This window comes from Ovis aries, chromosome 2 (genome assembly GCF_016772045.2).
Source record: "Ovis aries strain OAR_USU_Benz2616 breed Rambouillet chromosome 2, ARS-UI_Ramb_v3.0, whole genome shotgun sequence".
Lineage (NCBI taxonomy): Eukaryota > Metazoa > Chordata > Mammalia > Artiodactyla > Bovidae > Ovis > Ovis aries.
The window spans coordinates 25627074-25699162 of NC_056055.1; the positions used below are offsets into that span (position 1 = coordinate 25627074).

General features: G+C 39.5%; 1 protein-coding gene across 1 annotated transcript; it reads right to left on the bottom strand.

The window, feature by feature from the left end:
- Positions 1–10881: 10881 nt before the first annotated feature.
- DIRAS2 (DIRAS family GTPase 2) lies at positions 10882–44251 on the bottom strand. The gene is made up of 2 exons (XM_004004063.5): positions 44205–44251; positions 10882–14769 (listed from the first exon to the last, which is right to left on the bottom strand). The coding sequence occupies exon 2, from the start codon at positions 14731–14733 to the stop codon at positions 14134–14136; it is 600 nt and encodes a 199-aa protein (XP_004004112.1). The 5' UTR covers positions 14734–14769; positions 44205–44251; the 3' UTR covers positions 10882–14133.
- Positions 44252–72089: the final 27838 nt, after the last annotated feature.

A 72089-nucleotide genomic window follows, 5' to 3' on the forward strand; every position in this document is an offset into this window, starting at 1 on the left:
TCTCAAACTATATTCTCCATTCCAATTACAAGAACTTTTAAACATCCCAAAGTCAAAGCCACATTCCAGATCTACTAAATCATGATTTCTGGGTGGGGCATGGATATTGACGGGGTTCAAGGCAGGCTGTGATAAAATATGTCAAAGTGGCATATTAATTACTTTGAATTAAATTTCCTTAAACTGCCAGTGCAAGAAGGACGCTTTGAGCCTCCCTTGTTGCCCTGAAAGTAGGAAATAAATCTTCCACATGAAAGTACCCTTCCTTTCACAGAGAGATCTTTATCACCAGAAATAGGGAACTCGGGGCCCAGTATGTGAAGAAACTCTGCTTATATTCTTCACTAATTAGTACCCAAATATATTTCTTTGTCATGTCCGTTCTCCAAAAATGAAGTTTCTTTGTCTAAAGGGTATAAGAGCTGTCTGCTTTGGGGACTTCTCCAGGCCTCATAGTCTTATGGAGCCCCCATATGTACAGAATTACATTTGGGTTGCCCCCTGTTAAGCTCTTATCAATTTAATTATTAGGCCAGAAGAACCTAGAAAGGTAGAGGAAAGTTTCTCCTTTCCAATTATTGGCTTAGTTAGCAGGATCCTCACTGGCTGGAAACTGCTTTCTCTGAGGACTGGAGCAGATAAAGAGATTCTGGGAACTCTGACAAAAAGCCAAAGAAGGTAGGAATCCATATCACATCAGCATCCTGAATCTCTGTTTGCAAGATCCAGTGGAAGCAAAAGTAGTGGGAGTCCTTTTTCTAAATATCCATAGACAGACGAACGGGTAAAGAAGGTATGGTACATATATAAGTGGAATATTACTCAACCATGAAAAGGAACATAATTGGGTCATTTTTAGTGATGTGGATGAAACTAGAGTCTGTCATACAGAGCGAAGTAAGTCAGAAAGAGAAAAGCAAATATATAGATTAGCAGAAATTATTTGTGGAATTTGTTCCTTGGGCATAAGAACTCTGGTAAAAATTTAGTAATGAGTACGCTTGACTTTTATTGATCCTTTTTAAAAAATTTTTCTAGAGATGGTCATGTTTTTTCTTTGTCTCTGTTGTGTTTTTCATCAAAAGGAGGAAAACAAACAAACAAATGTTGGGCCGAACGGTGGCATGTGCCCTTTAAGGCTCCTGTTCAGGCTTATCTCTGGTGAATTTAGGGACCTCATCAGACCCACGACTGTTTAGATAAATTTTACTGTGGGTCTCCTAGGTAAAAACTAGATGAGGTTTTTCCTTTTATTTTTGCCTTATGTTTTGAGAGCTTGTCTTAGTGACCAGCAACAACAGTGCATCTGGTGGCCAGTTGAATAAATAGACTGGGATTCTGAGACAGGAGGTCACAAGCATCACTCTCTTTGGCTGTGCCAGCTCCCAGGGAAATTTGTCACAAAGGGTCACAATCCATCAGGGCCTTTGTTGTTCCTTTGCTCACATGTTCATGCTCAGTTGCTCAGTCGCGTCTGACTCTTTGCAACCCCGTAGACTATAGCCCACCAGGCTCCTCTGTCCATGGAATTCTCCAGGCAAGAATACTGGAGTGGGTTGCCATTGCCTTCTCCAGGGGATCTTCCTGACCCAGGGATTGGACTCACATCTCCATTTTTGGAAGGCAGGAGGACTCTCTATCACTGCACCACCTGGGAAGGGCCCTATTGCTTTTCTAGTACTGAGAAATACCACTCCATTGGCACCTGCTTTGTGTCGTACATTATCAGGTTTGTAACTAGAGGTTTCTTAAAGATGCCATTTTCACCACATCATCCTTATTTACCACTTGTACAATTAAAATCTTTGCTTTCTTAGGCCATCTTTGAGAATGAACTTGCTGAATCTTGTGAGGCCTGCACTCTTTCACCTTTCCCAGAAAAGCCATTAAACCTTCAGCTGCTTATTTTTAACTTCCCTTTCTCTACAAGGTTTATAGAGGCACTCCAGCCTAATTTCTAGGCCCAGGGTCTACAGGTTACTCATGTTAAGACTCTAACCAGGAAATAAATTAAGCAGCACCATGGGCAATAAGGCTATTTAGCTGGGCCCTATAATCAGTTTCAAGCCTTCCTTATGCAATGTCCTTTGCAGATATATCCTAGACTCCCCATCCAAATAATTAACATCCTCCAGACAGCAGAACATAAAAAGCATAGAAATATTTCGATCCCCATCTTAGCTGGAAATTTGTTCCCTGATATAAAATATCAAAATCAAAATAGTGTGATTGAGTGAGCAAATCAACCTCTAAACATTATGATGAAAAATTCTGCCCAGTTCCTTGAAGATAGCTTACAGAAATGCAAACAAAGAAGTTAAAATCAGCAATACTTAACTCACTACTCCAGTCTTTATAAAAACAAAAGCATAATTCTGAAATATCTCAAAATCCACTTTTTTTCCTATTTACCTTCATACATTTCTAGATATTCCAAATGCCACAACATTGGAGATACAATTGCTCTGTACTTACAAAATGAAAAAAAAGTTCAAATAGTAATTACCATAGACTTCTATTAATAGTTAAATACACCCCAAACTCCTAAGAGAAAATTTGCATTCTTTCTCTGTCTTTTGAAGTTATAAAATTTTCTGGGGCTTTGAAATGTAAACATCCTGGAAGGTAATTAAAACTTTGCCCATACTGAAGGAAAAGGGGATGGAGTGGGGATGTTGATTAAAAAAAAAAAAAAATACACACTGCTGAAAATGCTCTCTTGTCCAAAATCTAGTCTGTAACTTTCTTAAAATTACGTGTCAAACACAAATGCAAATCTTAAGAGTACAAAGCTTTAGCCATCTGGACATATAAACTTAACTTATTCCAACTGTTATGTATAAACTAGTGGGTTTTATATCATTATATCTAATTCATGACTGAAATTTTTTTTTAAGTTTTTTATTTTTTAAATTTTAAAATCTTTAATTCTTACATGCATTCCCAAACATGAACCCCCCTCCCACCTCCCTCCCCATAACATCTTTCTGGGTCATCCCCATGCACCAGCCCCAAGCATGCTGCATCCTGCGTCAGACATAGACTGGCGATTCAATTCACATGATAGTATACATGTTAGAATGGCATTCTCCCAAATCATCCCACCCTCTCCCTCTCCCTCTGAGTCCAAAAGTCCGTTATACACATCTGTGTCTCTTTCCCTGTCTTGCATACAGGGTCGTCATTGCCATCTTCCTAAATTCCATATATATGTGTTAGTATACTGTATTGGTGTTTTTCTTTTGGGCTTACTTCACTCTGTATAATCGGCTCCAGTTTCATCCATCTCATCAGAACTGATTCAAATGAATTCTTTTTAACGGCTGAGTAATACTCCATTGTGTATATGTACCACAGCTTTCTTATCCATTCATCTGCTGATGGACATCTAGGTTGTTTCCATGTCCTGGCTATTATAAACAGTGCTGCGATGAACATTGGGGTACATGTGTCTCTTTCAATTCTGGTTTCCTCGGTGTGTATGCCCAGAAGTGGGATTGCTGGGTCATAAGGTAGTTCTATTTGCAATTTTTTAAGGAATCTCCACACTGTTCTCCATAGTGGCTGTACTAGTTTGCATTCCCACCAACAGTGTAGGAGGGTTCCCTTTTCTCCACACCCTCTCCAGCATTTATTGCTTGCAGATTTTTGGATCGCAGCCATTCTGACTGGTGTGAAGTGGTACCTCATTGTGGTTTTGATTTGCATTTCTCTAATAATGAGTGATGTTGAGCATCTTTTCATGTGTTTGTTAGCCATCCGTATGCATGACTGAAATTTTAAGATGAAAACTATAAGAACTCTGTTTATGTTTGCATGTATGTTTATATATGTATACAATAAATATATATACAGGTACCTTCAGATATAATTATCAAATTAATTTGAAAAAGAGCTGTATTTAGTTGGCTCAAAATTAAGTTGTTGTTCAGTATCTCAGTTGTTTCTGACTCCTTGAGACCCCATGGACTGCAGCACTCCAGGCTTCCTTGTCCTTCGCAATCTCCTGAAGCTTGATCAGACTCATGTCATCCCCTTCTCCTGCCTTCTTCTTTCCCATCAAGGTCTTTTCTAAACGAGTCAGCTCTTTGCATCAGGTGGCCAAAGTATTGGAGGTTCAGCTCCAGTATCAGTCCTTCCAATGAATATTCAGGACTGATTTCCTTTAGGATTGACTGGTTTGATCTCCTTGCAGTCCACGGGACTCTCAAGAATCTTCTCCAACACCTCAGTTCAAAAGTACCAGTTCTTAGGTGCTTAGCCTTCTTTATGGTCCAACTCTCACATTCATGCATAATTACTGGAAAAACCATAGCTTTGACTAAACAGACTTTTGTTAACAAAGTAATGTCTCTACTTTTTAATATGCTGTCTAGGTTTGTCATAGCTTGTCTTCCAAGGAGCAAGTGTCTCCTTGGAATTTCATGACTGCATGGATTTCATGGCTGCAGTCACTATCTGCAGTGATTTTGGAACCCAAGAAAATGAAGTCTGTCACTATTTCCATTGTTTCCCTATCTTTTTGCCATGAAATGATGGGACTGGATGCCATGATCTTAGTTTTTTGAATGTTGAACTTTAAACCAACTTTTTCACTCACTCTCCTCTTTCACTTTCATCAAGAAGCTCTTTAATTCCTCTTTGCTTTCTTCCGTAACGGTGGTATCATCTGCATATCTGAGGTTATTGATATTTCTCCCAGCGATCTTGATTCCAGCTTGTGCTTCATCCAGTCTGGCATTTCACATGATGTGCCCTGCATATAAGTTAAATAAGCAGGGTGACAATATACAGCCTTGATGTACTCCTGCACCAATTTTGAATCAGTCCATTGTTCCGTGTCCAGTTCTAACTGTTGCTTCTTGACTTTTTTCAAATGCAGATTTCTCAGGAGGCAAGTAAGATGGTCAGGTATTCCCATCTCTTGAAGAACTTTCCACAGTTTTTGTGATCCACACAGTCAAGGACTTTAGAGTAGTCATTGAAGCAGAAGTAGATGTTTTTCCGGAATTCTCTTGCTTTGTCTATGATCCAATGGATGTTGCCAATTTGGTCAATGGTTCCTCTGCCTATTGTAACTCTAACTTGAACATCTGGAAGTTATCATTAAAGTATTTCTAAATCTCATGAATAGAAAATAACCCATATATTTTTCTATGTGATCTAGGATAATTTTTGGTAAATAAAAGCCAGTTTAAGTTTGTTGGTTTAGTTAATACAAATATATCTTTAGAGTTATCATTAAGCATAATGTTTTTTTCTACTTAGATTTACTAAAACTCAAATAAGCTTATCTTATCTCTGTTACAAAGTTGTTAACAATAAAAATAACTTAAGATGATGGTTAGTTGCTTTAATGTCTCATTACATCTTCGCTCCTCAGAAGTAATCTAAGTATGATTGTTTTAAAAATGAATTAAAGAGATGTAAATGAGATAAGAGTTTTTAGATGAACTTTTTAAGTTGATTGTTTTATGATATATTCAGTTTCCCAAATCTCTTTGGCTTCCACCCTTAGAATTCTGCTGATTGAAATGAGGTGCATTTCTTAAATGTTTGATAATTTCCAGATAAGATAAAACACTGAGACATTAATTGTTAAACAAGTTATCTACTTTTGATTTCTTATTATAGAGTCTAAAGATATTTGAGTCTATTAGTAAATATGGCATATGCCCCTCTGAAAACTTGTGCTATGTAAAAATGCATATATCTAGAAATTATGAAACACATTTCATAAATTTGCCAATCTAAAAACTGCTGTGTAATAGTTCACAATTGTTTACTTCTTGATTGTCACTAGAAATTAAAGTTTCTAGGGGTTGAGAATTCTAATTAACTGGAAATTATATGGGAAACAATTTTATTTGCAAGGAAAGTGGGATGTAGTTTCAGTTAGAAAATGTATAGGATGTGAAGATGTATTTCTGTTGAGGAAAAATAAAATAATTTTGTCCTAAAATAAAGCTGAATGGGAAAAAAAGGGAATAAATTAAAATGGATGTAGAAAGTTAAAGAAGGTTTATAAAAAAGGAATCTTAGGAAAGAGCAGTGAGTTTGTTATAAAAATTTTAAATAACAAGTTTTGCTATCAATAGTGTGCTTGCTGCTGCTAAGTCGCTTCAGTCTTGTCTGACTCTGTGTGACCCCATAGATGGCAGTCCACCAGGTTCCCCCGTCCCTGGGATTCTCCAGGCAAGAACACTGGAGTGGGTTGCCATTTCCTTCTCCAAAGCATGAAAGTGAAAAGTGAAAGTGAAGTCACTCAGTTGTGTCTGACTCTTAGCGACCCCATGGACTGCAGCCTACCAGGCTCCTCCATCCATGGGATTTTCCAGGCAAGAGTACTGGAGTGGGGTGCCCATAGTGTGCTTAGATAAAACTAAAACTTAATTTTCCTTCATCTGTTCTCATGAAAGGTTTCCCTGTATCTTTAATGTAATTTGCCTAGAAAAACAAAGATTCTGTGTTTTGCCTTTATCAGGTTTTTGATTATTTTTAAAAGTTAAATCTTTCCTATATTAAAATGACTTTTTACAACTATTTAACTTTCTGTATTTGCCTATGAAATTTATAATTGTTGCCATTGTTTAATGAATAAGTATTGTTTCACAATAACCTAAGATCCTAGAGCTTCCCAGGTGGCACTAGTGGTAAAGAACCCGCCTGCCAAAGCAAGAGACATAAGAGACATGGGTGTGATCTCTGGGTGGAGATGATCCTCTGGAGGAGGGCATGGCAACCCTCTCCAGTGTTCTTGCCTGGAGAATCCCATGGACAGAGCCTAGTGTGCTACAATCCATAGGGCTGCAAAAAGTCAGACAGGACTGAAGCGACTTAGCATGCTTGCCTGCAAGCTATGATCCTATTTAACCAAATGTTCTATAATCTCTTTGATATTTTTGACAAACTTCCCCTAAATTCAAATTATATATGAAGTGTTTTAGATCAAAAACTAACTCTGAGAATTTCTAGAGGGCTTCTGGCTCACCTGAAAGGATTTACTGTGTGTCCTTACAAAAAGAGAGAGATTAAACTAATTAGGTGTATTTGATATGTTAAATTACATGGGAAACATTATCAAATAAGTGATAATAAATCTTCTTAGGTTATATTGCATGGGTAAATGTTATTAATGTAAGTACTCTAGAAATTATATCAAATTCCTAAAAATCTGATATGTTTCCAAGTATAATGTTATTGTTTGTGATTCTAATTTCTATTTTTAAAGTGTATGTCACAGAAATAATGTGATGTCAATTACATCAATGAATTTTCATTTGATCCTTAATCATGGTCATTCTTAAGTCTTTTTGCTCTTGCAACTATGTTTCATCTTCAGAAAAATTCATGTAAATGACTCTAAAGTGTTCTAAAATACAGTCTCCGATAAGTTTCAGATCATACAACTGAACTAGGTATGAAGTTACTAATAGAGAAACTGATGGCATTATAAAACTGCTAGCTAAAGATCAACAAGAATTAATCAGGATGAACAGGATGATTTTAACTTTTTTGACTTTTTGGTTTGAAACATTGCCAATTTTTGTTAAAGTTTTTTCTTCCAGATATAAGGAAAACTTTCCTCTTAAACTATGACTTACAGAGATTTGATAAATTATTCCTTTGTAAGCAAATTGAAATGCTTATCTTTTTCTCCCTACCTGATTGCTCTAGAATTGAAAACTCATTGAGTACTCTTTATGGCAATATAGTTATTTGCATAAGTTCACTAAGAATCTGTTCTCCTTATGCCAGGACACAATTGGAATCATTGGCTATATTACCAAGGCTTTGTCTAGAATGCCATGTTTCAGAGAGGCATGCATAAACTCAGATATGATTAAACAGATTTAAGAAACTAAGTGAAAGTCTCTCAGTCGTGTCCAACTCTTTGCAACCCCTTGGACTATACAGTCCATAGAATTCTCCAGGCCAGAATACTGGAGTGGGTAACTTTTCCCTTCTTCAGGGGTTCTAACCAACCCGGAGATTGAACCCAGGTCTCCTGCATTGCAGGCAGATTCTTTACCAGCTGTGCCACAGGGGAAGCCCAAGAATGGAGTGGGTAGCCTATCCCTTCTCCAGGGGATCTTCCTGACCCAGGAATTAAACCGGGTCTCTTGCATTGCAGGACATTCTTTACCAACTGAGCTATGAGGGAAGCCCTTAAGAAATTAAAGTTGACTTAATAGAGCTAATAAACCCCCTTGAAAAAAATCTGATAGCTTGTGTCATGGTCCGTGCACAGGTTGGAAAAGAATTTTCAGACATGAGCAGGATTAGGGGAGAATAAAGTTGATTAGAGCAGGAGACGCTGTTGGAACAGTGGGCCGGCTGAAGGAAGGGACAACTGAAGGGAGAAAAGTGAGGGTGCCAAAAATGTAGCAGGTTGACTTCCTGGCAGACCAGGGAGAGCTGATGCCTTTTACAGCTGCTGCTGCTGCCGCTGCTGCTAAGTCACTTCAGTCATGTCCAACTCTGAGCGACCCCATAGACTGCAGCCTACCAGGCTCCTCCATCCCTGGGATTTTCCAGGCAAGAGTACTGGAGTGGATTGCCATTGCCTTTCTCCATCCTTTCACAGGCTGGAGGCCAATTTTTATAGCCTCAAGACCGAGAAGATTCCTATGGGAAGGATGGCATTATGTAACTGATTAGAAAGCTATAAGATGGGTAACAGGGTGGGTATTTTACTTAACATGAGGTCAGGGAGCTGGCTGGTTTAGATCAGGAGGCGTATGGCAGCAGTTGCTACGGGGCTTGGTTAATTCCAGAGATAAAAGTCCTGTGATCTTGGTATAAGACTCCACACCTGTGACATTGGCATAGAGCTCTATATAGGTTGCTTACACCTTTCCTGACAAACTAACCAGGTGAAAAAGTCACTTTCTGGCAAATATAGGAACCTCAGAAAATGTTGGGAACTTCAAAATCAAAGGAATTAATCCAAATCTTTAGATCTTACAGGGGAAATCTGAAGACAAGTCCTTGGCTAGCTTCCTAGCCTTGAGAAGCATTTAAAAGTTCAATCTGAGATTCCTTATAAAAAAAAAAACCAGCAAAGCCGATGTTAAAAGATTCTACATGGTCAATCACTATTCTTGCTGCACTCATGTAAATAGCCAGGCCAAGTGTAATGAAGCTAATTTTTTCAAATAATCTAATGTGTCTATGTTTGGTAAAAGTGAGGGTGATGTTTAGAAAGAAAAATTATGTTTCAGTAATACTCTTTTGTGGGTATTAGATTTTGTTGCAGGAAAAAGGGGCACAAGAGAATAGTCATGTCACAGCTCTTCTAAGAGTTGGGTGAATTTCTGGGGTGGGCTGCCAAATGAGGAAAGAACTCCATAGCAAGCTATATAGTAAAGCAGAAGCGAATTTAGACAAATAAACACATTCCATAGACAGAATGTGGATGTGGGCCATCTCAAGTGAGAGTGGCCCTGGGGTTTGGGGGTGGTTAGTTTCTATGGGCTGGATAATGATATATGCTAACAAATGGGAGGAATAACCTAGCAATTTGGAAGAAGAGGTGAGGATTTCCAGGAATTGGGCCACCACTTACTTTTTTACCTTTTTGATCAAACCCCAGGTCTCCTTCATTGCAGGTAGACTCCTTACCGTCTGAGCCACTAGGGAATCCCGTAATTAAATTTTGGTTTTCTGTTCATGTCTATGCAATTATTAGGCCAGCCAGAAGAACCTAGAAGTGTAGAGGAGAATTTTTCTTTGCCAAGAGGAAGTTTCAAGACTCCTCCACACAATTCCAGTGTGCAGCAAAATTGGAGTATAAGTAGCCTTGCTACTCAGTGACCAGAAGCATCTATATCACCTGAGAGCCTGTTAGAAATGCAGATTCTTAGGCCCCCACCCTAGCCTGCTGACTCAGACTCTGCAGAAGCACAATGTCTCAAGTGCTTTATTTGCACATGAAAGCTTGATAAGCACTCAATGGGATGCCCTATAATGGGGCCTAATGGAGCCTGCCAGTTGTAATTATTTCTGTAAATGGAAAAAATCCCTGAATAATGTAGTATTAATGACCTTGAGAGGGGAAGGGGAGGGCAGTGCTCAGAGTCAGACTGGAGAATGCTGTTACAGAGGCTTAAAGAAACTGATAGGTTCTCATTGATTGTTGTATCTGTATGGATTAATTTTCACAATGCTTACAGACCTTCCAAACAGAGTCATACATCGTCCAGGGATTTCATTTTGCTTGAAAGCTCGGTGTGTGACAAGACAGGTCCAAGTGCTTTGTGCTTATCATTAATATAATTCTCAGGGCCACTCAGGCTGCGGATGTTAATGATTCCCAGTTTGCAGAAGCACAGGGTGGTTAAGAGTCTGCCCCCAGTCACCTAGCTATTCATTGGCTAAATGATGGTTCTGTTGTGTTGAGAGCTATTGTCTTTCAAAATCAAAAGTAAGGTTTATTTTATAGTCAGTATTGTGAAGAAGGGGTAAGGACCAAGGATGTCAGACAGAAATTGTGCCCAGGAACAGCACTGGGCTTTTCACATCAACTCCACTTAATAGCCTGGCCTTTGTGAGGAGGCAAGAGTTTGGGGGAATCAAAATTAAAGAGGAGCTTTTCTTCACCTCACTACGCCTATTCGAAGCCAAGGAGGGCCCTGCCTCAACTTCTTTCCTCCCACCTCACTCAGCCCGGAGCATCACATCAGCCCAGTGACAGGAACCAGTGGGGAAACTTCCTGAGCACACCATGGGGCAAGCTGCTGTTGCCAAGCCCAGACCTGCAGGGCCTGACAGTCTCCCATGTGGTCATCAGGTGCAAGAAAGCAACTGTAGAAGAACTAGGTCAAGGTCATCACAGATGCGCAATGTCGTGAAGAGTAAGAAATATCACCACCTTCCAGCTGCGTGTCAGAACCAAAGCTTTATTTTAATATGCTTATTGTTTTCAGAACATCACTGGCAACTAGAAACTCATATGCAAGAGTGATTGTTATAACTGTAGATAAAATAGATAATGGAATTGTAACAGTAAGTACACCTTAAATATAAATATACACATTGCCATCCCACATGTATAAAAGTCATGCTCTGTAAATGCTCTGTCCACACACTATCTTTGTGGGACACTGAATTTCAGGATGGATCTTCAAGGGTTTACATGTGTCCCATTAGTCATATATTTCCAGAGATCTTATGTAGGAGCAACACATTACAAATTTTGAAAAAAAATTAAGTATCACAGAGCATTTTTTGAATATTTAATACTTTTGTTCTATAAAGAGTATTTCTTAAATATTACAAATGGTGAAACAAATATACTAGCTTACAGATATATACAATGTACTAATTTATACTTCAAAAATGCAGGAAGAGAAATTATATATATATTTATATATATATATAATTTTAGATCTAATGAACAATTCAATATTGCTCTTGAGTTGGTCTTGCTGTATTGCATGCATGCCTAGGGCACGCCCATGGCTTGTCACCAGATGGAAGAGAGAATGGCAGGGACAGAATGGGACCCATGGAGCCCCAAGCTTATTCCCAGAGAGCCATCTTCTAAGCAATACATTGAGTTTTGTAACTTACTGAGGCGAGGTCAAAATCTTGTGTGTCCATACACAATGTAGGATGTGTCCTCAAGAATCACAACTACTTATTCGAGGATGGGGCCACATAAATGCTAAAAACATCTGATTCAGTGGAACTAACTCCTCGAGCCCTGAGTGTCAGTTGGAGAGCTTTGAAAAGATTATTTTGAGATAATCATCTATACCCTCAGTGCAGTTCATAAAAAATGATCTCAGAACAAAGACCCATGATTGAGGCATCAATAGCCTTCCAGTAAACTCACAGGCAAATTACAAAGGAAGAAAATGTGTCCTGAATGACATCAGATTTTCAATAATTACAAGCTTCTCACATTGATAAAACTGTAAACACTTAAAAATGTAGACATTGCCTTGAGAGGGCTAAATGAATTTCTAACTTGGATCAGGAGTAATGTGGCAGTCATGGGGAGCCTGCAAATTGGGAGCCTTGTGGACAGGACAGCTTATGGCAGACATCACATTTGACCATTAGCTTAACCCACCTAAGATCTCTACAGTTCATTTTGGCCATGGAGTCCCATTTCTTCTTCCACTTAACCCAAATCTAAATTACAAATGGATGGCATCTCTCTGAGAATGGAAATAGAACAAAATATACATACATATATAGGGATACATTGAAAAGCAAATGTTCTAGAAAATTCAGCAATGAGATCTCACTGTGAAGGCTATGCAACAGTCACTTGGAACAGAAGGAGCCCAGCAGAGGGTGTGGCTGTTAGGACTTGGAGAGGGACTTGGTTCTGGGCCAGGAGTTCTGGGTTTCCCTGATCCCCACTGGTGACCAAGCCAGCCATCTCTACCCTCCATACCCAAGTTCTATTCTAGGAGGCCAGAGTGGTGGGCAGACCATGGAGCCAATGGCTTGCCAAGTGCCTCCCACACACTAAGTACATCACAAAGATGTGTTATTAGCAGAGCAGAGGGGATGAGAGGAAGGCAAGAAAATTAAACCAAAAGGGGCAATTTAGGATCTGTTGAGAGCATAGAGCTGCCCAGAAGTGGCCACAGCAGGAGGGGCAGGAAAAACACAGAAAGTGCAGGAGAGAGTGGTATCCATAAAGGTCCTGAACTTGACCACTCTGTACCAGCTAGCACTGCTCCCCAACAGCCTGGAAGCATCCCTGTACGAGCCTGAAGGCAGCACTCACTCTGCCTGCCAAGCAGGCGACAGGAAGGTGTCCTGCAAGGGAACATTCCAGAGGAAGCCAGAGTGGGATGCAGACTGGAACCAAGAGGAAAACTTACAGGCTCTGTCAGTGGGAATTTTCAGGAAGCAGCTCCAAAGCAGCCTTGATGCCAGCAGAAGAATTAGCTGAGGAATCTGTGCCCTGCCTGTGACAGAGGCCTGCCCGACCTGTCTCCAGCCAGCATGCAGCAACCAGCAGTGGTTTGAGGATGCACATGAGATTCTTTCCAGAGTGAACCCAGCATAGGCCAGCTTTTAGAAGACATTTCTAAAGGAACATGCACCATAATTGATTACTTGAACTGATTTTCCAGGAATATACTTGTCAGAGATAATCATCAAAAACATAGCGAACAACTTCTGTCTCAAAGCATTTCATTAAGGTGCAAAGTATGGCATAGACGTGTTGACGTCTGTTAGAAAATGGATGTGCTTCTGGTCTTCAGAGGGCCTTTATTGGCTGTTACTCAGCTGAAGATAGAGCGAGTTATTGAAAAAAAGATCATGTTGGAGGACAAAAAATGTCTAAAAAGTAGATACTTTGATTGCTTTTATTTAAAATCTAAGGGCTGGAAGAGTTATACCCCTCATGGGTCAAAGGAAGGAAACTTCACATTTCTAAAACTCTCAAAATATAATACACAAAAATATTATTGTGATGTTTCAGTATTGTCACAATATCCTCACACAAACGTTTCAAATGGAAATTGAAGAATTTCTGACAAAGTGGCACACTCTTAGTGAATTCACCTTGTATGTGAAAAGAAATACTCTAAAAGGTTAAAATGATACCTGCTAATAACTAGGCTAGTGAGGACATCCCCTCAGAGGGGCAAGGCTCACAGGTCAGCTGTATTACATTTAATTCAGTTAAAGAACCATAGAAGGAACAACTTTGGCCTGGTCTTCTCACCTCCTCCTGCCCCTCCCATCCCCCAGGAATGTCACTGGCTTCGGAGCAGAGGAGATGCCTGCGCTCTTACATGTATCCAGATGGTTGGTACCTTCTGCTATCAGCACAGCACACTCTCCTGCAGGCATGAGCCTTCCTGCCTCCTGAGGGCCAAGGATGCTTCCAGAAATGGCTGACGTCCCTTGGGTTCCCTGCGATGCCGAGCGTGTTGGTTTTCATTTTAAGCATCTGTCAGATTCCCTGATTCTGGAGAGGGGGTGCTTATCGGTGGTGGTGTGAAATGCCCTCTGAGGACAGTTGGGCACGTCTCAGTCAAAATGCAATATTTAACACATGGGCGTCTGACATGCTACCCTGACGACTGCGGGTGTCACGTGGGAGGGTGAGGGGCGGTGGGGGGGTACACACAACCGTTGCTCCCACGGGAGGGCGGTTCACATGACCACACACTTGCCCTTGAGCTTCTCTTTCCTTTTCTGCTGCTTGCTCTTTTTCCCGTCGATCTGGAGGCTCACGGTCCTGCGCTTCTCCAGGTTGAGCAGCTCCTGGAAGAGCTCCTTCACGTTGAGGTTGAGCTTGGCCGAGGTCTCCATGAAGGCGCACTTCCACTTGCGGGCCAGCACCTCAGCCTCACTGCTCTCCACTTCGCGGTTCGGGCTCTCGTCACACTTGTTCCCCACCAGCATGATGGGGATGCTCTCCACGTCCCCTTTGATCTCGCAGATTTGCTCATAGATGGGCTTGAGCTCCTCCAGAGACTGCCGGCTGGTGATGGAGTAGACCAGGATGAAAGCGTGCCCTTTGGAGATGGATAGCCGCTGCATGGCCGGGAACTGGTGACTGCCCGTGGTGTCCGTGATCTGCAGGGTGCAGATGCTCTTGTCACAGCTGATGACCTGCCGGTACGTGTCTTCCACAGTGGGGATGTAGCTCTCCCGAAATGTGCCTTTCACAAACCGCAAGACGAGAGAGCTCTTGCCAACACCACCTGCACCGAACACAGCCACCCGGTAATCATTGCTTTGCTCCGGCATGTTGCTTGCGGGCTCCAACGATTAACTAGGAAGCACCTACCAAAGGAAGCAGATGTTTGAGAGAATTAGTGAAAGAAATCCTAGGAAAAGACTGCTTTACCCTCTCTTGAGAGCTAAAAGAAAAAAAAAAAATTAAGTGGTATTATTTGCTTTCACTTTTCCTCCATAACAATTCAAATTTCATTTAAGAATTCTCTAATTCTAAATCCAATTATAGATAACCCTCAGTTTTCAACAGGGCTGTTGATCTACTGAGTGGCTAACTGAAGTCAGTCTGTTCCTCCTTATTGGACCATGGTTCTGAGCAGCTTTGCTCTCACATCACCCAGCACCCAGGGAAAAGATGCAAAGTCAGTCCAAGGGAGGAAGAATCCAGGATAGGTAATGGGGAGTTGGAAACTAGTCAGTCCTCAGCACGCACGCACGCACGCACGCACGCACGCACACGCAAGCACGCACACACACACACACACACACACACACAGCAGATCTTTACTGTTTAACCTAAAGTGCTATGAACACTCAATATACTGGTCATAATACATAATTTTTATAAGTACAGAGAGGGAGTTAAAGGGGAACAGAATGCAATTAATATTTACACAATGTTTATATTAACTCATGAAATCCTCACCACCCTGCAGAACTGGCGTCATTATCCCCTGTAAAATGAAAAACCTGAAAACACAAAAGGAATAGGATCATGGCATCTGGTCCCATCACTTCATGGGAAATAGATGAGGAAACAGTGGAAACAGTGTCAGACTTTATTTTTCGGGGCTCCAAAATCACTGCAGATGGTGATTGCAGCCATGAAATTAAAAGATGCTTACTCGTTGGAAGGAAAGCTATGACCAACCTAGATAGCATATTCAAAAGCAGAGACATTACTTTGCCGACTAAGGTCCGTCTAGTCAAGGCTATGGTTTTCCCTGTGGTCATGTATGGATGTGAGAGTTGGACTGTGAAGAAGGCAGAGCGCCAAAGAATTGATGCTTTTGAACTGTGGTGTTGGAGAAGACCCTTGACAGTCCCTTGGACTGCAAGGAGATCCAACCAGTCCATTCTAAAGGAGATCAGTCTTGGGTGTTCATTGGAAGGACTGATGCTAAAGCTGAAACTCCAGTACTTTGGCCACCTCATGGGAAGAGTTGACTCATTGGAAAAGACTCTGATGCTGGGAGGGATTGGGGGCAGGAGGAGAAGGGGACGTCAGAGAATGAGACAGCTGGATGGCATCACGGACTCGATGGACATGAGTTTGAATGAACTCTGGGAGTTGGTGATGGACAGGGAGGCCTGGTGTGCTGCAATTCATGGGGTCACAAAGAGTCGAACATGACTGAGCAACTGAACTACACTGAACTGAATGTCCCTGACTTCACACAGTGACTTCACACAGTGAGGTGAGCTGTTGCTCAATTGCTCAGTTGTGTCCAACTCTTTGTGACCCCATAGACTGCAGCATGCCAGGCTTCCCTGTCCTTCACCTCCTAGAGCTTGCTCAAACTCATGTCCATTGAGTCAGTGATGTCATCCAACCATCTCATCCTCTATTACCCCCTTCTCTTCCTGCCCTCAATCTTTCCCAGCATCAGGGTCTTTTCTAAGTGAAGTGAGACAGGGATGCAAACTGACGTGTCTCTGTCCCACAGGCTGCTGGAGTCACAGAGGGCCTGAGTGTGAACTCTCATTAAGCACCAAGTATTGACAATTAACTAAGAAGCTTGGAGGGGTCCTTTCATTCATCACAATTAAAATGATTATGGAGGCTTTATTTTTAAGAATGATAAGTGTTACTAAGATAATAGTATAAACCACTATTAATGGTTATTAAAATGGAGTAGAATGGGGTTTCCCTTCAATACAAATACCACCTCTTTCTGACATATAGATTATTAAATACCTTTCACACTGCCCCTTTCTTGGTAAGAAAGGATACAAAAACATCCAAAACATAGAGAATCAAGCAATATCCAACATTTTTAAAGCGAAGTAGACAAGTAATATGGTAATGTGAAATATGGAACCCATTCTCTCTAGGCAACATTTGCTGACTTTCACTTTTCACTTTCACTTTTTTGGGGGTAACTGAGGGACAATAATAAAAGGCATTCCTCAAAATCATTTTCAGAGACCAGTAAAAATTAGATATAATTAGCCATGAAGAAAATGGGTGTGTGTAGCAAATGTCTACTGGCAGACCGATCAGGTCAAAGCCCAGGACAATGATATATCATCTCATGATTTCTGAGTTCACTATGTACATTGGCCTGCAAATATGCTCAATTAAATACTCAGCTGTTCTTGTATGCACTTTGGAACCTCTAACCTATCGAGAAACTTGAAGAAGCATTTATATACATATATACGCACACACACAACTGAATCGTTTTGCTGTACACCTGAAACTAACAAAGCATTGTAAATTAACTGTACTTCGAGTTTTTAAACAGTTACAACTTTTTAAGAAAAGAACAAAGTGAACCTAGAGAAAGAAAAAAGAAAGATGAGTAGAAATTAATAAAGAATAGAAAACTATAAAAAACAATTAATAGAACCAAAATTTGGTTTTTTGAAAATATCAACAATAATAATTTTTGCATTAGATTGAAGAAAAAAAGACTCAAATTATTGAAATCACAAAGGAAAGAAAAAACACTACAAGAAATAAAGGTTATAAGGGCATGACCAACTCCAAGCTGACATGTTAGATATCTATGATGAAACAGATGCAAACTACTCAAGCTGACTCAAGAAGAAATACAAAATCTGAATAGAACTGTAATGAGATAATAATCAAAATATTATTTACAAAGAAAATGCCCAGGTCCAGATAGCTTCACTGGTGAATTCCAGGGAAGATCCCCTGGAGGAGGAAATGGCACCCCACTTCAGTATTCCTGCTGGGAGAATCTTATGGACAAAGAAGCCTGGTGGGCTACAGTCCATAGGGTTGCAAAGAGTCCGACATGACTGAGCATCTGAGTACATACACATATATACATAAACATATATATGTGTATGTATGCGTGTAATATATATGTATGTATAACATAACACTATATCAATGAAAGACAAAATCCACCATACCTCAGTAGATACAAAAAATTGACAACATTCAGCACTCAATTACGTTAAAATAAAAACAGTTTAAAGTAAAAGTGTAGTCACTGAATTGTGTCTGACTCTGTGACCCCATGGACTATAGTCTCTGTCCATGGAATTCTCTAGGCAAGAATACTGGAGTGGATTGCCATTTCCTTCTCCAGGGGATCTTCCTGACCGGGGGTGGAATCTGGGTCTCGCCCATTGCAAGCAGATTCTTTACCTTAAGCCAACAATAAAAGTGAACTTCCTCAACCAGATAATGGGCGTATAATGAGCAATACCAAACTAACACAACATTTCATGGCAAAAGGCTGAATGACTTCTCACTAAGGTCCAGGAAAAGAGTATTCACTTTTCTAGTTTCTACTCAACATGTTACTAGAGGTTTTAACCATGAAAATTACACGAGAAAATGAAATAAAAGGCATTCAGACTGGGAAGGAATGAAGCCAAACTATCTCTATTGGAGGTGGCATGACTTTGTATTAATAGATAGGAAATCTAAGGGAGTCCACTTAAAACTATTATAACTAATAAATTAGATCAGCAAGTTTTCAGAATATAACACACATTTTTTAAAAAAAGCTATTTCTACATACTTGAACAATCTAAAATTAAGAAACCAATTTCATTTACAATATCATCAACAAGTATAAGATACTTGGGAATACCTTTAACAAAGAAGTAAAAGTACACCTTCGAAAATTATAAAACACTGTTGAAAGAAACTGAAGACCTACATTATTGGAAAGATACACACATTTATGTATCAGAGGACTTAATGTTGTTAAAACAGCAATAGTCCCTTGAATCATCTACAGATTCAGTGCAATTCTTTAGAAAATCCCAACTGACTACATAAATTGACAAGCTGATCCCAGTATCCACAGGAAAATTCAAGAGGCCCAGAATACTGAACCAATGGTAACTGAAGGAAAAAAAAAGTTGGAGGACACACACTGTTTGATTTCAAACTTATTACAAAGCTACAGTAATCAAGACAGTGTGATACTGCACAGGATAGCAAATAGATGAATGAAAAACTTCAGAGTCAAGAAATAAATTCTGACTTTTACAGTCAAATTATTTTTGACAAGGATATCAAGATAATTCAAGAAAGAATACCTTTTCAACAAATGGTGCTGGTACAACTGATATTCATATGCAAAAGAAAGAAGCCTCCCTTATATCATATATAAAAATTAACTCCAAATGGATTGAAGATCTAAATGTAACCCCCAAAACTAAAAAAAATCCTAAAAGAAAATACAGGCATAAGTTTATGATCTTTGATTTGGCATTGATTTTGTAGTGGTGATCCACAAAACATGAACAAAAATTTTAAAAATAGATAAATTTTATTTCATCAAAATCAAAAAGTCTGTGCATTATAGAACACTATTCAGAAAGTGTAAGGCAACCCAGAGAAAGGAAGAAAATTTCTACAAATCATATATCTGACAAGTGATTAATTCCAGAATATATAATAAATGCCTGGCATTCAATAACAACAACAAACCCACAAAAATATTAAAATGGACAAAGCATTTGAACCAACATTTCTGTAAAGAAGCTATACTAGTGGACAATGAACACAAGAAAAGACAGCACTACTACTACTAGTCACTGTTGTTGTTTTTCAGTTGAAAGTCATGTCTGACTCTTTGTGACCACATGGACTGCAGCATGCTAGGATTCCTTGTCCTTCACTATCTCCCTGAGTTTGCTCAAATGCATGTCCACTGAGTCAGTGATATACCTAAACGTCTCACCCTCTCGCATCCTCTTCTCTTCCCCTGCCTTCAATTTTTCCCAGCATCAGGGTCTTTTCCAATGAGTTGGCTCTGACTTTTTGCATCAGATGGCTAAAGTATTCAGATGGCTTCAGCTTCAGCATCAGTCCTTCCAATGAATATTCAGGGTTGATTTCCTTTAGGATTGACTGATTTGATCTCCTTGCTGTCCAAGGGACTCTCAAGAGTCTTCTCCAGAACCACAGTTCGAAAGCATCAATTCTTCGGCACTCAGCTTTCTTTACGGTCCAACTCTTACATCTGTACATGACTACTGGAAAAACCATAGCTTTGACTATATGAACCTTTGATGGTAAAATGATTGTCTCTGCTTTTTAATACACTATCTAGGTCTGTCACAGCTTACCTTCCAAGGTAATTTAATTTCATGTCTTCAGTCAAATCCACAGTGATTTTAGAGCCCCCCCAAATAAAATCTGTCACTGCTTCCACATTTTCCCCTTCTATTTGCCATGAAGTGATGGGAAATGCAAATCAAAACCACAGGTAAAGCACTTCACAAACACTTGGAAGACTTTAACAAAATTCAAAATTAAAAAAAAAAAAAAACAGAAAATAGCAAATGTTGACAGTGTTGTAGGGAAACTGGAACCACTGGGCTTTGCTGATCTGAATGTAAAGTAGTATAACTGCTTTGGAAAGCAATCCATCACTTCCTTAAAAAAGTAAACAGAATTACCATAAGACCCAGTGATTTCCCTAACCCTACACCCATGAGAAATGAAAACACAGCCACACAAACAATTGTACGTGAATTTCTTAGCAAAATTACTCATAGTAGTCAAAAAGCAAGAAAAAATCCAGATGGTCACCATCTAATGAAAGCATAAGTAAAAATATGGTATATCCATACAATGAAGTATTATTTAGCAATAAAATGATATGAAGTATTGAAAGGTGCTCTAGCAAGGATGAACCTTGAAAACATGATGCTAAATGAAAGAAGCCAAAAACAAAAGACCACACATATTGTCTATTTATATGAAGTATGCAGAAGTGCAGATCTATAGACACAGAAAGGATATTTGTAATTGCCTAAGGATGGAGTGAGGTGGATGTTGGGGGAAACTGGGAAGTGACTGGACAGTTTCCTTTTGAGTGATGAAATGTTCTAAAACTTACTGTAGCAATGATTGGACAACCCTGTGAATATACTAAAAGCTACTAAGTTGCATACTTCAGTTGGATGAATTATATCTCAACAATGCTATAATTTTAAAAAAGACTGCATAGGATAACACTCCACTGTATGTGATGACATTGTCTACTGATTCTGAAACTGATTCAGTGAATATTCTACAGTTAATAGGCTCAGCTTTATTTGCAACAGCCAGATGATGGAAATAACACATATCTTCACAGTAGAAATGACAAGCAAAGAATGGAATATTTATACTATAAAAAGCAATATAGTGAATTTATCCATATAATAAGAAAAAGCTATGAAAAGAACAAAGAATAATACATGCAACAACACGGTCGAATCTGACAGTTGAGATCTGCTAAGCAGCCTGCTGAGAGCTAGAAATGTTGCATATTTTCATTGGGTAGTGGTTACAAAGATGTTAACACCATACTGTTATAAGATGGTTATACAGATTATTCTGAATGATTTCATTCGTTTAAATTTATCACAGCGGGAGTTCCTTGGTGGTTCAATGGTTATGACTTCGCCTTCTAATGCAGGGGTTGCTGGTTTGATCCCTGGTCAGGAAGTTAAGATCCTACATGCCTCATGGCCAAAAAGCCAAAAGATGTGGATATTGAGTAATATTCCTCAAACTGAGAAGGAACTTTGAGATTAAGAAATGAAGCAGGTAACTCCATGAAGTACAATTATGAAGTTTATTGAAGGTAACTTACATATGGGGTGGATGAGGCAGACGGCAATCCAGAAGCACTCATAGCAGCACTCCACCCTGTTGAAAGGGCTACAGGGGAGTTTAAAGGGGCCAATGTGAAATATAGAATCTGATGACCAAGTGAGAAGCATGTATGCACCCATTGGGAACCAGTGGTTTTTCCTCCTGGAGATTGGTTGGTGTGTCTGTGGCAGAGAGGTGGGTGGGTGTCTCATGACCATCTGTGCCAGCAAAGGCATTCATTCCACTTTTCATGTCAGGTGTAGGCTAGGGTAAAAGTTGATAGGAAACATATTCCACTTGTGAGTATTCCTTGTGAATTAGGCAGAAGGGTCAGGAAGATTACCTGGAGAAGGGAATGGCTACCCACTGCAATATTCTTGCCTGGAGAATCCCATGAACAGGAGAACCTGGTAGGCTACAGTCCATGGGGTCACAGAGTCAGACACGACTGAGCAGCTCACACTTTCATTTTCAGTTATACAGAGAAGGAAAGGGGTAGGACTGAGAACTATGATGGAGCTGCCAACAAGGACTCAGTGTGGTTCAGCCACACAGAAGGAGATGAAGACCAGCAAAGTTTCAGGTAAGTGGTGTAGGGGAGTGAAAGTCACTCGGCAGTGGGCATGACAGTGATGGGAATTGATGAGGTGGTCGGAAAGAAAAGAAGTACAGACTCTATTTAAGGAAATTCAGGGATTAAGGGAAGGAGAGGGATAATTGGCAGAGGCTAAGGTAAGGGTTAGACAAGTGTGGAAGAATATCTATATGAGTCTGCTGCTGGGTATCCGATGGAACAAATCTGAAAGAAAACAAGAGCCGCTGGGATCCAGGATGCACACACAGCAAGTTATTCTTCAAGGAGAGAAGGAAGGGCAGGTGACGGCAGAGGAAGCCCCGGTTAAACCTGACCAGGCCAATCCCAACTGCTCCTGCTATCTCAGCTTAAAAACTTTAAAAACAAACAAAGGAAAAATGATACAGTGCATGTACTTGGTTAAAGAAAAATAAAAATATTATAAAATACTCTTATCTACTCCTAGACCCCTTCCTTCAGCAGCTCTAGTCTCTAAGAATGGAAGCTCAATTATTCCCTGGTGTTCACCTTTAAATTTTAAATAATGCATTCATTACTTGAATAATACATCTTAATGTCCTGAGTTACTGATTTTTGGACCATCTCTCTCTCGCTCTCTCTCTGTAAAATTAGCACTATTATCTTCCTTTATTGCCTAATTGTATCACTTATGCTCTATTTTTAAAGCACATATCAGTATTTAAATTTTCCAGTTATATTTACAATTTGTTCCAAAACTTATATTGTCTGCTGTGGTTCTTCTGCAGGTTGTTTCTAAATGCTATTAATAAACAGCATTAAAAGGACTTTGTAAAGATTTTTTACTAAGGAAGTAGACAAAGTTGGACCCACTAAGAGAGAAAGGTCATTTTCACCAAACTGCTGATTGCATAATTTTCTGTGTCAGAAACACTGGGGTCTTACTTTTCCAGCTTTTTGCTTGTTTTTTGCCTAACTATCAATAATATAACTTTTGTATTTTAATTTATCACCTTCTTAGGATTTATTTTATACTTTGGTATAAACATTACTGATAATTTCTTTTAGATGACATTAAAATTTCTGAGCTCACACTCTTTTACTTGATTGATAGAATTCTGTAGCCAAATTAAATTCAAATTCTTTTTTCTTTACAGACTTTAAAAATCATTTAACTTTATCATCCGGGGTTGCTGACACAAAATTCAAAGCCAGTATGATATTCTTTCCTTTGTAGGAAAGTTGTGTTTTCCCCTTCTCTTGGCAGGGTTAGGGTATTCTCTTTATTCTGGGAGTTATGACATTTCAGGATATATCTAGAACTGCTTTTTAATTGTGGTGACTTTTTCCCAGGGTGGGAGGGTGGTGGGGATGGGGGGAGATGGTGTGCAGCATGTAGCTGGTTAACAACTTAACCCTTTTGGCAACTTGGGAAATTTTTCATTTGCTTTTTAAAATTACATCTTCTTAATGGTTGTATCTTTTTTCTCTTTCTGAAACTTCTGTTAGATGATGAACCAAGTGTACCTGTTCTTCATTTCTCTAAAATCTTTTCCTTTATGTTGTAGATAAACTTTCTTGTACTCTGATTTTTTTCTTTCTCAAAGAAGCATTTTGTTATCAGGAAAGGTGATACCAGGCAGAATTTCAGTAAGACTATTAATTGAGATTTGTTGCTATTGTTCTTATCTGAGATTGCAGCGATGAAATTAAAAGATGCTTACTCATTGGAAGGAAAGTTATGACCAATCTAGATAGCATATTCAAAAGCAGAGACACTCCTTTGCCAACAAAGGTCCATCTAGTCAAGGCTATGGCTTTTCCAGTGATCATGTATGGATGTGAGAGTTGGACTGTGAAGAAAGCTGAGTGCCAAAGAACTGATGCTTTTGAACTGTGGTGTTGGAGAAGACTCTTGAGAGTCTCTTGGACTGCAAAGAGATCCAACCAGTCCATCCTAAAGGAGATCAGTCTTAAGTGTTCATTGGAAGGACTGATGTTGAAGCTGAAACTCCAATACTTTGGCCACTGGATGGAAAGAGTTGACTCATTTGAAAAGACTCTGATACTGGGAAAGATTGAGGGCAGGAGGAAAAGGTGATGACAGAGGATGAGATGGTTGGATGGCATCTCCGACTCAATGGACATGGGTTTGGGTGCACTCTGGAAGTTGGTGATGGACAGGGAGGCCTGGCGTGCTGCAGTTCATGGGGTCACAAACAGTCGGACACAACTGAGCAACTGAACTGAGATACTTCTGGTTCCATTTCTTCACTGTGGTCCTTCTCTTTCACATGGTTGGTTTCACCAAATGTCTATTGGTCGCTTGTTGACCACTGATATACAGAAGAATCATACTGGCTGGAGAGGCAGCTAAACTGGGTTCTCTTGATGCACAGATCTGTTCACCAGCAGCCTAGTCCCTGAATAGGAAGGCTATCTGGAATGACTTTACAGACAACTTTCAGCTTTTCTTGAACTTGTTTAGACTAATCTATATCTACCGTCTCCTATACTTCTAAAAAGCTTATAAACAGAAAATGAAGGAAAGAATCAAGAAAATAGGGTATCCTTTCCATTGCAAAGTGTCATAAAATATAAATGTGTGTTTTATAATAAAAAAAAATTTAATGGGACATTTTAAATACTGACAGTCAAGTCAGAGGTGCAAAATTTTGGTTTATAAGAAATACATGTTTGGTCTTTATCTATAGTTCTTAGCTCACAGCTTCCCAAACTCTTGAAATTTCCTGAGAGGTAAGAGCAGTGAGGGCATCTTTTATTACAGTATTTGGCCTATTGTCCTTAGTTCCTAAAAACACTTCAGAACCATAAAGATGTAATGAGTGTTTTATTATTCATAAAAAGCCCGTTTCCATCAACTGGGTTGATGCTAATAAGGTGACTTTTGGAAAGGACCTAAGACTAGAGTTTGGTTGCCAGGATAACCAAACAACCAAGAACAGAGGGCTGGAAATTTCAGCCCCACCTCACATCTCTAGGAAGGAGAAGGGAAGGGGTGGGGGAAGCCTGTAGGTTGAATCAATCGCCAATGGCCAACTATTTAATCAATCACACCTCTGTAATGAAGGCTCTGCAAAAACTCAAAAGGACAGGATTAGGAGAGCTTCCAGTTGGTTAACACATGGAGCCATGGGGAGAATTGTGAACCTGGAGAGGGAATGAAACTTGTCACCTTTCCCCGTATTTTCCTAAACAGCTCTTTTATCTGGCTGTTCCTTTTATCATAAACCAGTAACCTAGTCAGTAAAATGTTTTTCTGAGTTCTGGGAGCCACTCTAGCAGATTAAACAAACCTAAGGAGGGGCTACTGGGAACCTCTAATTTATAACCAGTCAGTCAGAAGCACAGGTAACAACCTAGACTTGCAGTTGGCATCTGAAGCAGAGGTCAGTCTTGTAGGTTATCCTGTGGAGTCTGATGCTCTCTATGGGTGATAGTGTCAGAACTGAGTCAAATGGACATCCACCTGGTGTCTGGAGAATCACTGGACATGTGGGGGAACCTCCTCCACACTATAACTGGGTGAAGAAGTATCAGAGGCTTATTCTCAGCCTACAGGGTCCAGGACTGTAGGAAAAATAGACTTTGATTCCGAGTCACAAGAGGTGCCCATTCATGGATCCTTTGGAAGACATGTTGGATTCATGTGAATAAAATTTTTTAAAAAAGAAGAAACATCTCATGTAAAACTACCATCTTTATCTACAGTATACCCTGAATTAAGCCTGCTTCAAAAAAACATATAATCGAATCCAGAGAAAAATCATAGATTACAAGAATTCAGCTGTCAGTATTTGGAAAAGCCAGACAATTTAGTGTACTATCCTGCCAAAGATGTCCCATGAACAGTCTGAGATCAAGGGCACCTACATTTCTTGAAGTTTATACAAGCTGTCTCAGATCAATTTTTGCCTTGGTTTTCCAAAATGCTTTCTCCTTGAATAGATATGTCTTTATTACAATATTTAAACTTTAACTTTAGGCAAATTTCATATTTAAAGTTGGTACTTAAGAGCTTATATTTAAAACTACTAGTAATAAAAAGTAAATGGGTCATTTAAGTAAAAGTAACTGGTTCCAAACAGGAAAAGGAGTATGTCAAGGCTGTATATTGTCACCCTGCTTATTTAACTTCTATGCAGAGTACATCATGAGAAACACTGGGCTGAAAGAAGCACAGGCTAGAATCAAGATTGCTGGAAGAAATATCAATAACCTCATATGCAGATGACACCACCCTTATGGCAGAAGGTGAAGAAGAACTAAGTAGCCTCTTGATGAAAGTGAAAGAGGATAGTGGAAAATGTTGGCTTAAGGCTCAACATTCAGAAAACTAAGATCATGGCATCTGGTCCCATCACTTCATGGCAAATAGATGGGGAAACAGTGGAAACAGTGGCTGACTCTATTTTTCTGGGCTCCAAAATCACTGGAGATGGTGACTGCAGCCATGAAATTAAAAGACATTCTTTGGAAGGAAAGTTATGACCAACCTAGACAGCATATTAAAAAGCAGAGACATTATTTTGCCAACAAAGGTCCATCTAGTGAAGGCTATAGTTTTTCCTGTGGTCATGTATGGATGTGAGAGTTGAACTATAAAGAAAGCTGAGTGCCGAAGAATTGATGCTTTTGAACTGTGGTGTTGGAGAAGACTCTTGAGAGTCTCTTGGACTGCAAGGAGATCCAAAGAGTCCATCCTAAAGGAGATCAGTCCTGCGTGTTCGACTCAGCGAATGAACTGAAGGATTGTTATTGATATTACAACATAAATAAGGATATCTTCTCAATAGAGCATACCTTCTCTAGGTGAGAGTGTACTTTAAAAAATTTTTAGAATTTCAACTTAATTAAGAATTCATTTCATGTACCTTCTTAGCTGAACATAAAAAATGAAAGATTTGTTAGTGAGAAATAGCTGCCTGATCATAAGGAAGAGTTAAACATCTCTGGCTCACCTTTATCCAAGGAAGCAGAATCCTTTTTGAGTCCTCTTGTTTCTTAGTGTTGTGAAGACACCCACCCTGGCAACATTTCTGCAGGTGCTAAAGCAGGTGATACATCGGCACTCGGGTAGTGAAGCTCCCATTCCATATACGGGGTCGTATACGGGGATGTTGGTGGGGGAGCGGGGTTCCTTAGGCACTCATCACAAGACTTGTGATAACAGCAACAGTGAAATAAGTGGAGAAAAGTTGGGACATTTCTTGGAATGGAAAGGATAGAGTAAATTATTCTTTAAGAGTTTTGTTACTGAGAGCCAAATAAGCCCACAGCTTAGGCACAGAAATAAGATTCATGGATGTCTGTCTAAAACTATTTCATTCGGGAAAAATAGGATGGCTAGGAATCCAAACAGCCAAATAAAATGCACTTAGTTACACTTTTCAGACTTATAAGAGCCTGACTATGTTTGGGGCATTTTCAGCTTTATGGCTTTTCCATGTGGGTAAGAGAAATAAAAAGGCATACCATGTGAATAATAGATTGTACCATTGTCCTGGTCAAAGGATCAGCTACCAAGTTTGATCCTGAATGACCAATGCAGTATGATAACCTTGCAGGGAAACTAACACCAAAAGATGAAGACAACTGGAGGGCAGAAACTCCACCAGCAAGGAGAAGAAAGTGCTCAATATCAGGAGTGATGGCTTAAGGTGCGACTCTGTAGCCTGATGTCTTCCCTTCACTGTCTGTCTACTTATTGGAACATGGCTCTTTGTATATGTACTTGGTTAGGTAGATTTCTATTTTTAGTCAAATGAAAGTTTACAAAATTGGCAAGTGGATTAAAAAAAAAATCCCTTCACCCAATCACGAACTAGTTTATTACTCATGCTTTTGGTGTTTTAGCTAAGAATCCATTGCCATGATGAAGACATACCTCTACATTTTCTTCTAAGAGTTTTGTAGCTTTACTTTTTATATTAAGGCCATTGCTCCATTTTGAGTTAATTTTTGAATATAGTGTGATGGACTCCAACTTCATTCCTATATCTATGGATATCCAGTATCCTGAAACTATTTGTTATGAATGATCTTGACCCCTTATCAAATTTCAATTAATTACAAGTGTAAATTAGGTTTATTTCTGGACTCTCAGTTCTATTCCATGGTTTACGTGTCTATTCCTATGCCAGTACCACACAATTGGTCTACTGCACCTTTATAATAAATTTTGAAATCTGTAAGTATGAAGCCTTGAACTTTGTTCTTTCTCAAGATTGTTTGGCTCTTTGGGGCCCCTTGTGGCATCACATGAATAGATAAATTGGACTTGATCAAAATTAGAAACTTTTGTGCAACAAATGACACTGTCAGGAAAGTTAAAAGAGAACCTACACTGAGGAAGATATCATGTATCTGGTGTACCAGATATCATATATATATCATATATATATCATGTATAAATCACATATCTGGTATACCAGATATCATATATCATACCAGATATATGTACCAGCTATCATATATCTGGTAAGAATCTAATGTCCAGAATACACAGGAAACACAACTGAATAACAAAAAGAAAAAACAACTAAAAATGGATAAAGAACTTGAATAAACATTCTCTAAATAATATACAAATGGCCAATAAGCACATGAAAGGATGCTTAACATCACACAGTATCAGGGAAATGAAGATCAAAACCACAATGAGAAATCACCTCACACCCACCCAGCATGGCTACTATCAAAAATCAAGGCAAAAAAAAAACAAACAAAACAGAAAATAACAAGTGTTAAGGAAGATGTGGAGAAGTCAGAACCCTTCTAGTAGGACTGTAAAACAATGCAAAATTCAACAGTTACCATGTAATCCAGCAATCTGCTTCTGCATATATACTCAAAATAATTTAAACATATATTATTATATATTATTCAAACAGTTGAAAAGATATTTGTGTACTCATGTTTCTAGTTCCTAGCAGCATTATTCACGACAACCATAGCAACCTAAATATCCATCAACAGATGAATGGATAAACAAAATAGCACATATACAAATGGAGCATTATGTAGCCTAAAAGGAAGAAAATTCTGGTATGTGCTACAACATGGATGAATCATGTGAAGTGAAATAAGCCAGTCACGGAAGAACAAATATCATATGACTCCACTTACATAAAACATCCCTAGAACAGTCAAGTTTATTGAGACAGAAAATAGAATGGTGGTCTACCAGGGCTTGCGGGGAGGGAAGAATGGGGAATAATTGTTAATGGGAACAGAGTTTCAGTTTTGCAAGATGAATAGTTCTGGAGATGGATGGTTATACAACAATGTACGTGTATTAAATGCCACTAAATGCAATTGCAATGGTAAATTATATGATAAAAATTCATGATAAAAATATATAAGAAAAAATATTTTTAGCAAAAATAAAACTATAAATTAAAAATTGCACCCATAGTACAAGTGGCATTGGCACAGCAGATAGTCCTTCTCCTTTGTCATCCACGTTACAAATTAAAAGCAATAAGAATCTAATCTGATATCACAAGGCCCCCCAAAAATATCTAATTTCTTGCTGCTGCTGCTGCTGCTGCTAAGTTGCATCAGTTGTGGCCAACTCTGTGCGACCCCATAAATGGCAGCCCACCTGGCTCCTCTGTCCCTGGGATTCTCCAGGCAAGAATACTGGAGTAGGTTTCCATTTCCTTCTCCAGCTAATTTCTTGAGACCATATGAAATCTACAGCTACTTCTAGGCCCTAATTTTATACTGTATCAGCGCTCCTGTTACACATTACTATTAGCCACTGCATTTAAAACTAAGCCCACAGGACTGCACTGTCCAATATAGCAGTCACTTGCCACTTGAAATTCAACTAGACTGAACTGAGATGTTCTGCCCTGGATTTTGAACACACATTAAAAAAAAGTGTTAAATATCTCATTCATAATTTTGACACTGATTCCAAGTTGAAATGATATTTCATATACATTGGGTAAAATAAAATATATTATTTAATTAACTTCAATTGGGTCTTTACTTTTTTAGATGTGGTTACGAGAAAATGCATGTGTGCTAAGTCACTTCACTTGTGTCTGACTCTTTTCAACCCAGTGGACTGTAGCCTACCAAGCTCCTTTGTCCATGGAATTCTCCAGGCAACAATATTGGAGTGGGTTGCTGTGCCGGTTTCCAGGGGATCTTCCCACTGCAGGGATTGAAACTAAGTGTCTTAAGTCTCTTGCATTGGCAGGTGGGTTGTTTTTTTTTTAACCACTAGTGCCACCTGGGAAGCTCTACTAGAAAATACACAATTATAGATTGGCTCAGAGTATTTATCTATTGGGCTGCACCACTTGAACAAATTATACTTTTTAAGCAAAGTTTAACACAGTATACTTAAACCAATATGCTACAAAATTTACACTTGATTTTTTAAATGGTTAGAATCTTTTTAATATTGAAAGGCAAAATGTCACAAGTCATTGGAAAAATACTTATTTTCCAGCTATAATATATAAAATAATACACCAAAATGCTTAATAACAAACTAAAATGCAGTCCTTTCTCAGAGTCCTGTAGGAAGATAATTAGAAAACAATTACAAAGGTATCAAGAACCAGTATTAGAAGTTTCACGGGGGACGTGTTTACTGAACAGAGCAAGGTAGAAACATTTCAAACATACTTCAGCACATCTATTATTTATTAGAATGATTCTCTTTCAATAATAAGATACTTTAGTACATATATTTTTCTTTCACAGGGCTTCCCAGGTGGTGCTATTGTAAAGAATCTGCCTGCCAGTGCAGGAGAGTCAGGGGACCCAAGTTTGAACCCTGAGTCAGAAAGATTCCTGTGGAGGAGGAAACAGCAACCCACTCCAGGATCCTCGCCTGGAGAATCCTATGGACAGAGGAGTCAGTGGGCTATAGTCCAAGGGATCGCAAAAAGTTGGAAGTATGAACTCACATGCAGCAGTACCATCCTTCTTTCAGTATTTACTATTTTGTGTTCTCTCTCTTCCTCTCCTTCCAATATCAGTATCATAAAGGCAGGATCCCTGTGGGATTCACCCAGCAGCACATAATCTTATTTAACCCAATGCTGGACATATCAGAAACACTTAGCGCATGTTGATTACCTGCTGTTGAAATACGTTTTTTGTGAGCTGACCAAGGAAAATTGCATGAGAGAAGATCAATGAACTCTTTAAAGAAACAAAATCAAGGTTTGAAAAAATCTACGTAAGAGTAACTGCTCATAGGCTGGCAATGTCAAGAGAAATAAAAAAAATTACATGAGGATCTAGGGTGACATTATAGAGACAGAAGCAGAGGTGAATGAATTTATTGCACTGTTCATCAGTCAGTTCTTGCAGCAAAGAAGCTGAAGCCAAAAAGGAGCTTCTGGGTACTTTATTTCTTAATATGTAAGAATAAGACCTTTACAATATTTCATGGTGAAGATGGTGAGCCAGGATGAAATTTTTTTTTAACCACAGGATGGTTCACTAGTCATCTTGTAGCAAATATATGTGTTGCAGAAATAAAAGGCAAATTGAGTGTTTTTCTATTACACAAAAAGCAACTGTTCTATATTCATAACCATTTTCTGGGTGGCAGGCAGCTTTTAGCAATACGACATATAGCAGGTATTTTCCAAAAATAAGCACATTTTCTCCATCCCTGTAATAGAAAGGTGACATTTTAAAACATAAGAGAGGGATCAGTACCTACTTTAGAAAAACAAATGTCCTATGGAGAGGGCATTTTGAAAAGAGATTTAACAGTGGAAACATTTTTATACATGATTTTGCCAAATGCAATGCAAATGTGTCCCTTAAAAGCTCTCTTACTTGTATGATCACAAACTTGAAAAGAAATGTTTTTGTCATTTTAAGTCTTCCAAATGAAGGGTTTCCATGGGTATGGGTACATTTGATAAGGACACGTCAATGCAGTATCTTTCAGTTTTATTTTGAGGATGTACAGTGGACATGAGAGGTGGCCAGAAGCCAGAGAAAGGCTCCCTGGAAAGTTGTTATTGGAACAAAGATTTGAGAACAATGATGGTGTGAATTCTGAATATCTGGGAGAACTTCCCTGGTTGAGGGAAGGGACAAACACAGATGCTAGCATATGTTCTAGGAAAAAAGGAGGATTCTAGCATGGAAGAAGGGGTGGAGAAAAGTAGATGGAGCCCAGCAAGGTAACGGGCAGGGAATGTGTGGGTGGGAAGAGGCAGCTGTTACTGTGGTGAGGTCCAGCTGGGGCCAGGATGGTGGCAGGGGAGGTGGGTCAGTGCCATCACTCCTAATTAATTTGCCAGTTAGACAAGCTCCCAAAGGCTTAGCGTGTAAAAAATCCACCTGTAATTCAGAAGCCGCAAGAGATGTGGTTCGATCCCTAGATCAGGAAGATCCCCTGGAAGAAGAAAGAGCAACGCACACCAGTATTCTTACCTGAAAACTCCCATGGACAGGGAAGCCTGGCAGGCTACAGTCCATGGGGTTACAAAGAGTCAGACACAGCTGAGCACATAGGCTTGCAAGACAAGCTCACACCTCCACCCTTGTTCCCTGCCACCCCCACCCCCGCTGTGCTCACCCCCTCAACAGTGTTGCTGGGTTTCACGTCTTTAGATGTCATCCATGTGCCAGCAGCAACAACAACCAGCAGCAAGGCTAGGCTTCTTTCTTAAGCTGCAGACTCACACTGCAGAATCATATGTCTCCCTCTCTCGCCTGAACACCTCTGCTCTGACGCCTTGGAGACGTCTCAAAGAGTACGTGCAAAACACAAAAACTCTCTATTTTCACCCTAAACTGCCCCCTTTATAATCTGCATCATCTCAGCAATGCCTACAGTCTCCTTCTGGGTGTCCAGGACAAACCCCTTGGAATCCTCCCAAACCCCTCATGTTCTCTTGGACCTCTTGCCCATTCCATCAGCAAAGTGTGTCGGTGGTATCTTCACATCCAGACTTAACCACAAATCACCTTCCCTAGTGCCCTCACGATCTCCTGGCAATCATCGCCTCTTACCTGGATCACTACACAGCCTCCTAAGCTTGGTCATTTGCTTCAAGCCTTGAGCCACTCCAACCAGTGCCTCCCCCAGGCACTAGATTACATCATTCCTGTGCTTAAAGCCCACTAGTCCCCCTGTCTCCCTGAGAGTAAAAGGTAAAGGGTTCTGCCCCAACCTGTACTCTCACTCGCTGCCATTCTGCCCCCTGCTCACTTCATTCCAGCCATTTTTGTCTCCCCATTGCAACTTGGACACACTGTCATGTTCCTGCCTCCGGGCCTCTGAACTGGCTGTCCCCCCAACCTGGACCACTCTTTCGCCCACCACCTTCTGTAGGCCTGTGTTCACACGTCACCTTCTCAGTGAGAAGTTCCTTGACCCTTCAACTGGATTGACAGTAACAGCCTCAATTTCAGCAGTCTTAGGCCTCTTTTGGCTTAATTTTCTTCCACAGCATGCATCCCTTTCTGAATATAATTTGCCTTTATACAACTGTGTTTATTTCCACTATATTATAAGCTCCAAGAGAGGTCTTTTCTGTTTCTTACACTGCTGTCTCTGTAGTGCTTGAACACTGCCTGGCCCATAAAGAGTGCACAATAAGAATCTGTTCATTGTGTTCTAATGAACAGACTGGAAAGGACAGGCCAAGAAACGCGCCTCAGGCAAGAGCAACGTGAGCAGAGACCTTGGCTTCATCTCTACCTGGCCATCACTACCTGTGGCAATTACCCTTGCTTTGGTGGTGGGCTGAGTGGGATCTCAGACATGGCTTTGAGGCTACGGTGACAGAGGACTAGTGTGGACCATACCATTATGTCAATGGCAGGGCATTTCTGTCTCTGGAGTGGACTCATCCATGGCCATCTACTACAGCAGTGTATTAACAAAGCCAGGCCAAGACTGTTTGCAGGCCCCCTGGAGAGAGAGAGTCCTCCACATTTGATGCTTCATATCTGGAGCCCTCCAAACACTGGAGGAGGGTGGCATGACCATCAGTTAGTGACATCAACAGCAAAGAGTGATGGCTGGTGGATGAAAGGGTTAAGACACAAAGAGATAATAAAGTGTCAAGAAAAACTCCTAAGGTTTCCAAGTGGTGAAACTGGAGAGATGGGATGAGATCCAAGGCCAGGTTTTAGGGGGAAGTCATGAGTTTGATTTTCAGCAGATAGAGCACAGGTGGAGGATATATCCAGAGCAGCTGCAGCATCAGGAATCAGAATGCAGACGTGGAAGTCATCTGTGCTGTGGCAGGGATTGAAGCCAAGTCTGTGGATGATATGACTTGTAAGAACAAAGAGAAAATAGTATAGGACCTCGATAGAACCTCAGGAGACCCCAAAATGTACTGTTTGAAAAGGCAGTGGGTATGCAAAGAATTAAGAGGAGTGACCAGACTGTAGAAATAAAAACAACTGCACGGAAGGGCATGTTGTGGAAGCCGAGGAAAGGGAGGACTTCAAAAATGAAGAGAGGGCTTGACTATGTGAACTGGTGGTGAGCTGTGAAGCACAGCGAGGAACTGAAAACACCCACTGGTTGAGATGCAACGAACACCATCAGTGACCTTAGTGAGAGATGTTCTTAAAGCACCCTGGGTGGAAACTGGATTGCTGTAGGTTGAGGAGTGAGCATGGAAGAGTGAAGCATTAGTCACTCAGTTGTGTCTATTTGTGATCCCATGGGCTTTAGCCCACTAGGCTTCTCTGGCCATGGAATTCTCTAGGCAATAATACTAGAGTAGATTACCATTCCCTTCTCCCGGGGATCTTCCAGATTCAGGATTGAAGCCAGGTCTCCTGCATTGCGGGCAGATTCTTTACCGTCTGAGCCACCAGGGAAACTCAGAGTGAGCGTGAGACACACACATTGATACATGAGATGCAGACATTGATACAGGCAGCTCTGAAGCACTTCCTGAGATTGATCACAAATTGGAGGAAAGCTTGTGAATCAAAGGCTGAATGCTACCCAGTTTTGATTAAATACAGACACATGTATATGTTTAAATGTTAATGGGAAGGAAACTGAATATACTAGCAAGATAAATGGTAGTTCTGGGAGAGGCTCAAGGAGAAATTGAGCAAGGATGCTGTAGAATGAGGATGCTGTGGTCAGGGAGCGGATGTTCCACTGTTCTCTGGAAGTGGGAAAGCCTCTTGCATTGATGAGATCCCCTGGGGTTGCAGGTGTTGAATTTAAGAGGGGTGGAGGGAAAACATGAAGTCACTTGGATGACATTTGAGCATAAGGTGAGGGAGAAGACTAAACCAGAGGGAACGCCCTTGGTGAGAGTAGAATACCCAGGAAGTCTGAAATTGATGGACTGACAAAAGGCAAGGGCATCCAGTCAGGAGCTGAGAACCATTAATCAATGAATACATGGTTGTGTCTGTTCTCCGGCCACTAAGCAGGCCAGCAAAATTTGCTGTAAAAGGCTACAGCTACTGATGTGTCTAGAATCCAGTGACAAACAACATCAGACAACATGTAGTACTACCTGCCCTCAGCAGGCTTCCAGTCAAGGCCAGGACCACTGGAATCATTACCAAGATAAATATCTCAAAACCAGAACAACAAAATATCAAGCAAGGTCTATTCTTGCAAAACTCTGACTTCAGTTACAGAAATCAGGACTGTCTGTGGAGAAATGAGCTCAGTCGAAGACCAGAAGAAAAAAGTGCTCTGGAAAAAAGGAAACATGGATTTAACCAGATACAAAATAGGGAGTCCTGTAGGTCCAGCTTAAAGACAGAGCTGTAAAGAAAACAAAATCAATATTTTAGAGTTGCACTTTAAAACTCTAAATATTTTAGGCACAACTGGAGAGTGTGCATACTAGGTAAATTAGGCGAAGCTAAAACTGAAGGCCAGGATTCTATCCAGAAGCAAAGTGCAACCATGAGACAATGGGCTTCATGCCAGGCTTTGTAAGAGAATAAATCTGAGATAGTGAGAGAGAAGAATCATTACGATGCTGATAAGATAGCGACCCAGGAGTCCTGACAATCTAGCCAGTGTTGAGAGGTCCCAGGAAAGTCTGATCTTTGACATGTCTCTGATTTAGTTATCAGCAGCCACATTTTACAGAGAAGAGAGCTGAGACCTTAGGTGGTTAAGGTAACAGTGCACTGATTCGAAGCTGGTAAATAGCAGAACCTGCATTTCAACCCAAGTTTAGCAAACCCTTTAAAGAGTTGTGGCCAATTCAAATTAGAAACAAGTGAACAAGGAGCTCCGCATTATGAAATGTTGGAGGAAGTTTTTCTACACTAACATCTAGTTATTTCAGAACATCTCATATTTATTTAAAAATAATAATAATGGTGCGTTTAATCGCTAAGTCAACTGACTCTTATGCAACCCCATGGACTGTAGCCCATCAGGCTCCTCCATCCATGGGATTTTCCAGGCAAGAATACTGGAGTGGGTTGCCATTTCCTTTTCCAGGGGATCTTTCTGACCCAGGAAGGGATCAAACTCATGTCTCCTGCTTGGTAGACAGATTCTTAACCACTGAACCACCTGGGAAGCCCCAAAATGATGTTGCTGCTGCTAAGTCGCGTTAGTTGTGTCCAGCTCTGTGTGACCCCATAGACGGCAGCCCACCAGGCTCCCCTGTCCCTGGGATTCTCCAGGCAAGAACACTAGAGTGGGTTGCCACTTCCTTCTCCAATGCATGAAAGTGAAAAGTGAAAGGGAAGTCGGTCAGTCATGTCCTACTCTTCGCCACCCCATGGACTGTAGCCTACCAGGCTCCTCCGTCTATGGGATCTCCCAGGCAAGAGTACTGGAGTGGGGTGCCATTGCCTTCTCCAATAATGATGTTAGGCAACGAATAATGGATGACTGTGTATGTTTTCTGGTTCACCAATAAAGTTAGAGATGCATTATCAAAAGCTGAACACTGAGCAACCTTGTGCTGTGCTTAGTTGCTCAGTCATATCCTACTCTTTGTGACCCCATGGACTGTAGCCCATCAGGCTCCTCTGTCCACAGGGATTCTCCAGGCAAGAATACTGGAATAGGTTGCCATGCCCTCCTCTGAGCAATGATACCAATGGTTAATATAACACCTGCTTGTATAACATGGGTTATACTCACATCATGCATATTTGAATCAATATTTTAACTTAGCCCTAATGCCAGGGGCAAAAGTATCCTGATATAGCTGACCAATGAAGGGCCAGGACACAGGAGACTGGAGTCAGAGTAAGAGTAAGTAACTCTGATATTTCTGGTCTTCACAGATCTTAAGGGAAGGCAATGAGATGATACAAAATGTTTAGGACTCACATGCCTTTCAATGCTGTGTTAAAATAAATATTTACAGTTCCTAATTAGTACCAATCCTAAAACTAAGGTTTGGGTCACCTTGGCTGTCTCAGGGTTGTAGAGCAAGATCCCTGTGCCCAAAACATGGCTTGTATTTCTGTAACAGAAGTAGAACAGCTTCTGTGCAACCTGGAATTGTCCTAAAAGATAGAACTGGGTAATTGCATTGTCATCCACAAATTGGTCCTTGCCATGGGTGCTTGCCATCTACCTCTACAAGGATTAAGCCATGTGCTGCTGCAGCTGCTGACCTCCAACACTCCTGAAGGAGTTCAGGGCAGAGAGCAGAAATGAGGCACTCTCTGCTTTGGGAAAACTGACAAGTCTTCAGATAGTTAGATATTCTCAGGAGCTGATTTTATGAGCCCAATGCTTATATCTCCTCATATCTAGAAAAGCAATAACATCCTTCATGGTGATGACTGTTTCTCATGGTTAGCAGAAGTTTCATGAGACCAGCAGAAACTTTCTAAAAAAACATGTGCTTGATCGCATGTATTCTCCCTTCAGCAAAATTACACATATACTGTCCTTTCCCCCCACTGCCTCTTAGGAACAGTTTAGACTCTGGCTACATAGAGCTACGTATCAGCTACATAGAACTCACTAAATGGCCTATCATTTATCACTAATTTCTCACTGATTGCTTTCTTTTTTCCTCAACAAACTCTCATCACATTTTTGAGTTGACTAACCTCCTATAAATAAAAATACTGGATCAAACTGTATGTGCATTTTAAATTTGGTAGAGACTGCCAGTTGCTCTTCAAAATTACCACCAAACTGCCCTAGTAATGTGTGATGGTGCTAATTCCTTGGCCTGGCATAGCCCAGTGTGGGTGTATTATCAAAGTTGTAGCTCCTCCCCATGTAACAAGAAGTCTATTTCTCATGACTGATTTAATTATATTTGATTTGTGTGAGACTGAGGATTTCTTCACATGTTCCAAGTAATTTGTATCTTTGAGGCCTGCATGTTCCTGCACTCTGCTCAGATTTCTATTCGTTTGTAAGGATGGTATTTATCCTACGTCAAGGTGGTCATTCTCAAACTCATCTCAGCAGACCAGAGCTATCCTGCTCATCTGGGACCATGTTCCACCTGCTCTGGCCCCACTGAATCACAGTCTCTGGGGATCCACAGGTGTAATTATCTCATCAGGTGATTTGGGTGCTTAACATTTGAGACCTACCATACTAAGGTAATTAGACCTCATCTGAAATATTTTCCACATTTTTATTCTCAGCTGCCAATCATCCTTTGCTATCGTTTCTTCTTTCTAGACAGAAATTTAAAATTTCTGTGAAGCCCAATTTAAGAAACTTTTCCTCTTTAGGATCCCAGTTTGGCATCATCCTTAGAAAATTCTTCCCTGCTCTGAGATCATTAAACATTCTCTCTATCCACATTTTCATTCTTTATGTTTAAATATTGGCTCCAACAACACGGAGCACCTTGAAACGGATGGTATATTTAGAGGAATTTAAGCTATCACTTAAAAAAAAAAGGGAAGAACAAAGAGGAGGTACATAGAGTGCCATTTGTAAATCCACCTGGTATGATAGAAAATATATAAACACATGGTTATCATGATATCCTGGAAATTTTAGATTCTTTTAAAAATGTAGGTCACCTAGTCATTTCTATCATTCAACATTCCCAGCCTCATTTTACTTGCACGTAGCTTGCCCAGACTTTACATAGATATACACTTACATAAACCTTAAAAAAAGTAAGGTCAGATGTATATTTTGCGGTGCCCTTTTGACCACCATTCTGTAGTCAGGAACCCACAAAGTCTAAAGGGGCCTCCGAAGAGAAGCACAATCTTTAAGCGTTAGAGACTATTCCACAAAGGCCTTTCTTAAAATCTCAGGGGACTGTTTCAAGACTGCAATGAGATAATCCACGGCTCTTATAGGTGTGTGTGTAATGATGGGGTGGCAGCTGGGTATGGGGTTTGGGGAGATGCGTTCAAGTTCATACCAAAAGGAAAATGCCTTTGAGCTGTCACTGTGCCCCAGTCTCCCACACTTTTTAAAGTGACAGAGACCTGAGAGAACTGGCTTTGCTCTGGATGCAAAGACCTGGGTACTGATCATTTTTCCTCTTTGCTCAGTATTATTCAAAGGTAAAGTCCAAATTCAAAAATCATAGAGGTGCTCCAATAAAACAATCTGCGTGTAAAGAGGACATAGGAAGGAAAGTTTACCCCTGCAAAGGCTTCTCTGTCTAAATACTGATAAGTAGCTAGATCTTTCTGGAGCCCAGCTTCAGAAACTGAGGGGGTAGGAGCAAGGGGAGAGAAAGAGACAGAGAAATTCATTACTATAGAAAGGCCTAATACAAAGTTCCTCTGTTCTCTTATTTTTTCAGAAAAAATTCACTTTCCAGACATTCATTAGCTTTAGAAAAATAGCATATAAACTCCTTTCATACAAAACATAGTTCTCTTTAAATGTCCTACAATCCTTTCCAAGGCAGAGAGTCATATGATAGAAACTGTACCCATGCCCACCAGCACTCATTGATCACAGAAGCTATCCAGAGACTGGGGGAAGAAACTGACATCTTTTCATAAGGACATTCATATCGATGTGTCAAGAAGTCTCCGTGCTATGCTGTGCTTAGTTGCTCAGTCGTGTCCGACTCTTTGCGACCCCATGGACTGTAGCCCACCAGGCTCCTCTGTCCCTAGGATTCTCTAAGCAGAAACACTGGAGTGGGTTGCCATGCCCTCCTTCAGGAGATCTTCCCAACCCAGGGATCGAACTCCAGTCTCCCACACTACAGGCAGATTCTTTACCATCTGAGCCACCAGGGAAGCCCAAGAGTACTGGAGTGGGTAGTCTATCACTTCTCCAGGGGAACTTCCTGACCAGGAATTAAACCGGGGTCTCCTATATTACAGGAGGATTCTTTACCAGCTGAACTACCAGGAAGTCACTACTAAAACAAATATTATATATTAATGCATATATGTGAAGTCTAGAAAAATGGAAGATGATTTGCAAAACAGAAATAGAGACATAGACACAGAGAACAAACGTACAACACGAGGAGAGAAATGGAGAGGGGATAAATTGGGAGATTGGGATTGTCATGTATATACACTGTTGATACTATGTATAAAAGATACCTAATGAGAACCTACTATATATAATAGTTCAGGAAACTCTACTTAGTGCTCTGTGGTAACCTAAATGGGGAGGAAATCCAAAAAAGAGGGGATATATGTATACATATAGATGATTTGTTTTGCTGTGCAGTAGGAGCTAACAACATTTTAAAGCAACTCTACTTCAATAAAAATTAATTAAAAATTTTCAACACCCCTACCCCAAAACAGAAGTCACTGCTCATGGATCAGTCAATCATAAAGTATTACAATTAACCAAACTTTATTTAATGGTGTTGAAACAAAGAGATAACAACATTGAAGATATGTGAAGGATAATATAAAAAGACCTAAATGCTAGCTCACTATTTATTGATTTTCCAATAGGCTTGCTGCTACTCGTCCAGTAATTTAAATATGAAAATGGAATGACCTCCAATGAGGCATGGGACCTCACATGCTGACATCTGTCATCAGGAACTGGACCAAAGCAAACTCGTGCAAAACGGCGATGTCCACCATAAGGTCGGCTTCCTTTGTTTCTGCTACAGTAGGTCTCTAAGCTGCATGTGGGCTGAATTCACATCTACTGGTTATTTTTAATAAAATCAAGGGAAGTATTTGACCCAATCCTCTTGTTTTACTGATAAAGTAGTAAAAATAGGTTCAAGACTGCACAACTAGTTAATGGCAAGGAAGGGTAGGGCACAGGTCTTATAGCAATTTAAGATCATTTGTATATTTATTTTTGATAGTGTTTAACCAGTTCAATTTAATAGGTCCTAATATTTCAGTTTTTAAATTGCTTTGCCAAAAGGTTAACATTCTATATTTGTGCTGGTTAATACAACAGTCACTAGCCATGCAGGCTATCGACATCTGGAAACATAGCTAATCTGAATCAAAGTACTCTGTAAGTATAAGACTTGGCCAAAAAATTAAATAAAATAAAATATCTCATTAGTATTTTGTATTGACTACATCTTTAAATGGTCATTTTATAATATACTGGGTTAAAGAATATATATTATTAAAATTAATTTCACCTGTTTATTTTTATTTTTCCAACATGACTACTAGGACATATTAAACTATGCATGTGGCTCACACACTTTGTTTCTATTGGACGGTACTGATTTATGGGAAGACACTTAATGCACTAAGGAGAGAACTACACGCAATCTTCCTTTCCTGAATTTGCCCATGACAAACCAAAGGAAGAGAGGATGAGATGGCATTTGTTCCAAATACTTTAAAATATACTTACCTGGTCAACAAACCCAGACTTGCAAGCCACATAATAAAAATAAAAACTAAAACATACTTTGAAATAATTTTATGTTAAATGTGCATGCATGCATCAATTTAATGTGTAAAAGAATATTAGCAATCATGACAACATGAAAATCATCACCTCCCCTTTTAAGAGCAGCTATTTTCCTAGAAAAATCATACCCAAAACCAATTAGTGTCCTAGAAATCAGTTCTGCCTTTAAAGAGACATCTGTCCATTATAAACATTCATACCAAGTAGATAAATAGATGGCTGATAGCTGGATGATAAATAGATAATGCACAGACAAACAAAACAGACAAACTCAGTTCACCATATAAGTGGGAATGGGGCATCATGTCATCTGAATTGAAAGTTACAGGTCAGCACTGAGTCCATTTTAACTTAAAACAGCTGGCAGCCAACCTCCTCATCCAGATAGCCAAACACTCCTCTTTGTAACAAAGAAATTCTCCTGTGCAAAAACTGATTGCCTTTATCTTGGGGGAAAATAATGATTTTGTCTAAATTAATAGGTTAATTTCCAATATACTAATATATATCCAGTATGGCCACAAAATTAGAAAAGTGAACATATGATTTTATTATCACAGCTATATTCTCTTTTTGATAAGAGAACCTTGTTAGTTTTCAAAGGTTTTAATTTTTCACTAAGATACATAGATATTAGTGTAGAGACACTATTTACTTCTGAAATAATATATTTCTAATAAAGTCAGGTGTGGTTCCTAGGAGATGTACAGCGTGAAATGAATAAAGTCTTCTCTGTTCTTCCCATGGTGAGATGGCACTGTTGATTGCTGACAATGCTACTTGCTAGCCACAAGCTGAAAAGGAACTTCCACAACTTGGAATTCAATTTGAGTGTTTTCTGAGTCTCTTCTTTGGAACAACTCTACTAAAGCTGTAACAAGAGAGGATTCTGGAGATTTTTGCAATAGCTGTGCATATACATTTGCCATCTGCAGAGATAACTGAACAGCAGTTCTGTGCAATGGTGGAGACAACAATCACCTCTCCCGATCCCCCTTCTTGAGTTCACTGGGCACTGGAGTCCCTATTACCAAATTAAATGCCATGTGTTAAACGGGATGAAAATGCTTCCCTGCTTTGTGTCTTCTGTTTCTATAAAATGAACTATGGATTTTCTATCATCTCAGCCCATAGGATCTCCTGCATTTCCAAAGATAGAATTGTTGACAATTTGCAATTTCAGGCAACGACCAAAAAAAAAATTAGTATTATTCCCTCACAAATTTGTTAAATTTATTCTAATTTTATCCTCCCCTTTTCTCTCCCTCCCACTCCACCTCCTCGAATCCAAATGTCACTGGAAAAGAAGCACATTTGGACTGATCTGGAATGTAAATGCTCCAACCTTTTACTGTTACCTAGAAAATCTTCCTTAAAAAGAAATTTTTCCTCAAGTTTTTAGTTTAAAACAGAAAAGGTCTCCTATGCTAGGACTAGCTTGTCACATGGAAGGGGGTCATTCAAAAAATAATGCGGGCAAATATGTAATAAATTCCTAAGGAAGGCAAGTTTTGTCACTGCACAGTGGGAAGAAACTGAATTCCACCACAGCCATGTAGATAACCATTCAATGGATATAACATGATTCACAGAGCTTCTAGTTTAAAAGTCTCCCAAACCCCCATAGAACGTGAATTGGAGTTTTAAAGGGGGAAACCAGCATTTTTCAGGACAGAAGACTCAAGCAGGTTCCCACCAGGCGAAAAGCCGACAATGCTTTGCAGGCGAGCCTAGGAGCTGTCAGCAGTCATTGTCATCTTATGGGAACCACAATCTTACAACTAAAGATGGGGTGCGGCGCCTTTCCCATCTTCTCTTCTTACAACAACAAAACAGGAAGAAACACATGTAGACATCACGAAATGCATTATTTAAAAGGAGAATTAAAACATTTAGCCAAGTCTCAGCCAAGCCCGCGAAGAGCTCCGGTCTAGTACGAAAACACGCTGAAACACAACAGCAGCCTCTAAGGTGCTCTCACTTTGGACCAGATCTTTTCAGGACTCCCGTAAAACCATTAAATCAACTTCTACATAATAGAAACACCTGCACTGTATAATTTTCTAAAACACAAACTCCTGCTTCGGAATTCCAAATAATGTGTAAGACACAGATGTTTTCAAAAGGATATTTTTATAAAAGTATCAAGATGCTCACTCTCTCTGACACGGATACAGAAATGCAGTTTTTTACTCCAATCTTTATATTGCTGACTCGCCCTCCCAGATAGCGTTAAGCCCTTTTAAGGGACTAGCAGACAAGAATGCCAAAGCCGTCAGTGTGCCAGTGCAGAAGCCGCGAGGCCACAGCAAAGGAAGAGAAATCTCGGTTACCTGAGGATGAACACAACTCTTCTCAGAGCTGCTTCTGAGCTCGCCTCGAATAGGACCGGGCAGCGCAGGCTGTGCGGATACGGGCTCCTCCCGCAGGTAGGCGGGGCGCGAGCTCCCTTGCGCCGCCGTGACGATGCTGTCAGCTATTTGCCCGCCCGTGCGCCCCGCGCCCCGCGCCCCCGCGCACCTGCGGCCGGGCGCGTGTGCCCCGCGCCCCCAGCGCACCTGCGCCGCCCAGCCCGGGCGGGCCCGGAGCTGTCACTGCCACTCCACCATCCTCCAGCCTCCCCCACCTCCTCCCCTCTTCAATCTCGGACTTCTCAGCTGCGCCAACTGCTGCAGCGGTGGATGCTCCTGCTTAAATGGCGCCTGCTCGCCTCCAAAGAGCGTTTAGGTGCCACCTACTGCATGCTCCTGGAATAGATGGTCAAGACTGGAATTCTCAGCGAATTCAATGAATTAAAATAATTTCATTGAAAGTGCACCAGATTCTTTTATTTCAGATTGTTCACATTACCGACTATAGTTACTACTAGGCGCCTAAGGCTTTCATTCAGTGTCCAGATTCTGAGTTAAAAACCTCATTTATAAAGCAGATAAAATCGGGCCATGATGGACAGGCAACCACACATTGCAGATTAATACATTCTAATTTAACAGGCTCCTCTAGCAAAACCACCATGGGCAATCCGGGGCTAAAATTGTCTTTACACCAAGTAGTTTCACATTAGTATTTCAGGGAAATAACCAAGTATATTTTCTGCCGTTGATAAACCGTGTTGTCAAAGAAGCATTGATCAAAAACAGGTGAATCAGCAAGAATTAGGTTTATGGCTAGCAATTCTGTGCTGAAACTTTTAATGAAATGCTCTCCTATAACATGATCCATGTTAAATGTAAACTACACTTAAGGAAGATTTCTTCTCCCTATTATAACTCGTTCTTTTTTAATACCAAAATTTTCTAAAAGAATTGGACATTTTCTTATTCTTTCAACTTGATTTAGCTTAAAGAATCCCATTTATCAGTTCTAAGATTGTTCATAATTTACAGTTTCAGTTAGCATTACCTTATGATGCTTATTTCCAAAGTAAATTTCTACCTTGCTACTCACAGAAAATATGTGGGTTTTCAAAATCTTACTTTAGCATGATAAATATAATCAGGAAATTTTTTTAAGCTTGCCAGTCCACCCTAATTCTGACCTTGAAGCTATGGCTACTGGAATATGAATAAAATACCATTTTTGTCATGTAAGGCCACTATCAGCAAATCAACTCCTATTTTAAAGATATAAGGATATAACTCTCTTCCCAGTTTCCTCTTCATTACAAAGGAGTGGATAGCTATTAGGAAAGCCATCCTAAACCTGGAGGAGGGCTCAGAGACCCAGAGACCCTGTGTGTCTGCCTCCATTTCTGGAATCTGCAAGAACCATCAAATCAAGGTGTTTTCCATGACAATCCTGAAATGTAGATTATCAATTAAATGAAAAAAAAAAAAAAAGGAAGTTGAGGGCTGAATAGAGAAGGGTGAAAGATATAAAGAGGTAAAAATATTGAAGGCAAAAAGCCAATTCTGGCACCAAACTAGTAGGGAGAAAGAATCAGGAGGTGGTGAAGGAAGCCAATTTGATTCTGCAAACTCCACTCTGCAGGGGAATCCTGCATTTTGCCACGTATAATCATTTATTTTGAGAATGTGAAGCAAGGGTCCCAGAGGGCCCATTTAAACAAGCAACAACACACTTCAAATGATGGTCCTGCTGTCTTGTCACTCTCCACAACCCCTGACTTTTCATCAGCCAGAAGAAACAGATTGCGCCCAGGACTACAGCCTCAGGATCTGACGTAATAAGATCCTTAGAGTTCTAGGCCTATTGGAGGTGGGATGCTCTAAGTCAGCTTCTCTCAAACTCTAACACTCATCAGAATCATCTGGTTGGGGGGAGCTTGTTAAACAGCCAGCCGGTCCACACCCCAGGTTTTCTGATTCAGCACCGCTGGGTTAGGTCCCAAAATGCATGATTCTAACAAGTTCCCTGGTGTCCCTGAGGCTGCTTACAACTGGGACCCACTGAGCTCAGCCGCCCATCAGGTAGTGCAGAGACTGATAACAAGCGGTAATGTGCTCAGGGACAGGAAGTGTAACATTCCTCTATTTTCTAAATCACATTGAAACTCACTCAACCCAATGTCCCTTACTCTGAGGAAAACTGGTTCTTCTCTACAGAGTCACACATGTACCCTAGGATCTTTTGGAGGTTTTAAAAAGAACCTTTCCAGCTGTGTTCCCGTTTTTCCCTTCTATGTAGGACTCAGCACAGGTACACTAGGCCTCTATGCAAATTAGAAAAAAGACCCTGCTCTGGGCAGACTTGATCACTATCCCCCTAAGACAGTACGTGGCTTGAGGGACAGAGGACGGTTTGTGCAAAGAAGGTGCCAGGGGCAGGTGCAACCCACTCCAGGTCCCCAGCTGAATGAGTGGGGCACCTGTTGAACCCTAGCCCCACTCTCGCCATCTATTGGTCAGTTTAGTACATTACTCAAACTGCACAAACAATCACCTCAATTTTACTTCCCTGGAGCCAGCATGGTCCAGGTGAGGGCTGGCAGCTCCGTTTAGGACCTGGGTGTACAGCTCCAGAGTGCCAGATGCCATCAAGAAAGAGGTAGAACCACATTCTAACAATGGAGTCCTGAGCTGAGGGATGAGGTGGGAGGCACTCGAGCTTGCTGTCTCACTTTCAGCCTGTTTTCTCTAACACAGTGGTTCTGGACAGCAGCATCAGAATCACCTGGAAAGTTTTTAGAAATGGACATTTTAGCTCCCTTCACTGTACCAAACTCTGAAGGTGGGGCCCAGCAACCTGTGTTTTAGCAAACAATCCAGGTGATCTGGTGATTTTGATGATGCAGACTTTGAAACACATCAAACTAAAGTGTTGTATTTGTGTGTGTGTCTGTGTGTGTGTGCTTAACAAATGCCATGTCAACATATCTCCTTAAAATTTGTTGAAAGGGGAGCAATGCGCCCCCCTCCCCGCAGATGTTTCTGCTTCTTCAGATTCCCCCAGCAACCCACATAAGGGTGGGGTACAGGACTCCACTGACCAGAAGACACCCCCTTTCCCAGCAATCTTACCAGCAGTTGGGATGTCTATCTCTAAGGCTGGCTCTCTTCACCTCAAACTCCTGCCTCTATCTTCTCCCCTATAAAGTCAGGCAAACTAACCCCTGAAGATGCCAGACCCTCCAAACTGAGACCTTAGCACTAAAATGCAGAAAGATTTGCACATCTATGTGGAGAAAAGAAACACAGGCCCATGAACATAAGGAAAGAAGAAAATAAATTTGACTTCGATTTTTGTTGATGAGTCCCCTAGCCCCAAAATGAGACCTTTGAAATTGGGTTGGCCCTTCAAAAAGGTCCCCCATTGAGAGCCACCCTGGATTAGTCATTGTATGTATGCTCTCCTCCCTCCATTTCGAGGGCAAGTCCTAGGAAGGAAATCAGCTGACAGCCTTCAACAGCAACACTCCAGCCACAGGGGAAGGAGGCTTCAGTCTCAAGTGGTGCTCATGGTGGTGTGTGGCAACACCCTCTTCAGAAGCCAAGGATGATCTGGAGAGAATGAAATCAATTTGTCATGAATGAAGAATTTCAGAGGCAGAAATTTTTACAGAGAATAAATGTTTTATGTTATTCCACTAGTTTTAATTATGCTTCTGCATTTTTACTCATCCTTTCAGGCTCTGTACAACTGTATAAGATACTTTTCAAGTATAGGGAGATTTTGCCTCTCACCTTCCTTGCCTCCCTCCATACTGTGTACAACCCAGTAAGGACAAGGCACCATGCTTGCTATCTGTTATTAATCTTTTCAGCTTACCCAGGCTACACAGATACTAATGCTGACATCTGTTTTCTGTAATCTCAGAGAATTTCGCATCCCTGCCTTATCTAATGTTGACCTAGTTCTCTTGGTCTACTAAAATATTAGTGAACACATACAGATGATTCTATCCACAAAATGCAACCCTGTGCACTGCTCTGCACATCCCAGGATCCAGGCCATCAAACCCCTTGCCTTCCCTCTTCCCCAGTCTTCCATTCTAGCTGATGGAACATTTGTGCCTTATTTATCAAGTTCCTCTAAATCCTACACTGCTTTGTGGAAGAGTCTGCCACCCCCTTTTCCCTATTTAAAAACTGATTGTTCTCCAGTCTCTACTTTTCCTGTAGCATCTCAAACAGAGACTGTTTTCTTTTTTCTCTCTGCTCCATTATCTACTTGATCTCAGCGCATCATATCTTCTGAGTCTATCTCCCTATCTGGCTGCGAAACCCTGCCTTGTTTTACACTGTACCACCGTCTTCACTTCATCTTGCTGTGCTTTGGGTCTGATGACCTTCCTCTTTACCCGGATCCAGTGCCACTTAAAAGATTCATCCTACTCTCTGCTCCCTTCTTTCCATGGTCCCTTTGTTCCCAGTGACTCCCCCCCCCCAACCCCATCCCAGTCATCTCCACTGATGGCCACAGCCTGCTCTCTGGGATCATGATACTTTACAGGACAGTGAGATATTGGTTTCAAGCATCCCCTTTTCTAGTCACTCCTCCTCCTGAACAGGCCAGTTTCTGTACTGTGCACAGGATTACTTTCCTCCTAAGCATTTGTCTCTTTCATATCATCATTTCTCCCTTTTCTATCTGTATAATACATAGTAGAAACATGTATTTTGTCCCTCTCACTTTTGTCCCCTTTGAAAAGTCAAAAAGACTGAAGATATCACTGAATGAGTCTGAGCTTCTAAGCTGTCTCCCCTCATCTATGCTTTTGATCTCCAGTCTGTTCCACAAACAGCCAGGAAGATTGGAGCAAATACAGCCTAGAGGGGCATCCCAGAGTTTTTAGTATCAAGCCCAACATTTATGTTGGCTCATGAGGCTCTCGTGATCCAGTGGCTTGCTGCGTTTCCAATTTCATTTCATGCCCTACGTCCCATTGCTGTGAAGTGCCAGCCAAACTGGCCTTCTTTCAATTTCTCAAATACACTGAGGCTTTCCTCCCATTAAGGCTGCTGCATGTATTCTGCACATCAGCTCCGTGAGCCTATTTTCCCATGATCATTTACTACATTCTTTGCCTCAAATCTACTTCTAAATATGTTGTCTAGAGAGAGATCTTCCTTGACTCCTCTGTTTAAACTTGTATCACCTCCTGTTGTGTGTTGAATTGTGCCTCTCCAAAAAGATATGTGAAGTTCTAATTTCTAGTAACTCAAAATGTGACTTTCTTTGGAAATAGGTTTGTTGCCAAAACAACTGGTTATGTTAAAATGAGGTCATACAAGAGTAGAGATAAAACAAGTCAATCTTAAAGGAAATCAACCCTGAATACTCATTGGAAGGACTGATGCTGAAGCTGAAGTCCCAATACTTTGGCCACCAGATGCAAACAGCCAACTTATTGGAAAAGACCCTGATGCTGGGAAAGATTGCAGGTAGAAGGAGAAGATGAGATGGTTGGATGGCATCATAGATTCAATGGGCATGAACTTAGGTAAACTTCAGGAGATGGAGAGGGACAGGGAAACCTGACGTGCTTCAGTCCATGGGGTTGTGAAGAGTTGGACACAACTTGGCAACTGAACAACAACAACTAGAGTAGAATGGCCCTTACTTTAAAATGGTTGGCATCCTTCTAAGAAAAGAAGAGATATACAGGGAGAAAATAGCTATGTGATGATGGAGATAAGAGATTGGAGAGACATATATTCAAGTCAAGGAATGCCATGGGTCACCAGAAAACACCAGATGCTAGAAACGGCAAGAAGGGATTCTCCCTGAGAACAACTTGAAGCTTCTAGAACTGTGAACTGTAGCTTCTGGTCTTCTAGCTTCCAGAATTCTGAGACAACAAATCACTGTTTCTTTAAGCCCCTCAGTATGTGGTACCTTGTGGCCAGTGCAGCAAACTAATATACTTCCCATCATCCTGTAGATTCTGCTTCCTGTAGAGTCTAGATCATGATTAATTCACATTTTCTATCTGTTCATTTATTAGCTCTTTGTATACTTATTTATTTTTGTCTTCCCTTTCTGTAAAATGTAAATGAACGCAGGCATCATAATTACCTCATTCATCATTGTACCAGTACATTGGGTTGAAAAAAATCTGAGGGTGAAGTACATAAAAACTACCCCCTCCCCACCCAAATTCTAAACCAATTAATATTATACAGGAGTCAACAAACTTGAGCAAGATGGTAAACTGGAAAGCTTCAGACCCTTGTTCACCCAGGGAAATATCAAATAAAGGACAACAGACCTAGTGAAGTAGCTCTGCTGGAGCTCTAAAAACCAGTCAAGAATATGCAGCAACCAAGTGAATGCCCAATCAAGAAAAAGTCACACTCAAATTGGTAGGAAATTATCTTGGTGTTTCTGCTTACTCTGTCCCAGTCTGGGGTCAGAAGAAGGCACAGTGTGGTCCAATGGAAGGCCAGTTCTTAGGCCCTCCCTTGAGTCAAAAGAAAAAAATTGGAATGTATTTGCAACATTCTATCTCATCTGGAAGCTCCCCAAAGAACAAGGTTTGTCTTGTCTGATTCAGAAATCACATAGGACTGATGATGAAGGCATTCACAGTATGCCAACCCAAATTTGCCACTTTTGTATATGAATTATTTCGAGCTGAAGGCAATACAGAACCAACAAACTCAGGAAAACCTCTTTACCTCCGCCTTACCTCCCTAAAGTAGGTAACCTAAAGTAGACAGAAAGTCTAAATTTCCTTATTGGAAAGGAAACCTGCAAAGGAAATTTCCATTAGAAAAGATATCTATACCAGATAGAGAGCTATTTCCAGAAACAACTTTATTCTTCTTAGACAATCTTACCTGAATAATAAAGCAACATTAATTTTAAATACATTTTCTTTCCTTATCTTCCTAAAATTTGCCTTCCTTACACCAAGAAGTTCCAAACCCTTACTCTTTTCTTATCTTAAGATGATATGTTAACCTCAGTTATCTGGCTGCCTCTTTGAGTCTCATATTTTTGTGAGACTCCTATTCATATATAGGTAACTAAAATTGTTTTTTCTCCTTTAAATCTTCCTCATATCAATTTAACTTTTAAATTTTTGTGATTGTGAAGTCACTCAGTCGTGTCCGACTCTTTGTGACCCCATGGACTGTAGCCTACCAGGCTCCTCTGTCCATGGGATTTTCAAGGCAATAGTACTGGAGTGGGTTGCCATTTCCTTCTCCAGGGGATCTTCCCGACCCAGGGATCGAACCCAAGTCTCCTGCATTGCAGACGGACGCTTTACCCTCTGAGCCATCAGAATCTAAAGAGTAGAAAGAAAACCTCTTCTTCTTCTATAGTGGCAATATTTGTATATCAGGTGCCAAAACACGTGAAAACTCAGGAAGACCATAGATTACAGGTAGAGGTACCCAACAGAATGTCTAATGCAATGGGGAGAAGCAGGGGTGAGACTCTTAAGGACATTCAAACATTTAAAACCAGTCATGTATATGGGGAAAACAATGGAGGAAAGCACAGAGAGAGAAAGTTCCAGAGAAGGTGCATGCCCACAGAAGGCCTAGGAAGAGTTTATGCCTTTATGTCAGGCTGATTAGTAAAGGCCTTTCCCTGCACAGAATCAATCTGCAAAGATGGGGAAAGTAGGCTGTTTTTTTCCCCAAATGTCCAATTTTCAAAAAGAAATACACAAAGCACAATAAGAAATAGGTAAATATGCCCCATTGAGAGGAATAAAATGAATCTCCAAAAATGAACCCTAAATAAATTTAGGCTTTAGACTTACTAGACAAAGACTTTAAAACTCCTACCTTAAAATTCTCAAAGAACTAAACTAGAACATGGACAAAGAGCCAAAGGAAATCAGAAAATGATATATGAACAAAATAAAAATACCAAACCCTTGACAATTTATGAACAAATTCAGCAAAGTTATAGGATACAAAATCAATATGCAAAATTAAGTTGCATTTCTATTCAGTAGCAGTGAACAACCTATTAAGGAAATTAAAAAAAAAACAATTCTATTTACAATAACCTCTGAAAGAATAAATCATATATGAATACTCTTATCCAAGGAAACAAACACCTGTAGACTGAAAACTATGAAATATTTCTGACAGAAATTTAAAAAGACACAAATAGATAGAAAGACATCATATGTTCATGGATTGGAAGACAATATTAAGATGCCAATACTACTCAAAGGGATTTATGAATTTAATGTAATTCTTATAAAATTACAGCAATGCTTTTACAGAAATAGAGAAACAATTTTTAAAATTCAAATGGATCTCAAGATACCCTAAATTGATAAGTCAATCTTAAAAAAGAAGAAATTTGAAGGTCTCATACTTCTTAAATTCAAAACTTACTACAAAGCTATGATAATCAGAACAGTATGATACTGGCATAAATAAAGACATAGCAATGAAATAGAATAAACAGCCCAAAATAAACCCTCATATATATGATTAAATGATTTTAAACAAACATAACAAGATCATTTGATGGATAAAGACAGTCTTTTTAACAAACAATATTGAGAAAACTGTACATACATATTGAAAACTATGAAGTTTGACCTTGGCCTTAACACAAAAAATTAACTCAAAAATGATTTTTAAAGTCTAAGCATAAGAGGTAAAACATATAAAATTTTAGGAGAAAATATAAAGGGAGAGTGTCATGACACTGGATTTGTCAATGACACCAATAGATATGACATCAAAAGCATAGATTAAAAAGTTAAAAATAGACAAGTTAGTCATATGAGAATTAAAATTTCCTGGGCATAAAACAAATAAGCAATCAATAGGGTGAAAGGCAACTCAATGAATGGGAGAAAATATTTTGCAAGTAATATTATCTGATAAGGAGTTAATACCCAGAATGCTAAAAAACAAACAAAAAAACTCCTACAACTCATAACCATAACAAAATACGTGAGGAATATGTGGAGAACAATTTGTGGGACTGTGAAGCCCATAGCAACTGCTAGAGGAAACAGTATTACGGAACCTTAAACAATTTAGTATAATTCCAAATCAGGAAAGGAGTACGTCAAGGCTGTACATTGTCACTCTGGTTATTTAACGTATATGAGGAGTACATCCTGAGAGATGCTGGGCTAGATGAAGCACAGGCTGGAATCAAGACTGCTGGGAGAAACATCAATAACCTCAGATATGCAGATGACACCACCCTTAAGGCAGAAAGCGAAGAACTAAGAGCCTCTTGATGAAAGTGAAAGAGGAGAGATAAAGTTGGCTTAAAGCTCAACATTCAGAAAACTAAGAGCATGGCATCTGGTCCCATCACTTCATGGCAAACAGATGGGGAAACAGTGGAAACAGTGTCAGACTTTATTTTGGGGGGCTCCAAAATCACTGCAGATGATGATTGCAGCCATGAAATTAAAAGACGCTTACTCCTTGGAAGGAAAGTTATGATCAACCTAGATAGCATATTAAAAAGTAGAAGCATTCCTTTGCCAACAAAGGTCTGTCTAGTCAAGGCTCTGGTTTTTCCATGAGTCATGTATGGATGTGAGAGTTAGACTATAAATAAAGCTGAGAGCCAAAGAATTGATGCTTTTGAACTGTGGTGCTGGGGAAGACTCTTGCGAGTCCTTTGGACTACAAGGATATCCAACCAGTCCATCCTAAAGGATACTAGTCCTGAGTGTTCATTGGAAGGACTGATGCTGAGGCTGAAACTCAATACTTTGGCCACCTGATGCAAAGAGCTGACTCATTTGAAGAGACCCTGATGCTGGCAAAGATTGAGGGCAGGAGGAGAAGGCAATGACAGAGGATAAAATGATTGGATGGCGTCACCAACTCTATGGACATGAGTTTGAGTAGATTCGAGGAGTTGGTGGTGGATAGGGAGGCCTGGTGTGCTGCAGTCCATAGGGTTGCAAAGAGTTAGACACGACTGAGCAACTGAACTGAAGTGAACCAAATATAGAATTATTGTATGACCCCACAATTCCACTTCTGGATAAATATCCAAAATATTTGAAAGCAGTGTCTCATGCAAATATTTGTACATCAGTGTTCACTGGAGCATTATTCATAATAGCTGAAGGAGCAAGTACCAAAATGTCAATGATGAATTATTGGATAAACAAAATATGGTATACACATATCATGTAATATTATTCATTCCTAAAGAGATAATACATTCTGACACATGTTATAGCATTGGTAAATTTAGAAGACATTGCATTAAGTGGAATAAGCCAGACACAAATGTACAAATTATATAATTCTAATTATGTGAAGTACCCGGGGATAGTCAAATTCATAGAAATGGGGAATGATAGCATCAAAATGATGTCATGGGACATTTCCAACTTTAGTCCTCATTACAAGAAAATCAACTAGAAACTGCCCACCAATAGGACCCTGATGTGAAAATCCTGGAACTCAGGCATGAGGCTGGAATATCCCACTGTAAAACAGAGGCCAAGACAAAGCAAGTTAGAAAAGATAGTCTACACTCTGACTGAGTCACCAGCCTGGGTATAGTAAAGAAGCACCCATGAGCCAACAGTTTCTCCAGTGGAAAACAGAGTACCCAGTGTGGACATTCAGCATTGTAGGATGCTTCCCAGGAGTTCCACTTGGATTTCATCTCATGACAATTACTGGGAAAACTTACCAAGCTTGACCTATGAGGATCATATAGAAATGTAGAAAGGGGCAGTGCTTATAGCAATGAATGCACTCAGATCTTGGTTTCTGCTTTCAGTTCAGTTGAGTTCAGTCGCTCAGTCGTGTCTGACTCTTTGTGACCCCATGAATCGCAGCACACCAGGCCTCCCTGTCCATCACCAACTCCCGGAGTTCACTCAGACTCCTCATCCTCTGTCGTCCCCTTCTCCTCCTGCCCCAAATCCCTCCCAGCATCAGAGTCTTTTCCAATGAGTCAACTCTTTGCATGAGGTGGCCAAAGTACTGGAGTTTCAGCTTTAGCATCATTCCTTCCAAAGAAATCCCAGGGCTGATCTCCTTCAGAATGGACTGGTTGGATCTCCTTGCAGTCCAAGGGACTCTCAAGAGTCTTCTCCAACACCACAGTTCAAAAGCATCAATTCTTCGGTGCTCAGCCTTCTTCACAGTCCAACTCTCACATACATACATGACCACAGGAAAAACCATAGCCTTGACTAGACAGACCTTAGTCAGCAAAGTAATGTCTCTGCTTTTCAATATACTATCTAGGTTGGTCATAACTTTTCTTCCAAGGAGTGACTTTTAATTTCATGACTGCAATCACCATCTGCAGTGATTTTAGAGCCCAGAAAAATAAAGTCTGACACTGTTTCCACTGTTTCCCCATCTATTTCCCATGAAGTGATGGGACCGGATGCCATGATCTTTGTTTTCTGAATGTTGAGCTTTAAGCCAACTTTCTCACTCTCCTCTTTCACTTTCATCAAGAGGCTTTTAGTTCCTCTTCACTTTCTGCCATAAGGGTGGTGTTATCTGCATATCTGAGGTGATTGATATTTCTCCCAGCAATCTTGATTCCAGCTTGTGTTTCTTCCAGTCCAGCATTTCTCATGATGTACTCTGCATAGAAGTTAAATAAGCAGGGTGACAGTATACTGCCTTGACGTACTCCTTTTCCTATTTGGAACCAGTCTGTTGTTCCATGTCCAGTTCTAACTGTTGCTTCCTGACCTGCATACAGATTTCTCAAGAGGCAGGTCAGGTGGTCTGGTATTCCCATCTCTTTCAAAATTTTCCACAGTTTATTGTGATCCACACAGTCAAAGGTTTTGGCATAGTCAATAAAGCAGGAATACATGTTTTTCTGAAACTCTCTTGCTTTTTCCATGATTCAGCAGATGTTGGCAATTTGATCTCTGGTTCCTCTGCCTTTTCGAAAACCAGCTTGAACATCAGGAAGTTCACGATTCACATATTGCTGAAGCCTGGCTTGGAGAATTTTGAGCATTACTTTACTAGCATGTGAGATGAGTGCAATTGTGCGGTAGTTTGAGCATTCTTTGGCATTGCCTTTCTTTGGAATTGGAATGAAAACTGACCTTTTCTGGTTCTGTGGCCACTGCTGAGTTTTCCAAATTTGCTGGCATATTGAGTGCAGCACTTTCACAGCATCGTCTTTCAGGATTTGAAATAGCTGAACTGGAATTCCATCACCTCCACTAGCTTTGTTCATAGTGAGGCTTTCTAAGGCCCACTTGATTTCACATTCCAGGATGTCTGGCTCTAGATGAGTGATCACACCATCATGATTATCCGGGTCATGAAGATCTTTTTTGTACAGTTCTTCTGTGTATTCTTGCCACCGCTTCTTAATATCTTCTGTCTATGCCCCAACCAGTAATGCTGAAGAAGCTGAAGTTGAACGGTTTTATGAAGACCTACAAGACCTTTTAGAACTAACACCCAAAAAAGATGTCCTTTTCATTCTAGGGGACTGGAATGCAAAAGTAGGAAGTCAAGAAACACCTGGAGTAACAGGAAAATTTGACCTTGGAGTGTGGAATGAAGCTGGGCAAAGACTAATAGAGTTTTGCCAAGAAAATGCAGTAGTCATAGCAAACACCCTCTTCCAACAACACAAGAGAAGACTCTACACATGGACATCATCAGATGGTCAACACTGAAATCAGACTGATTATATTCTTTGCAGCCAAAGATGGAGAAGCTCTATACAGTCAACAAAAACAAGACCAGGAGCTGACTGTGGCTCAGACGGTGAACTCCTTATTACCAAATTCAGACTTAAATTGAAGAAAGTAGGGAACACCGCTAGACCATTCAGGTATGACCTAAATCAAATCCCTTATGATTATACAGTGGAAGGGAGAAATAGATTTAAGGGCCTAGATCTGATAGATAAGAGTGCCTGATGACCTATGGAATGAGGTTGGTGACATTGTACAGGAGACAGGGATCAAGACTATCCCCATGGAAAAAAAAAGCAAAAAAGCAAAATGGCTGTCTGGGGAGGCCTTACAAATAGCTATGAAAAGAAGAGAAGTGAAAAGCAAAGGAGAAAAGGAAAGATATAAGCATCTGAATGCAGAGTTCCAGAGAATAGCAAGAAGAGATAAGAAAGCCTTCTTCAGCCATCAATGCAAAGAAATAGAGGAAAAGAACAGAATGGGAAAGACTAGAGATCTCTTCAAGAAAATTAGAGATACCAAGGGAACATTTCTGCTTTCAGTGACACCCAATTAGAGATCTCATCTGGTGGCCAGTGGCTTTATCTTGGTATGGAACTTAGTTCAGATTTCTACCTAATTTGGGTCCTCAGCAGTGGGATGTACTGGCATGGAGCTTATTCCATGGTCTCATCCAGGTAGGGAGGCAAATTTGTACTCTCACCCAATGGCTCATCATAGCCTCATATTGCACTATGGCAATGCACCATAAAACATAGCTACAGAGTCTCAGCAGCTGTAGAGCATATCCTAAGGCCTGCTTAGGCAAGGGAGCATATTTGCACTCCTACCCAACTGCTGAGCCTAGCCAGCAATCCTGCCCCTCCAGGATATCTGACAGCCACATCGTATTGTCTACCTGTAGAGAGGCAAGTTAGCAGCCCCACCCAAGTGCCCAACTGCTGGAGTCCAGCTCCAGCAGCCAGGGATTCAACCTGAAAAGATGAATGGTGTCGGCGAGGATGTAGCCTCTGACTCACAGTATGGGACTACATCAAAGGGCGATGATATAGCCTCTGATTGGTAGTACAGGGCTACATCTTGCTGTAGCCTCTGACTCAAAGTAGGGACTACATGTTTATTTCAAGCTTCAGGTTCTTTTATACTTTGACAACAGCATTACATCAGAGGTTTGACACTCCCAGTTTCTCCCACCCAGATTTATCATTGTTGCCCTACAGAGTTCCTGCTTCAGCTGATTCTCTCAGAATTGGCTCAACTATCTATTATCTTCTTTCTCTTATGTGTCCTATACTTAACTTGTGATTACATTGTAACTCATGCCTCATTCCTCAGTTTATTGCTTATCTTTCTAGAAGATCATTATCTCCTAAAAAGTCTTCTAGCTATTCTTAATTAATCCTAAACCTTAAACTCAGCAAACTTCTTTTGCCATAAACATTCCCCTCACAAACAGGTCTCAGATAATAATCCTTCCCATGGCCTCAAGCTGAGGCCTATGTTCTCATCCTGGGACAGTCTTTGTAAAGATCCTTGAACAAATGTCAATGGTTATTTTATACATTATTTTCTGGGCACAACTGTAGAAAGCTTTGTGCCTTCTCATGCTCCTCTCAAGAACAGTAAGCACCTTAATATTCCTTTTCAGGCAACTCAGCTGAGGAGAGGAAAAAACAAGTCAGAATTACAAGGCCTAACTCCTTCATCCAGGGGCTGTGCCTGCAGAATGAGGAGAGAGGTCTGGGGCCATGCCTCCATTTTGTGTGTAATGCCTAACACAGCTTCCGATACCCAACTGTTAAGTGTACCCCCAAATCCTACATAACCAGGAAACTTAATGAGAGACTCTGAGCAGCATCAGATCTTAGTCTTTGATACTGTAGGTCATGAAGCCCAGCTCTTCTTTATTGCTCAACACAGCCTGTGTTCTTACCTACAAAATAGTTTGGGACTTTAATACTATACTCTTAACATTGGAAGGCTCATCCAGACAGAGAATCAATAAAGAAATAGTTGATTTGACCAAGAGTATGGTCTTCCCAAGTAATGCTAGTGGTGAAGAACCAGCCTGCCAATGCAGGAGACATAAGACATGCAAATTTGCTCCGTGGGTCAGAACGATGTCTTGGAGAAGGAAATGGCAACTGGCTCCAGTATTCTTGCCTAGAAAATTCAATGGGCAGAGAAGCCTGGTGGGAAGCCCTAGTATACAGGGCTGCAGAGTCAGACACGACTGAGCAGATGCATACACACACACACACACACACAGATCACATGATCCTAAAAGACATACACTGAGCATTCCATCCCACAACAAAGACACACATTTTCCTCAAGCACACATGAAACGTTTTCTAAAAGTGATCATACATTTGGTCACAAACCAAATCTCAACAAATTCAAGAAGATATAAATATCTTTTTCTGAACACATTGTCATGAAACTAGAAATCAATAAGAAGAGGAAAGCAAAAAAAAAATTCAGAAATATGTGTAAATTAACACATTCCTGAATAGCCAATGGACCCAGAACAAGAGGAAAAGAATATATTAAAATATATATCTTGAGACATATGAAAATGAAACACACCACAAGTTGTGGTATAAAACAAAACCAGTTATAAGAGGAAAGTTTAGAGCTGATAAAAGTAAACACCAAGAAAAAAGAAAAATCTCGAGTAAGCAACTTAACTACACCTTAAGGAATTAGAAAAAGAACAAAGCATGAGCAAAGTTCGAAGAAGGAAGAGATAATGATTAGAGAAGAAATAAAATAGATAATAGAAAAACAATAGACAAGATTAATATACTAAAATTTGATTCTTTGTGAAGATGAACAAAAATGACCAATCTTAACTAGAATAACCAAGAAAAAAGAAAGGATTCAATAGGAAAAAAATTATAAATGAAAGTAGAAACATTATAATAGATAACACAGAAATACAAAAGATCATAAAAGATTACTATAAGCAATTAAAAGATAGCAAATTAGACCTAGAAAAAAATGGATTAATTCCTAGAAACATATAGCCTACCACGACTGATTCATGAAGAAAGAGAAAATTTGAACAGACCAATAATCAGTTAAGAGTATTGAATCAATAATCAAAAACCTTCCAAAAGTTCAGGACTGGATGGTTTCACTGGCAAATTCCACCAAAAATTTAAAGAAGAATCAATACCACCCCTCAAACTCTTCAAAAATTGAAGAGAAGGTAACACTCCTAAACTCATTTCATAAGGACATTACTTTAATACCAAAGCTAGATAAAGACATTATGAGAAAACTACAGGCCAATACTTCCAATGAATTTACATACAAAAATTCTCAACAAAATACAAGAAGACCAAATTCTACACAACATTAAAAGGATCATATACTATGATCTTGTGGGATTCATCCTGTGATGAACAGATTATTCAATATGCCCAAATCAATAAATGTAATATGTCACATTAGTAGAATAAAAAATAAAAATCATGTTATGATATCAATATATATGTATAAAATTTAACAAATCCAGTATCCTTTCTTGATTAAAAAGCAAAGCTCAACAAAGTTGGTATAAAAGGAATGTACCTTGACATAATAAAGTCCTATTTGACAAGCCTACAGCTGTCATACTCAACAGTGAATGGTTGGAAGCTTTCCTTTCGAAGTCAGGAGCAAGACCAAGATAAGAGTGCTCACTCTCACTTCTTCTATTAAATATAAAACTGGTATAATACCTAACTAAAGAAATTAAGCAAGAAAAATAATTTAAAGGTGCTCAAATAAAAAAGGAAAAAGTAGAATTATCTGTTTGCAGATTAACATGAACTTATATACAGAAAACATTAACAATATTGTAAAGTAATTAACCTCCAATTAAAATAAATAAATTTATATTAAAAAAATAAATAAAATAAAATTATTGCCAAAAAAAGTAATAAATTCAGTAAAGTTGAAACAAAATCAACATAAAAAAAATCAGTTGCATTTCTGTTGCTGCTGTTGCTCAGTCTCTAAGTCACATCTAAGTCTTTGCAACCCCATGAACTGCAACATGACCGGCTTCCCCGTCCTTCACTATCTCCTGGAGTTTGCTCAAACTCATGTTCGTTGAGTTGGTGATGCCATCCAACCATCTCATCCTCTGTCACCCTCTTCTCATCCTGCCCTCAATCTTTCCAGCACCAGGGTCTTTTCCAAGGAGTCGACTCCAGTACTTTGGTCACCTCACATCTGTTGGAAGGGCAATTATCAAAGGGAAATAACAAGTCCAGGCAAAGATGTGGAAGAAACAGAACCCTAGCGCACTTTTGGAGAAGGCAATGGCAACCCACTCCAGTACTCTTGCCTGGGAAACCCCATGGATGGAGAAGCCTGGTAGGCTGCAGTCCATGGGGTCACGAAGAGTCTGACACGACTGAGCGACTTCGCTTTCACTTTTCACTTTAACGCATTGGAGAAGGAAATGGCAACCCACTCCAGTGTGCTTGTTTGGAGAATCCCAGGGACAGAAGAGCCTGGTGGGCTGCCGTCTATGGGATCGCACAGAGTCAGACACAACTGAAGTGACTTAGCAGCAGCAGTAGCAGTGCACTGTAGTACTGTAAGGAATGTAAATTTCTACCATCACTGTAGAAAATAGTGTGCTGTTTTCTAAAAAAGTTAATAGAACTACTATACAATACAGCAATTCCACTTCTGGGTGTATACATGAATGAAATTAAATCACTATCTTGAAGAAATACCTGCACCCCTCCCCCCGTCCTCTGCAGTATTATTTACAATAGTCAAGATATGAAAACAAGAATTCACCAATGGATAAATGATAAAGAAAGCTTTAAAAGAAAAGTTACAGAAGATAAAGACCCACTCTTTAATGTAGTCTTTGGCAAAGCAAAAGTTTTTAACTTTTATTAACTTCAATTTATCAAATTTTCTTTTATGGATTAGGCTTTTGGTATTAAGTTTAGGAATTCTTTGCCTACTATTACATCTTAGAGATTTTCTCTTGTTTCTTGAAAAAGTTTTAATAGTTTTACATCTAAGTCCTTCATACATTTTTGCATAATGTGTGGGACATAGTTCATGGTTCTTTTTTGTGGGGGAAATGAAAGGTCAATGGATATTCGATTATACATCTTTTTTTTTTAAAATGTTCTCTCTTTTCATTTGAGTTGTTTTTGCAAGATGTATTAAAATGTCAACCAGACATATTCATGTGAGTGTTTTCTGGATTCTCTACTCTATTCTATTCTATCCCTCTACCCCAATCACATAGTTTGATTAGAGTAACTATAAATAAGCCTTGTATCTTAACCCTGTAGTCCTTTTTATCAGAGTCATTTGAGTTATTTTTATAGTTTTTCATTCTATATAAAATTTAAAGTAATCATGTCTATGTCTAATAATAAACATAGCTAGGATTGTGACTGAAATTTTACTATATCTGTAGATAATTTGGGAGAGATTGACTTCTTTTTATGTTGAGTCTGTAAGGACAATAGATGCTTCTCTATTTGAGGTTTTGTTTTTGTTTTCTTTCAGCATGGTATAGCTTTCAGCATATAAATTCTGTTTTGCTAGATTTACACCTTAGAATTTAAATTTCTAGCAATTATTATTGATATTTTAATTGTGGTATCAATGTGTTCATTGTTAGTATAGAAATACAAGTGATTGTTGTATGCTTGTCATATCCTGTGATATTGCTGAATTCAACTATTATTTCTAGATTTTTTTTTTTCTGGTCAATTCTTGTGACATTCCATACAGGTGAAAAAAAGTTTTGTTTTATTTTTTTCCTTCCTGATCTTTATGTCTTTTGTTTTCTTTTCTGGCTTTATTGCATGAGCTAAGACTCCAGTGCTATGTTGAACAGCAGATGTGAGAGAGGACATACTTATGAGAAAACATTATCTTTAACCATTAAACCTAATGTTATCACTAGGTATTTTATAGGTGTTCTTTATCAACTTAAAGAGGTTTTCCTCTATTCCTGTTTTTCTGATTTTTTTTTTTATCATGAATGAATGTTGAATTTCATTGAACGCTTTTTCTGCATTGATTGACATAATCATATTCTTTTCTTTCTTTTTAATATAGTGAATTACATTGACTAATTTTTGAATATTGCTTTAGTTTCACATGTCTAATAAAAGCAGAAATTGTCCGAGGAAGTAGAAGTTTTCAAAGCTCTTTGGGAGTAAATTTGAAAAGCTAGTTTTCTGGTAAAATATTTTAAAATTAAAACTCACCCTAATTGAAATATTAAAACATCCTTACCAGTTATCAAGGGGTAAAAATAGATGAAGCTCAAAATCTACTTCACTTTTTGTAAGGGAAAAACTATACTCTTCTGTTTCTCCCTTATTCTCACACTACCCTGCTTATACCACTTCAGACACCCAGTGTGAGTTTTACCCATGCAATTCTGCCACAGCAGCTGGTTATCTTAGCATTTAACTCAGCTCTGAAACTGTTTACCTCGAGATAGTATCAGATCCTACAGTTAAAAACTCAGACTCACAAGACTGTCCTCATCCCACTTCAGACATCAGTTGCAAGTAGTAAGTCCCTGCATTACCCTTAACCCCTGTCTAATATGGCTACAAACTGGAGGTTCCTGTGACCACCTTCTTTCTCTGGATTTGATTATTTGCTAGAAAAGCTCACAGGGCTCAGGAAAATACTTGCAGTTACCAGATCATTATATAATAAAGGGTATCATAATGGATACAGTTGAACAGTCAGATAAAGAGACACATACAGTCAGGTCTGAAAGAATTCTGGACATACGAGTTTCTGTCCCAGTGGAGTTGGGATATGCCTTCCTGGTACATGGATTTGTTCACAATTTGGAAGCTCTCTCAACTCTAAGCTTTGAGATTTTTATGGAGGCTTCATTGCATTAGCATGATCAATCGACTCAATCCCAATCTTCATTCCCCATCTTAAAGGATGAGGGTGAGGCTGCAAGTTCCATACTTCTAAATATGGCTTGATCTTTGATGACCAGCTCCCAACCTGAAATTATCTAGGAACCACCTAGAGTCACCTCCTTAGAACAAAAGACACTCAGGGAATTCCAAGGAATTTAAGAACTCTGTCAGAAACTACAGTCAAAGACCAAATATTAGAACAAAAGACAGTCCTGGTACACTTATCATATAGGAAATTCTAAGGGTTTAGGAACCTCTGTGACAGGAACTGGGGACAGAAACCAATATATATATTTTTCTATCATTTCACAGTCTTTGAGGGTGAAAGGCTCAGATATCTTCACAGGTAAATTTTTTCAAACTTCTAAGAAATAGTTAATGCTAACATTTAAATTTTTATGCTGAAAAATAAAACAGAGTATAAAGATTTTATACAAATATTATTCACTTTCTAATATGATTCAGATAGAATAAAAAATAATATAGGAAAATTACAGACAAATTTCACTTATGCATGTCTATGGAAAAATATCAAGCAAAATATTCAAAATCGAAGATAATTGAATGAATACAATCACATTAACAGATTAAAGTAGTAAAATAATATGACGATTTTATTATATGCCTAAAAGGCACTGAACAAAATCCCACAGTATTTTGGAATAATAAACACACAAATAAACATTTAGAAGAATTCCCGTAAGACACGAATGCAAATCCTCAGTACTATTTTACATTTTTCTGGACTCGTTTACTCTGGTAAATGAGCAATGGATGCAAGGGATAAAACTATTAAAAATGGAGGCAAAACAATCACTAATGGTAAATAATATGATTGTTTTTCCAGAAACCCATGGGGGTCAACTAAAAAACAAAAAAACAGAATGCAGTAAATTGGTTGGATTCAATATAAAAATACCATTAACTTTCTTATATACAAATCATAAGAAAATTAAGAATTGCAGTGGAAGAAAATAGTTGCTATACAACATCATTTACAAAAAGAATGAAGATCTTTTAAATCTCATATGACTGAATTTTATAGGTATTTGCAGGAAACAGGTGGCTCAGACTTCACCACTTTACTGGGAGCAGAGAGAGGGAGGGAAGGAAGGAAGGAGAGCCTTGGGTAAAAAGATGCACTTAAAAGAATTATTAACCTAATATAAAAACGTTTATTTTCTCTAAGTTAACATAAAATCTGACAATTCCAACTTAATATACTTTTTAAGTTAATACAATTATAAAAAATTCTCATGGGCAATTGCTCTTTCCCTGGATTAACAAACCATTTTAATATAGAATCTGCCAGCTGTTTACTCCACTGTGTATTCTTCCCTCTTTCCTTAGTAATAAAACCTTCTATTTTATTCTGGGCAACAATTTACATTGACAAATTAGGACATTTGCCAGCCTCTTTTGCAGGTTGGAATCCACAAGCAACACGTTCTGGAAAGTGGCATCTCTAAAGTATTTTGTATGACTTTCCACCTTGGAAAACAGCCATCCCATGAACTGTCCCTTCTTTGTCCTGCATCCTGCTGACCTGAACATGTGTATACTATTGGGAACACTAGAGACCATGAAGATATGGAAAATACTCTGGATGGCAGAATGCATAAGAGTAGTTCTGGGTCCCATATCATCAAAGAAAAAGCACTCAGCTTAGGATAGTCTTGCAGTTAAGGTTCATTTTGTGTGTGTAGTTGAGAGAAACAAATTACTTTTTCTTTTAAGTTACTGTATTTTGATGTTTCTGTGGTGCTAAGCCAAACCTAGTAATACTAACTGATATAGGATTCATGGAAACCAATAAGAAATTGGAAAGTGAAATCAAATAATTCAAATAACAACATAGATAGTTTATTCAATTGTGTCCTAGAAAAAGTGCAGTAAGATACATGCAAAAAGATGTTCTTTGCAGTATTATTTGTAAAATCAAACACAACATCTGGAAAGAATCAAAATATCCATCAACAGGAAACTGGATATACCATTGATAATTGTATATGACAGAACATTGCATAGAAGCTGAAAAAAATAGATTATAAATATAGAGCTAATGTCAAGGGTTTCCTAAGATTCTTTTTTGTCAATAAAAAATCAAGCTTTCAAAGTTTTCATTGCTTTGGAGGCAAAATCACAGAATCCATCCACTTGAGTAAGTGCTATATGATGTTAGACAAAATATTTTGAACTATCAATATTAAAATTGCATGAATGATGTAGAAGAAAAATAAAGGAGCTCTTTGGAGTCAAGGAGCAAGAGGAAAGGGCAAATCTGTCACATAGATTTTCACTGGTGCTAGAACTAACAAGGGCTTTGCTAATTCCTACTGACCCTGAGCTAAGGTTTTATTGGGCATTTTTACTGCATTTAGGGGGTGGGGAAAACCTTGAACTCTCACAGCCTGATTAGGAATGCTCACCAACCAAAGACTTCTTCAAAACCGTTCCTGACTCAACATGAAATAAAACATCTTAAATAGAGAAATAATGTGGATATGGACTAGTCTTAGAGTAGGAGATGGAAGAATTTTAAAAATAAATAAAAGGATCTTATCTGAGAATTCTTAATGCAGTTGCACCATGTAAGTTGGGGCTTGTCTTCATACTATGCTGCTGCTGCTAAGTCGCTTCAGTTGTGTCCGACTCTGTACCACCCCATAGACGGCAGCCCACCAGGCTCCCCCGTCCCTAGGATTCTCCAGGCAAGAACACTGAAGTGGGTTGCCATTTCCTTCTCCAATGCGTGAAAGTGAAGTCGCTCAGTCATGTCCGACTCTTCATGACCCCATGGACTGCAACCTACCAGGCTCCTCCATCCATGGGATTTTCCAGGCAAAAGTACTGAGTGGGTTGCCGTTGCCTTCATACTATAGGCGTGCCTAATAAACCTAAAGCAAAAAATGAACTTACAGTGGTTGCCGGTTACTGATATTCCAGATGACTGGCAATACATTAAACCCCTCTGGCAGAAAGCAATTTGATCCCAAGGTCTAAGGAATTTCTGTAGACGGAGTGCCACATAACACAGAATGAAATGAGAAGAGATTAAGCACACATATAAACAGGGCTTCAAGAAGACGATTGAGCAGCAGCAACACTACAGAACTGTATCAGCAAAGATTACTGATATTGAAATGATTAGATATGGAATATCCCAGGAAAATTTCAACAACCTAGATATGCAAATGAAACCATCCTAAAGGAACTGAAGAGCCTCTTAATGAAGGTGAAAGAGGAGAGTGAAAAAGCTGGCTTAAAACTCAGCATTCAAAAAATGAAGGTCTTGACATCTGGTCCTGTCACTTCATGGCCAATAGATGGGGAAAACATGAAAATAGTGACAGATTTAATATTCCTGGGCTCAAAAATCACTATGGATGGTGACTGCAACAATGAAATTTTAAAACACCAGCTCCTTGGAAGAAAAGCTATGATGAACCTGTCTGCTGCTGCTGCTGCTGCTGCTAAGTCGCTTCAGTCCTACTCTCTGTGACCCCATAGATGGCAGCCCACCAGGCTCCTCTGTCCCTGGGATTCTCCAGTCAAGAACACTGGAGTGGGTTGCCATTTCCTTCTCCAATGCATGAAAGTGCAAAGTGAAAATTGAAAGTGAAGTTTCTCAGTCATGTCTGGCTCTTAGCGACCCCATGGACTGCAGCCTACCAGGCTCCTCCATCCATGGGATTTTCCAGGCAAGAGTACTGGAGTGGGTGTCATTGCCTTCTCCGTGATGAACCTGGACGGCATATTAAAAAGCAGAGACATCACTTTGCTGACAAAGGTCCATATCGTCAAAGCTGTGGTTTTTTCAGGAGTCATGTGTGGATGTGAGAGTTGGACCATAATTAAGACTGAGCCCCAAACAACTGATGCTTTCAAACTGGTGCTGGAGAAGACTCTTGAGAGTCCCTTGGACAGAATAGAGATGAAAGCAGTCAATCTTAAAGGAAATCAACCCTGAATATTCATTGGAAGAACTGATGCTGAAGCTGAAACTCTAATACTTTGGTCACCTTATGTGAAGAGCTGACTCACTGGGAAAAAAAAATCCTGACGCTTGGAAAGACTGAAGGCAGGAGAAGGGGGCAACAGAGGGTGAGAGATTGTATGGCATCACTAACTCCATGGACATGAGTTTGAGCAAATTCAGGGTGATAGTAAAGGACAGGAGAGCCTGGCATTCTGCAGTTGATGGGGTCACAAAGAGTCAGACACGACTTAGCGACTGAACAACAATGACATTCTATATTTAGTAAATTAAAAGAACACATTGAAATCTTATTTTAAAAAATACACCATTAAAATCAACCATGGGCTAAAACAACAGATTAGATGAAGCCAAATGAAGCCAGAAAAAGACCAAGTGAACTGAAGAAACCAGTCTTTCAGGATGATAGGAATGCACAAAGGAGTGGGGAACAAAAAAAAAATAATAGACCTGAATAATCTAAACAAACATTGACTCTTTTAACAACAACTTCTATGTGGATTGAACATCAACTTCTTTACATGGATTAAAAATTCAACATAAAAGATAATAAATAACAGTAGTTATTTATATCAATCAAGGGGAATTTAGTATAAATTTAGTATAAATCAAGGGGAAAGATAATGAGAATTAAATTTTCTAAGATTCTTACATTGTTTAGGATGATGGTCGATATAATGGTTAACTTTAGAACTTGAGAGAAAATTTCTAGGTAAATCACTGAAAAACATAAAAGCACTGTTTATAAGCTGCAAATCAGAAGAGAGAGAAAAAATAGAAAGAGAAGGAAAATGAAATCAATCTGAAAGGGGGAAAAAAGAAAGACTAGAAAAATAATGAGATAAATAGGCAAAATATAAATGAGTCTAAACATATAATCACAATAAATAAAAATAGAACAAACTTTTGAGAACAAATGGGAAAAGCACATTGTGAGACTAGAGATTGCATTTTGATGAATAAGGCAAAAGAACTCAGAAATAGATGAATGAAGTTTGGAAAGGAAGAAATGTATTATTATCTATGAATAATATGACTATTTAAATAGAAAATCTAACAGATTCTGTGGATAAATTATTCATATTGTTTTGTGAGCTTACAATGATTTCAAATATAAAATTAATGTGCAGAAATAAATTTAATATATTCTAACACAAACACTTGGAGATGCAATGCTTACAAAACTATCATTTACAGTAGAAAATCAATAAGTAGGAATAAATCTAGCAGAATATGAGCAAGACGTTTTTAGAGAAAAGAAGAAATTGTTATCATTAAAGTATAAAAATAATTTATCATGCCAAATGTAATAGAAAAACATCTGCTCCTGTTTTATTGAATATGCCAAAGCCTTTGACTATGTAGATCACAACAAACTGGAAAATTCTTCAAGAGATGGGAATACAAGACCACCTGACCTGCCTCCTGAAAAATCTGTATACAGGTCAAGAAGCAACAGTTAGAACTGGACATGGTACAGCAGACTGGTTCCAAATCAGGAAAGGAGTATGTCAAGGCTGCATATCATCACCCTGCTTATTTAACCTCTATGCAGAGACATCATGTGAAATGCCAGGCTGGATGAAGCACAAACTGTAATCAAGATTGCTGGGAGAAATATCAGTAACATCAGATACGCAGATGACACCACACTTACGGCAGAAAGCAAAGAGGAAGTAAAGAGCCTCTTGATGAAAGTAAAAGAGGAGAGTTAAACAGTTGGCTTAAAACTCAACATTCAGAAAACTAAGATCATGGTAGCTGGTCCCATCACTTCATGGCAAATAGATGGGGAAACAATGGAAACAGTGAAAGACTTTATTTTGAGGGCTCTGAAATCACTGCAGATGGTGACTGCAACCATGAAATCAAAAGTTGCTTGCTCCTTGGAAGAAAAGCTATGACCAACCTAGACAGCATATTAAAAAGCAGAGCCATTACTTTGTCGACAATGGTCCATCTAATCAAAGCCATGGTTTTCCCAGTAGTCATGTATGGATGTGAGAGGTTAACTATAAAGAAAGCCAAACACCAAAGAATTGATGCTTTTGAACTGTGGTGTTGGAGAAGACTCTCGAATGTCCCTCAGACTGCAAGATGATCAAGCCAGTCAGTATTAAATGAATCAATCCTGAATATTCATTGGAAGGAGTGATGCTGAAGCTGAAGATCCAATACTTTGGCCACCTGATGCAAAGAACTGAGTCATAAGGAAAAAAACCCTGATGCTGGGAAAGACTGAAGGCCAGAGGAGAAGGAGATGACAGATGAGATGGTTGAATGGCATCACCTACTCGATGGACATGAGTTTAAGGAAGCTCTGGGAGTTGGTGATGGACAGGGAAGCCTGGCATGCTCCAGTCCATGGGGTCACAAAGAGTCGGACACGACCAAGCAACTGAACTGAACTGAATATATATGTTCTATTTTATATTAAATTGTTATTTTATCATTAAATTATTATTATATCATGAAATATTTGTATCACTAAATTATATAAACTAAAATATACATGCAAGCATGCTAAGTCACTTCAGTCTTGTTCAACTCTTTTCAACCCTATGGACTGTAGCTCACCAGGTTCCTCTGTCTATGGGAGTCTCCTGGCAAGAGTACTGGAATGGGTTGCCATGCCCTCCTTCAGGGGATCTTGCCCACCAAGGGATTGAACCCATGTCTCTTAAGTCTCCTGCACTGGTAGGCAGGTTCTTTACCACTAGGATCACCTTCCTAGGTGAAACAACAATTTTTAAAAGATAGTAAAGAAAAAAAACCTATAGCTTCACTGAAAGATAGTAAAGAAAAACTATACAATTAATCATTGTTGGAAAGGAGTATTAGGTTGGTGCAAATAATTGCAGTTTTTACATTGTTGAAATTTGCCATTTGATATTGGGATACATGGTTAAGTAAATGTGGTTATATACACATTTACATATAGAATACATCATTTTAATGCACATTTCTCATTTTATATTTTTTTGGTATTGACATTACTTGCTGCTTATTTTATTTGTATTTAAACTATGGAAATGATGTTAGATAAAAGGCAAATTCGAGTGCTTTTCTTGAGTTCAAAATGTGTCATAAAGCAGCACAGACAGCTCATAACATCAACAACACATTTGACTCAGGAACTGCTAAAGAACACGCAGTGCAATGGTGGTTCAAGAAGTTTTGCAAAGTAGATGAGAACCTTGAAGCTGAAGAGAGTAGTGGCCGACATCAGAAGTTGACAATGGCCAACTGAGAGCCATCATCGAAGCTGATCCTCTTACAACTATACAAGAAGTTGCTAAATAACTCAATGTCGACCATTCTATAATCATTCAGCATTTGAAGCAAACTGGAAAGGTGAAAAAGCTCAATAAGTGGGTGCCTCATGAGCTGACTGAAAATTTTAAAAAAAAATTGTCATTTTGAAGTACCATCTCTTATTCTAGACAACAACAATGAACCATTTCTTGATTGGATTGTGATGGCCAGTGAAAAGTGGATTTTATATGACAACCAGAGATGACCAGCTCAGTGGTTGGACTGAAAAGAAGTTCCAAAGCACTTCCAAAGCCAAACTTGTGCCATAAAAAAAAAGGTCATCATCACTATTTGGTGGTCTGCTGCCTGTCTGATCTACTCCAATGTTCTGAATCTCAGTGAAACCTTATATCTAAGAAGTAGGCTCAGCAAATTGATGAGTAGCACTGAAAACCACAAAGCCTGCAACCAGCATTGGTCAACAGAAAGAATTAATTCTTCTTCATGACAACACCCAATCTTGTGTCACACAACCAACACTTCAAAAGTTGAACCAATTGGGCTATGAAGTTTTGCCTCATCCTCCATATTTACCTGAACTCTCATCAACCAACTATTGCTCTTCAAGCCTCTCAACAACTTTTTATAGGGAAAATGCTTCCACAACCAGCAGAATGCAGAAAAATGTTTTCTAAGAGTTCACAAAATCCTGAAGCATGGATTTTTATGCTACAGAAATAAACAAACTTATTTCTCATTGGCAAAAATGTGTTGATTGTAAAGGTCCTTATTTTGATTAATAAAAATGTGTGTGGACCTAGTTAGAATGATTTAAAATTTATGGTACAAAATCACAATTACATTAGCACCATGACACTTTGCATAATACTTTGTTGGCTTAAAACTCAACATTCAAAAAACTAAGATTATGGCAGCTGGTCCCATCAGTTCAGTTCAGTTCAGTCGCTCAGTCGTGTCC

Coding starts and splice junctions, on each gene's coding strand:
- DIRAS2 (XM_004004063.5), bottom strand. CDS start 14,733: ATGCCGGAGCAAAGCAATGATTACCGGGTGGCTGTGTTCGGTGCAGGT.